Source organism: Hemiscyllium ocellatum, chromosome 47, assembly GCF_020745735.1.
Source record: "Hemiscyllium ocellatum isolate sHemOce1 chromosome 47, sHemOce1.pat.X.cur, whole genome shotgun sequence".
NCBI lineage: Eukaryota > Metazoa > Chordata > Chondrichthyes > Orectolobiformes > Hemiscylliidae > Hemiscyllium > Hemiscyllium ocellatum.
Genome location: NC_083447.1, coordinates 21,455,036 through 21,522,809, shown reverse-complemented (window position 1 = coordinate 21,522,809; position 67,774 = coordinate 21,455,036). Strand labels below are relative to the sequence as shown.

Sequence of the window (67,774 nt, the reverse complement as noted above, 5' to 3'; positions counted from 1 at the left end):
AGGCCACATGAGAGTTTAATAGGTTCATTCAAGCTGACTCTTAGTTTTCAAAACTCAAGTGGTTATAAGTCCAACCATTGCCCATGAAAAATATCTGCACATTCCAGTTAACACTCCTATAAGCTTTGTTCGAACATCTTCCAACAAACTGACATCCTTTCTTAAATAAAGAGACAATACTGTGCATGGCACTGAGGATATGTGCACCAACGCTCTGTACTAACACATAATCTCAGTACTTTTGCATTCAATTCCCATCATAATAAATGATAATATTCTCGTTTTATTTACCGAATCAATTGATGTAATTCCCCACAAACAAATGTTGTGATTGATGTACTAAGATGGGTCTATATTTCAGTTCAATGTAATCTTCTGTTGTTTAGGTAATATGATTCGTTTTTTATTTCTCTTACCAAACTGGGTCATTTCACTTTTTTCCCCACATTATAATCCATATGCCAGATTTTTGGCCACTGCAGTCTCCTTACATCCTGTTTAAAACTTGTGTCAGAGCTCATAAGAAAATTAAGAAATAATTAATTAAATAATGTACCACGCCTCAGGGCATCCTTACCTCATTAGAGTGGGGTATGGTGCTCAACTCATCGACCACTGGTTCGGACGTGCCACAGCGAGAAACCAGAATGACCTCCTCAGGAGACAGATATGAGTTGCAATTGACAGAGTACCCTTCCTTGTCCAGTACTTCCCAGGAGCTAAAAAAACTATGCCATGTTCTTCGCAGCCTGCAACACATTCAGTGAGGATGAGCACCTCGCCAAGACCTTCCTACACCCCCACTTTTCACCTTTAAACAACCACTAAATTACAAACAGATCATTGTTCAAAGCAAACTGCCTGGCTTTCAGGACAACACCATACAACTTTGTCATGGTAGATGCTGCAAGATGCATCAGAATGTCGACATGGAAACCACCTTCATGTAGGGAGACATGTCCAAACTTGTATGTAGCAGGTACTCAGCCAACTTTATCTATCTCATATGCTGCAGGAAAGGATGCCCTGAGACAGGGTAGATTGGTGAGACCAAGCAGAGGCTATAGCAACGGATGAATGGACATTGCACAACAATCAAAAGATAGGAGTGTTCCCTCCCAGTTGGAGAACACTTCAGCAGTCCAGGATATTCGACCTTGGACCTTCGGGTGACTGGCATCCAAAGCAGACTTTGGGACAGGAAACAATGAAAAGTAGCCCAGCAGAGGCTAATAGCCAAATTCAGTATCAATGGGGATGGCCTCAACCGGGATCTTGGGTTCATATCACACTGCACGTGACCCCACTGCACCATACACACATACTGACAGATGCACACACCTACACACACACATCCAACACACACATAACTCATACACACATACACACACTTTTACAGACTCATCCACTCACGCAGACCTTCTCTCATACGCTCACATATACACTCTCAGATTCACCTATGCACCCTTTCACAGACTTGTACCTTTTTACGCTTTCACTCATACACATACACACACTCTCTAACAGACACGCATAACACACACACCCGCATACACACATACACATGTAAGTTTGTGGGGTGAACTTGTACTTGCAGAATTACATTTTACTTAGCTCAAAAATTACATGAATCCATTTAAGATTCTGTATGTTCGTTCTTTAGATAAGAATCAGTCTGACCAATGTGGCACAGACAGTCTCACACAGGGCAGCTCAACAATTGGAGGTAATGTATTAATGTGAATAATGAACTGGTTTACAGTCATGAGCAGAGAATTGGTATAAACAGGTATTTTTCAGTGACAGGCAGTGATGACTCAGATACCACAGACTTCAGTACTGAGGCCCCAGCTGTTAACAATATACATTAATGATTGGGACAGAGGAAATCAATGCAATATCTCCAACTTTTCTCACAAGATTTAGCTGGTGGCAGCGTGTGCAGTGAGGAGGATGCTAAGAGGCGGTGGGGTGATTTGGATGGGCTGACTGAGTGGGCAAATTCTTGGAAAATGCAATATAATGGAATAAATATGAAGTTATCCACTTTGGTGGCAAAAACAGTAAGGTAGATTATTATTTGAATGATAGCGGTTGAGGGGGGAAAAAAGTGACATTCAACGAGACCTGGGTGCATGGTAGAACAGTCGCTCAAATTGGCATGCAGGAAGCAGGCGATAAGGATTTGAATATGGAAGTAGTGATGTCTTGCTGCAGTTGTACATGGCCTTGATGAGGCCATTTGAGTAATGTGTGGAGTATTGGTCTATTGGTCTGAAAAAGGACATTCTTGCTGTTGAGGGAGTCCAATGAACGTTCACCAGACTGATTTCCAGGATGACAGGACTAATATATGAAGAAAAATTGGATCAGCTGGACTTTTACTCACTGGAATTTAGAAAAATGAGGGAGGACTCCTTGAAAAATATAAAATCCTAATGGGAGTGAACAGTCTAGATGTGGGGAGAATTTTCTCAGTTTCGAAGACTTCCAGAGCTAGGGGTCACTGCTTAAGGATAAGGTGTAAGCCATTCATGCCTGAGATGAGGAAGAATTCCTTCAGAGTTGTGAATCTGTGGAATTCTATACTACTGAATACTGTTGGGGCTAGTTCATTAAATATATTCAAGAGGATTCTGGACATGGTGCTTGTGGCTAAAGGAGTCAAGGGGTATCGAGAGAAAGTGGGAGTGAAATTGCATGAACAGCCATGATCATATTGAATTACTATGCAGGCTCAAAGTGTGGAATGGCCACTCCAGCGCCTATTTTCTATGTTTCTATGTTTATTATAGTCTTTCGCTTCTATGTCTCTAAATCCTTCCTGACCCCCAAACCCTCTTTGGAATGTTTTTGGAAACCCTCTAATGCTAGCTTCTTGTTTACACGATGTTCCCCTGTAAATTCTTGTCCACACTAACCTCCAACATGCACAAGGTTAATCTGGTGCAAGGTTCAGATGGATAAGCTTCTTAGTTTTCACTTTGAATTAAAGAAAAATCTGAACAATCTAATTCACTCCATTGTTATAACAATGAGAAAATGAGCCATTCATGAATATTATTTGATTCTATTAGCTAACGAATCTTCTGTACAGCCCAAAATATAGTAGCTCTTATTTTCCTCAACAGCCATTTTTTTTGGGCGGTTGATGTCATGTCAAATACCTTTTGGAGATTTAAGTAAAGAAACAGTTGCTCATATCCTTTAACTATACTGCATATTACTTCATCCCATATGTTGTTTAAAAACTAAACAAAAAAATTCATTTTCAGAAACAATTTTGGCTTTGTCTGATTTCCTTGAACATTTCTAAGTGCCCTAATAATTGTTTCTAACATAGTCCTGATTAGAGAAGTTACGCCAATTAATATGTAGATCCTAATTGATATCTTCTGATCTTATAGAATAAAGGACAACACACTTAATATCTTGCAATAACAGAAGGCTCGCAATCTGGGGAAGGTTGGAAAATTAAAAACAGATCTTCAACTATCTGACTAGCCACTTATTTTAAGATACAAGGGCGAAGTTAATTAGGACTTATTCACAGCTCCAAACATTTTGCTCAGTACCACTTCCCTGAGATCCTCCTTCCCTTCTATGTTCTAATTTTACAGATACTTATGAAACGTTTCTTGCATTCTCTATATTGACCATTGATATGAAGTACCTTTTTATACATTTCTCATTTCTTGTACCATTTTTTCATTCCTCGTTTATCTTTTCATCTGTCTGCCCGTTTCATTCTCTGACCGTACACCAATCTTCGCACATTTTTTCTTAAAGTTTGATGCTACCTTTAGTATTTCTGTCGTATCATAAATGTTGTGCTTCTCTTAGTTTTGTTTTATTTCTCATTGTTATGTATTTATTCAATGCCTTCTAAAATAGCCCTTGCAATACCTGCCTATAAGTGTCTAACTAGCTTAACTAAATTTGAAAGTTCACATTAGCTGTCATTGTTTTCATGTTTCCAGAATTGCATGTGTTCAAGTTTGAGGTACGAATCCTGGACTGAATCTTCTCACACATACATTTAAATTAAAATTCAATCATATTCCAGTAACTGCAATCTGAGGCGCTTTCTCTATGAGGTCACTAATTAATTCATCTTGGAGCACAATACCAGGCTGACCGCGGTCTGTTCTCTGGTGGGCTGCAGGCTGTGTTGTTCAAAGAAACTGCATTAAACTCGGGATATGAATTCTTCATCTAGTCTCCCCTCGTCTATTTGATTTTTTCAGTCTACATTTGAATTAAATTCGTCCGTGATTCCTTCTGTAACTTCTGGATATCCTGGCTATTTGCTATTTCTGGCATCTTTGTTACAATAATTAAATAACAACCACCATTTCACCGCTTACTAGCTTCCTGTAGTTCCTAAACTCCTTGAACATGAACGCCTAATCTGGTCATCCTACAACGAAGTCTTGGCAATAATTATTAGATGATACTCATTTTTATTTGTACTATCCCTTCATCTGTATTGACACCTGTAGTGTCATCTGTTGATTTAGATTTATATTCAGCACCCTCCATCACTGTCTGATCCTTATTTCCATATGAACACCTTTCTCCCTTGTGTTCACTGCATTCATTGATTTGCTGCATTTTCCAAAATGACTTAACCTAACCAACTATTTAACTCAAAGTTCTTTCCAATCATTACTTGTGCATTCATTTGTAGATTGATGCCAACTCAGATTAGATGGACCATCCCAACGGTTCATCCCCACTTTTATCAGTACAGAAGCAAATGCCATATGAGTCAGCACCAATATTTATTGTAGAAGTTGCTCTGCCATGCATTCATTTCCCTGGTCTTATTTAGCCCATTCCAGAGAGCATTTGTTTATGTAATAATCCAGAAGTTGTTATGCAAGGTTTGTGAAGGTTTGTAGCTCAGGTTGAGAATTAGGGTGTAGGTTTGTTCACTGAGCTGTTGGTTTGATATCCAGATGTTTCGTTACCTGGCTAGGTAACATCATCAGTGGCGATCTCCAAGTGAAGCGAAGCTGTTGTCTCCTGCTTTCTATTTATATCTTTCTCCTGGGTGGGGTTCCTGCGGTTTGTGGTGATGTCATTTCCTGTTCGTTTTCTGAGGGGTTGATAGATGGCATCTACATCTATGTGTTTGTTTATGGCGTTGTCATTGGAGTGCCAGGCCTCTCGGAATTCTCTGGCATGCCTTCGCTTTGCCTGTCCCAGGATAGATGTGTTGTCCCAGTCGAAATGGTGGCTTTTTTCATCCGTGTGTAGGGTTAAGAGGGAGAGAGGGTGGTGTATTTTTGTGGCTAGCTGGTGTTCATGTATCCTGGTGGCTAACTTTCTTCCTGTTTGTCCTATGTAGTGTTTGTGGCAGTTCTTGCGTGGAATTTTGCAGATGACGTTGGTTTTGTCCATGGGATGTACTGGGTCTTTTAAGTTTGTTAGTTTTAGTTTGAGAGTGTTGGTGGGTTCGTGTGCTACTAGGATTCCGAGGGGTCTTAGTAGTCTGGCTGTCATTTCTGAAACTTATTTGATGTATGGTAAGGTGGTTAAGGTTTCTGGCTGTGTTTGGTCTGCTTGTCGTGCTTTGTTCTTGAGGAATCTGCACACTGTATTTTTTGAGTATCCATTCTTCTTGAATACATTTTATAGGTGGTTTTCCACTGTTTTGCGTAGTTTGTCTGTGCTGCAGTGCGTGATGGCTCGTTGGAATAATGTTCTGATACAGCTTTGTTTGCTTGTGTTGGGATGGTTGCTGGTATAGTTAAGTATTTGGTCAGTGTTTGTCAGTTTTCTGTACATGCAGGTTTGTAGTTCTCCGTTGTCCTTTCTTTCGACTGTGACATCCAGGAATGCGCGTTTGTTGTCAGTTTCTTCCGCCTTGGTGAACTTTATGCCTATGAGGGTGTTGTTGATGATGTTAAATGTCCCTTCTATCTTGTTTCGTTTTGTGATGACAAATGTGTCAACTACATAGCAGACCCAGGTTTTTGGTTTGATGGTTGGTAGGGTTGTTTGTTCTAGTCTTTGCATTACTGCTTCTGCTATGAATCCAGATAGCGGAGATCCCATGGGTGTGCCGTTGGTTTGTTTGTAGACTATGTTGTTGAAGGTGAAGTGGGTGGTGAGGCACAGGTCCACTAGCTTCTTGATGTTTTCATTGGTAATGTGATTGGTGGTGGTTGGTGTGTGTGGGATGGTCTCTTCTAAAAGTCTGGTCAGTGTTTCCTTTGCCAGGTCGATGTTGATGGAAGTGAACAGTGCTGTTACGTCGAATGAGATCATTGCTTTGTCTTCCTCTATTTTGGAGTTTTTGATAATTATTAGGAATTCCAGGGTGGAGTGGATGAAGTGTTGTGACTTTTCTACTAGGTATTTCAGTCTTGCGTGTAGTTCTTTGGCCAGTGTGTAAGTTTGTGTTCCAGGTAGTGTGGCTATAGGTCTGAGGGGGCATCCTAGTTTATGGATTTTTGGTAGTCCGTAGAATCGTGGGGTATTGGTCCCGTCGGGTTTCATTTTGTGGAATTCTGTCTTGTTTAATTGTCCGGAATTGTGTAATTTTCTTAGGAGATATGTAATTTTGTTTCCTAGTTGTGGGGTTGGGTCTAGCACCACCTGTTGGTAGGTGTTGGTGTCTGCGAGTAGTGCATTGGCTTTCTCGATGTAGTCCCTTCTGTTCAGGATGACAGTGAGCCGAACTTTGTCTGCAGGTAATATAACGATGTTTTTGTCTTTTTTGAGGTTTTCTAGGGCTTTCTTTTCTCGTGTGTTCAGTTTGTTTCCTTCCCTCTTTCGGCTCAGAGTAGGTGCAAAGGCATGCCAGAGAATTCCAAGAGGCCTGGCACTCCAACCACAACGCCATAAACAAACACATAGATCTAGATGCCATCTATCAACCCCTCAGAAAACGAACAGGAAATGACATCACCACAAACCCCAGGAACCCCACCCAGGAGAAAGATATAAATAGAAAGCAGGAGACAACAGCTTAGCTTCACTTGGAGGTCGCCACTGATGATGTTACCTAGCCGGGTAACGAAACATCTGGATATCAAACCAACAGCTCAACGAGCAAACCTACACCCTAGAAGTTGTTATTTTTGAGGTTTTGCTTCTTAATTTGGTACCTAGATGCTCACTACAAATACACAGAAACTCTATAATTGTGCTGCCTTTGCATTTCGTGTTTACATGGAACTAGGCAATTGGTTTCTCTCTTTCAAGGTTTTTTTTATTTTGCATCTTTGAATGAGTATGCCAATTATTGGAAAACAACAAGCCTTCTGAAATCCCACTGTTTCTGCAGAAGACTGTCAATTGCCTATCACAATACTGCCCTGAATTACCACCGCATTCATTGCTTCCCCACAAACAATGCACGGTTAACTGTGTCAACCTGTCATCCAACTTAAAGTTTGCATTCTTCTCCCAGTAAACCTGTTCGACAATAAGAAAGGTTGAAGTTCCTGCACTCTTTTTCTCTGACTCACCTTATTTGCTGCAGACGTAGTCACCATCCTCCATTCGTGACTTCTTAGGAAATCATGATGTGAAAATGCTAGTGTTCGATTGGGTTGGACAAGGTTAAAACAAAAAAAATCACATGACACCAGGCCATAGTCCAACAGTCCAACATTGGTGCTCGGTGGCTCAGTGGTTTGCATTACTGCCTCATAGCACCAGGGACCCTGGTTCAATTCCCACCTAGGGCGACTGTCTGTGCTGAGTTTGAACATTCTCCCTGCATTTGTGTGGGTTTCCTCTAGGTGCTCCCCTTTCCTCCCACAATCAAAAGATGTTCAGGTTAGGTGAATTGGCCATGTTAAATTGCCCACAGTCGGGGGCAAATATGGGTCTGGATGGGTTACTCTTTAGAAGGTTGGTGTGGACTTGTTGGGCCGCAGGGCCTATTTCCATAGTGTACATAATCTAATTGGAAGAAAGAGCGGGACTATAGAAGCATGTGTTTTCAAATACATCTGTTGGACTGTAACCTGGAGTCATGTGATTTTTGACTTTGGAAACCAGAATACCCAGCTGGTGTGACTGTCTCCTATTACAAAATAGCCAAGTAACTTGTCCCCATCCTGATGTGTTGCATCGTGTGCAGCTCTGCCTCCAGTTTAGTTATTCTATGTCCAATGTTCTCAATTCACAAACACTTAGTACAGATATATTTGCTCTATGTTACATTACATTCAATATGGAATTGAATTTCCTGCACGTAAGAAGCAGGAAAAGGTCAACCCAGCCAATTACCACTCCATCAGTTTATTCTTGATTATCAGTAAAGTGATGGAAGGTATCATCAAAGTGTTATCAAGCAGCATCTGCTCAGCAATAACCTGCTCAGTGGCTCCTAGTTTGGGTTATGCCTGTGTTACTCAGTTTCTGACTTCATTGCAGCCTTGGTCTAAACATGGATAAAAGAGCTGAATTCCAGAGGTGAGGTGAGAGGGGCAGTTCTTGATATCAAGGCTGTATTTGACCAAGTGTGGCATCAAGGAGCCCTAGCAAAACTGGAATCAATTGGTACCATGAGGCAAATTCTCTCAAGGTTGGAATAATACCTGACACATAGGAAGATGGTGGTGGTTGTTGGAGGTCAGCCAACTCAGCTCCAGCTCATCTCTAAAGGAGTTAGTTAGGGCACTGTCCAACCATATTGAGCTGTTTCATCAATGCACTTCCAACCATCATAAGGTCAGAAGTAGGGATGCCCGTGAATGAACACACAATATTCAGCACCATTCACGACTCCTCAGATACTCAAGTATGTTCAAATGCAACAAGATCTGGACAATATCCAGGCTTGGGCTGACGGGTCACAAGCAATATTTGCACCATTCAAATACTAGGTTATAACCATCACCAATAAGAGACAATCTGACCACCGCCCCTTGGTGTTCAATGGTGTACAATCACTGAATTTCACACTATCAACATATTGTTGACAAGAAACTCAACGGGACTCACCACATAAACACAGTGGCTACAAAAGCACGTCTGAAGCTCGGAATGCTGTGGCAAGTAACGTAGCTCCTGATGACTCCAAGCCTATCCATCATCTACAAGTCAGGACTGTCATGGAATACTCTCCGTTTGCTTGACTGAGTGCAGCTCCATCATCACTCAAGAAACTTGACACTATCTAGAACAGAGCAGCACGCTTGTTTGGCATTACGTGCAAAAGCATCAGTTATTTTACCACAGATGCTCGGTTGCAGCAGCGTGTTATGTCTACAAGATTCCCTGCAGAAATTCACCAAAACTCCTCACTCAGCACCTTCCAAAACTACGACCACTTCCATCGAGAAGGACAAGGGTAGCAGATACATGGGAACACCACCTCCTTCAAGTTCCGATCCAAGCCACTCACCATCTTTACTTGGAAGTATATCACCGTTACTTCACTGTTGCTGGGTCAAAATCCTGGAATTCCGTCCCTAATGGCAGTGTGGGTCAATTTACAGTAGGCGGACAGCAGTGTTTCAAAGATGCAGCTCACCACTACATTCTCAAGGGCAACTAGGGACAGGCAATAAATGCTAGCCAGTGACGCCCATATCCCACAAATGAATTTTAAAAACATATTAATTCAAGAGCCTCCATATACTTCAACCACGTCAAATCACCTATCTTGTCATTGTTCATGTTTTTTTGTTTAACTATTTAATTATTTCATAACAATTTATTTATTTATAAAAGTATATATGTTACTAATATGCCAGTAGTTCCTGTACCATTTTAAAATTTAGGTAGATTTTTTTTTCCATTTACCAGATGTGCAACAAAAAAATTGCTTCCCATGAGGAAGAATAAGAACCAATCCTACAGGATGTAAAAACTTAGAAACAATCAAGGAACATCTCATACCATCTTTATGTCACGTTCTTGCCCATTCACCTTCTGGCAGTCTGTTGAAAGAAGCACGCAGTCCGAGGTTGCACTGGGTTGCCTGTATTTATATGACCAAACAATTATTTCAGATAACACTTCGCTGCATAAAAAGCCACGGCGTTTACGTCTGAGTTTCTGGGTTTGTTTTTAAATAATGGTCTTGTTTCACTGACTTCACGCTGGAAGAATGAGTACTCCTTATCTACACAATCATAAATTCTACAATTTGAAAGGTGTCATTCAACTTCTCACTAACCCAATGTGCTCTATCATTTCCCACAGTTGTTACTCTACTGTAATCATAAGGTGGAGGGTGTGCTTCGCCGGAAGTGACGCTTGCATAATGATAACACCAGGATGATTTGAATTCAATTAGACACAACAGAGAAAAACACCATCAGATATCACATTAAACTGCTTTCCGTTCACAGATCCGGCTAGTGTGCAGCAAATAAACCATGTTGCATGAAGCTCATTATCTTATTTGGACGGCTACGATGTTTGCAGGTAGGTTACATCGACACATTTTGCAGAAGAAAAAACGATAATGCCAACTTTAGTTCAGTTGATAACAGTTCTGCTTCCCGGCAGAAAATCATTCTGTTCGAATCTCGACTTTTTTTTTCAAATTCAGTATTGGTTCTGGTGTGTCATGACTGAAGGACCGTTCCACAACTTTAGAAACAGTCCTAAGGGCACATATTCCGGGTTCAATATTAATTCGAATAGTTTTTTTCAGGTAATTTAAATAAGCCCATAACCATTGTCTAACATCAAAAGAGAGGTCTTACAAACCTTTACCATGTAGCAACCCCTTCAAATGTTTGTTATTAACGCACTGTTGTGTTTTGGCCCATGTTGTGCGCAAATTGGTCGCGGTGTTCCTTGAATTTGAGCTTAGACTATGATTTAAAAATGTTTCATTGTAAAGTGCTTTGGGTTCGCTTAACTACAGAAACGTTTTTCTTTTAAAAACGTGAAATACAATCCCTGTTTTAATCTGTTTTTGATAAACGTAAACTAATTACTGTTCCATTCGACAGGAACACTCACCTCCTATGTGGAGCAGTCGCCTTCTATTGTATCAATTGCATCAGGACAGTCGACAACGTTGAAATGTACTCTGAAGAATACTGGCTATCCCAACATGTTCTGGTACAAACAACAGCCAGGCCGGGCATTTGAAGCTCTATTCAATTCTGCTGGAGAAGGGTCTGTTACAAATTACACGTTTGACTCGTTTAAGGCAGAGAGAACCAGCAATACGCTGTTTACTTTGACACTGAATGATGCCTCTCCGTCTCACACGGCTGTATACTTCTGTGCTTGTAGTAACACAGCGCTTCATAAAGGTGTTCTGTAGCTGCAAAAACCTGCAAATGCGCTCATGATTGTCTACTTTCGTCAAACTGCGGCAGCAGCAAATGGCGGTTCAGTGTACAGATCATGAAATCACAAAATCTACAGAAGAACATCATTCACAGCTTCATTTCTCTTCCACTAATCCTGCGGATGTCCTACGAATACAAATCGTTGTCCTCTAATGACCGAATTCCAGGCATTGGACCCACATCATCGTCTTTCATCTTGCGAATTAATTTAATTATTTTAGACTCCTATGTTCAATTTCCTCTTCGGTGAACCTTCATTGCGCAGAATTTCAGCACCATCCCGGTCTTGGCATATCATTTAAGTTGTATATCACTGGAATCCGAAAAATGCATCTGTATTGAACATGTTCTAAGTCATTCATTTTAATTTTGCCCCACATGCAGGTGAAAGCACGGAATCGAGCATGAAATCTATCATCCCGCCAGCGACTGTCAACAATACATGGACGCACAGTGTCGATTCTAACCACAAACTGACAGCGACCAGTTATATAAAACTTGACTCCGGTTGACCTGACAGATGCTGTCACCATGTTCGCTGTGTTTTTAATCAGCTCCACTTGACTGAAGGATTGGGACAGAATATGATTAAATTGTTTCCGTCTTGCAATTAATCAAGGATCAAAGACAATATGAAAAAGAAACAGCTTTAGGAAGGAAGCAAAGCAATTCTGACAGCATGAGAAAAGAGTGCTGATTGGTTGACGTATGTCTTCTTTACTCGGAGAGTGTTAAGGGCGTGGAATGCCCTACCTGCCATTGTAGTTAACTCAGCCATATTAGGGAGATTTAAACATTCCTTGGATAAGCACATGGATGATTATGGGATAGTGTAGGGGGAGGGACTGAGAATAGTTTACAGATCGGCGCGACATTGGGGGCCGAAGAACCTGTTCTGCGCTGTATTGTTCTAAGTTCTATGTTTGATGTGGGGAATACAGAAAATACTATTTCTTGGGGTGATAACTGTTTAATTCAAATCGGATAGGTCCATTCTGATTGGTCAGCATGACATGCATGCGCTGCAGGGATTGATTATCTTCATCAGCAGCCTTTTACTCAATGGAAAAGGTGCAATGTGTGGACATTTTTGGTTCACCTACAGGGACTCTAGTTGTACGGGCCTTGTTACATATGGGTATGGATAACACCAGTATGTGGACAATTTGAAAGGATGGTGAACATTGTGAAATCAGTAAAGAACACCTGACTTGTGAATTGAAATGTCAGAAAAGTCTTGAATAAACCAACTAGAGCTGGGCTGACTTTGGACATTACCCTGCAGAACACTGAAATCATGTCCTGGACAGAAGATAATTGTTATTCAACAGCCGCAATAATCTTAATTAGTGATTAATATAGCTCACACTCACATAGGTCATGCTTCCCTGGAATTTGATGTCTTATTTATTTAAATAGAACCTTCACAGAAATCTTGAAATTCTAACAAGACTAGATAGGATAAAAGCAAAAAGGATGCCCTCAATGACCCAGGAGTCCAGAATCATTGGTCAGGGTTGAAGGATATGGGGTAAGCCATTTAGGACTGAGATGAGGAGAAATTCCTTCACCTAAAGAGTGGTGAACCAATGGCATTCTCTGTAACAGAATGCGGTTGAGGGCAAAATATTGAGTGCTTTCAAGAAGTTAGATATAGTTTTTAGTGCTAAAGTGATCAAAGAGTGTACGGAGAAAATGAGAACTTACGAGTTGGATGATCATAATTAATTAAGTAGCAATCTCAATGGATTGAATAGCCTACTCCTGCTCTTTTTTTTCGTTCTTTTTTTTCTATGTGAAGCAAATATCTGAACACAAATTCTTCACGTTTACTCTATCAAAATGCTTAAGGGAATTCACCAATTTCAAATCCATCTTATCTTTTCTGCTGCAAGGGAAATTGTTCCACAGAAATATGAAATTTGTAATCCTTAAACCTTAGTAATGACACGAATGATTTATCCATTGCAAAGACAATCCACTTTCCTGACCCATTTTCTTACTGAACCACCTGCTCTAACAGTGGTTTTGAGCATTTGCTGATAACCGTTAAACCACTTGTCTACCAGGTGTATTTTTTGTGCCTTTTGAATAAGTTTCAAAGCCAAATGGAGAACATAACCTTTTACAATTCATTTGGCAGATGCAAGACAGAACTGTCTTTCCCAAAACAAGAAAATATAGAAAGCAAACAAAGCCTTTCAGACCATGGAATCTGTCATTTTTTTTAATGGAAAATTCAATTACTTCAATGTCATCATGCTCTCATCTTCTTTGTCTAAGTCTATCAGCACATACTTCTACTATTTCTCTCTAATGCATTAATCCAGCTTTTCTCTAAGCTACATCTATACTATTTAACTCAACACATGTGGTAGCAAATGTTGCATTTTCTCTGAAATTTGGGGAAATTCTAGATGTATTGTTTATATTAATACAAATTAGTGACAGCTACTTTGCATTTCCCCAATTTCAATTACTACAATCATCTGCTTAATCCCAGTATCCTCGTGTTCAGATTCTTTTTGAAATGGTTAATCAATGCTCATTTGATAATTAGTATTGAATCTGTTTCCTTCTCACTTTCAGACCATTTGCTTTTAAATTACCTAATTCATCATTTAAACAAATTCCTCAAATTGAAATTAGTGCATTTGCCAATAGTCCTGAATTTCAGTGCTCTGTAGTGCCCTCCAATCCTAGTTAGCCATGCTAGGAAATGGTCAGTAATTTTTTAAACATTTAGTCGGATTTGGGTGTTGCTGGTATTTAGATTGTCTCTTAGGTTGTCACTGCATGTCATGCGAATATTACTTGCATTTGCAAAAGCAAATAGTGTAAATGCTGGAAATATGAAGTAAACACAACGAAAGATATAAATACTCAACATACCAGTCAATACTTGTGGAGAGAAACACGGTTAATATTTCAGTTCAGGTAATCAGTAACTTGTAAACATTTCGAACAATTCATCTTCTTTTCCATGATCTCATAGGCTGATGGAGCAGATTCGATGGTATTCCTGATTCTACGTTTTATTTTCGCATCCAAAACTGACAAATCTCATTCTGGGAGGCAAGAACTGTAGACAATTTTGTTCTTTCCACTCGACTAATTATCATTCAGATGAAGAGGACAGCAATTTCAACTGAATGTTCAGACATTTAAACTGATCACAACTCCTTAAGTTAAAGATAGAGTGAATAAGGATAAGTCAGGACCTTAGAGGAAGTTAGTAAAGTGGGGAGGTCAAATTATGTCAGTATTAGGCAGGAGCAAGACAGTGTTAATTGGAACCAGCTGTTATTGAGCAAGTTCATGTTTGATATGTGGGAGTTGTTTAAATGCCTATTGATCAGAGTTTCAGGACCAGCATATTCCAATGAGAAAGAAGAACAGGGATAGCAAAGTGTAGGACACTTGAATGATTAGCCAGATTGTGAATTTAGTCAAAAAGTAAAAGGAAGCATATGAAAAGTTTAGAAAGATAAAACTGAACCAGGTCAAAGAAAGTACCAAAAAAAAAGCAGAAATTTAGCAGAACAACGAGGAGCCATAAAATGCCCTTGGAGAGTCAGGTTAAAAAAAATTTCGAGACATTTTACGCATTAAAAGCAAGAGAATGATTAGGGAAAGGGTAGAACCACGCAAGGGTAAAGGAGGAAATTTGTGCTTAGAGGTAGAGGATATGAGCGAGATTCTAAATGAGTGCATTGCAACAGCATTCACCAAGGACAAAGACATAGAGGATAACGAGATTAGTTTAGGGCATGCTAATATACAAATGCATGTTAAGGTCAAGAAAGGAGTGGTGTTAGGTGTCTTAAAGAGCATTAAAATGGCTGAGTCTCCAGGACCTGATGGGATGTAGACCAGGTTATTGAGAGAAGCAAGACAGGAGATTTCTGGGTTGCCAAGATATTTGTATCCTCTCTATCCACTGTAGAGCTTCCAGACGACTAGCAAGAAAGAAAATAGAGATAATCCAGGAAATTAGAAACTGGTGAGTCTCACATCAGCATTTGTGAAACTATTAGAGAGAACTCTTAGGGATAGGATCTACTTACATTTGGAAAAGCATAATCTAACGAGAGACAGTTAGCACTACTTTTTGCGGGGCAGGTCATGTCTTACTAACTTGACTGATATTTTTGAGGACGGGCTGGGGCTGGAGGTACAGCAGTGGATGTTGTTTACATGATTTTACATGACTTTCCCAAGATCCCTCATGGAAGGCTCATCTAGAAGATTTAAGTTGCATGGGATCTATGGTAACTTGGCTATTTGGATTCAGAATTAGCTTAGCCATAGAAAACAGAGGATTGTGGTGGAATGGTGTTTGTCTGCCTGGAGATCCTTGAGTATTGGTGTTCCATAGGGATCCATGCTAGGATCTCTGCTGTTTGTGATTTACATAAATGACTTGGATGAAAATGTAGATGGGTGGGTTAGTAAGTTTGCAGATGACATAAAGATGTTGAGAGTTGTGGATAGGGTCAAAAGTTGTCAAAGAACTGATATAGATCAGTTGCAGATGTGAAGGTAGAAATGGCAGATAAATTTTAATCCAGGCAAGTGTGGGATGTTGCACTTTGGGAAACCACATTTTAAGGGACAGGATACAGTTAATGGCAGGATCCCGAACAGCATTGATGTACAGAGGAATTTTGAGGTCCCAGTCTATAGCTCCCCGAAAGTGGCCACACAAGTAGATATGGTGGCAAAGAAGGTGTACAATATGCTTGTTTATATTGGCTGGGATATTGAGTACAAGAGTCAGGAAGTGATGCTGCAGCTTTAGGTTTGGTTAGACCTAACCAAACCTAAACACATTTCTCCTGCCTTCTTCTGAACTGTTTAAGGTGTATGCTCTCAATCCGTCTGTTCAGATGTCATAACTTGTACAGAAATATTTCTACCACTTCCTTTCTCTTTCTGTAAATGTTTCTTCTCTAGTCTGACCATTTCTTTTATATTTTGTTACCCTATATCTATTTTGGTTTCTTTCTTTGGCTCACTCTGTCCAATTATTTGTCATATGAGCAGTTTCTTCTCACATTTTTGGTAGACGGCACTGGAGAAATGCTACACAGACTAAATTATTAAACTGAGGCTTTGCCTTCAATCTCGATTGGACATAGAAAAGAAGAACAATGGTATCTTGTGAATGTCCAGATCAATGTTTACTATAATTGGAGAAGTCCAGCAATTGGTTTTTCATAATTGTCATTCGTGAGTGGCTGGTGTACACTTGCTAGCCATCCTTCCTGTAATACAACACATGTCCATGGATTAAAAAAAACATCCCTTTCTGGCAAAAATGATCATAATTCAAACTCTTTGCTTAATTTTACATTCTACCTCCCCACTCTGAGTTCGTGCATCAAGGTGCTGATTATCCTGATTATCATTAATCTAAGTATGTGTGCCTTCTCTCTTTTATTTCTGGCACTAATTAAGATCAAGTTGAATGATTCTCTGTTGTGCACTAGTATCATTCATTCAGAATAACAATCTAGTACCTGGCAATTGATGTTGATGCTTCATTTTCCTTATCTAAGTCAATGGAAGCACCCCAGAGAGGTTGTACTACGCTGGCCATATAGGAGGGACAACCTTAAGAGGAGAGGTTAGCAGGGTGGGCTTGTACTCGTTGGAATTTATCAGAATGAGGGGTAAATTTACTGAAACACTTACAATTCCTCTCTTGTAGGAATGTTGAGGACCAAAGGCAAGATTTCAGAGGAAGGGGTCACCCTCTTAAGACAGAGATGAAGAGATTTTCGCCGTCACGGAGGGTTCCCATGTATATATTTAATCAAGATGCCATGACATGCTTCAGCAACAGGTGGGACTTGAATCCAAATCTTACAACTTCTCTTGAGTTATAAGGAAATTATCACTGCATCAGAGGAGTCTTCACTGGAGGTAATCAATCTGTGGAAATATTTGCCACTGATCATGTTAGAGGCTGAATCATTTAGTATGTCCAAGGCTGAGCAAGACATATTTTTAATCAGAAAGGGAATCAAGAGTTATGAAGCAAAGGCAAGAAAGTGGAGTTGAGGATTTTCAGAATAGCTATTACCTCATTGAACGGTGAAGCTGACTCGCTAGGTGGAATGGTCATTGAAATAAAGCAAAGAACTGAGGAAGCTGAAGATCTGACCAAATTCAACAGGTCGAACAGCATCTGCAGAGAGAAAGCAAAGTTAACTTTTTGGGTCCAGTGAACCTTCTTTATCCATATTGGATGTCCTTGGTATTGAAATAATCACTTTTTTCTTAAGTAATTGCAAGCTAGTTATACCGGATTACTGATTTGATGATGATCGGAGAATTACCAAGTTTAACTGTAACCTGGAGTTAGATAATGGATGTCTTTTTAAGTAGGCTGAACTTGAAGAAGGCTTCAAATTTCGATTTGTAGTCATGTGAACTCTGAAGGACACAACGTCTAACTTGAAATTTGGCAGTAACCCACTGGTGCAGTGGACTATTGTACGAAGAGCTATTTAAGCAACTAAGTAGGGAGTGCGGATGTCGTTTGCCAAGTCAGTTTTTTTGACCAACTCGAATTACCCCAGAGAAAATGGTGGTGGATTGCCTCGTTGAATGATTTTAAAGTCGACAGTACACGCACAGTACTATTTAGAAAAAAGTTCAAGTTTTTGACTTACGCGATGTGGTCACGTGTGCTCAAGTACAGGAGTACAGTGCAATTTGTACAATGTCGTCACACGCAGGGAGGAAGGTAGAAAACTAATATAGAGAATCAAAGTTAAAAGTAAACCATTACCATTGTTCCTCACTATAAGTAGAAAATAAAGTTGAAGATTAACATTATTGTCCTTCCTAGATTTAAATGGAAACATAAGAAATAAAGGTACATTTTCAACAGTCTTTCTTAAATGCACTTCCCGCAAGGGCTCGGTTTCCGCGCTTTGGCCCACTCTCCAGGAAAGCTCGGGTTTCCTGGTCTCGATGCTGCAGACACCTGGGGATTGATACTTCAGGCTCACTCTAACCAAGCTGGTCCCGGCCCACAGCTGATATCCAGCCGCCACCGCTCGGGACCATGGTCGCTACTACTCTCCCCGTGATGCCAGCGCCGCGATTGCACTCTCTCCAGAAGGTAAGTAAATAAAAAGGGGAGTTAAAAAGAATGCGGCCAGCCTGGAGCAGTACAGATGCTTCAAAGCTAACTCAGACTCTTCTCCACCCACCCCCCGCCCGCTGCCGGGTCCCTCTCTCTCCTCTCCACCCTACCCGCTGCCGAGTCCCGCACTCTCTCTCTTTCCCCTTCCTCCCCGCGGCCGGGCCAGGCTGGTTTTTTTAACTGCTGCTGAGCTCTCGCTATCTCCTCTCCGCGCTGCTGGCCCTCTCACTCCTGCCGCTGCATTAAACTTCTTTAAAAGAGAAAAAAGACCCTAAATAATAAAAGAAACAAAAAGAAAAGAAAGCAGACGCAGGCGGACGAACCCCAGAACATGAGCTGGAATGGTGTGCTGCAGCCCCCCGCCGCCATATTGCTGTCTCTTTGTCAGGTTTGTGATGCCTCCACCGTTAAGGGACACCAATAATGTTCCATCAGGATGGCGTTGTGTCTTGGACCGGAGCTTGGTGATGGCTGTACTCCCATGCATCCACTGTCGTTGTTCATTTAGATGGCAGAGGTTTCGATTTTGGAAGGTGCCTTGGGTGAGTGGATCTTGTAGATGGCTTGTCCTCCTGCCATTCAATATCATTGGTGGTGGGAATGAATGCTCAAGATGATGGATAAGTGTCAATCTAGCAGGCGATGTGGCATGGATGGTGGCGAGCTCCTTGAGTCCAGTTGGAGGAGCTTCAATCATCTAGACGATGAAGATTTTTTTCATCGCACCCTTGATTTGTGCCTAATACTGAAGATAGTTTGAGCTGCCAGGCGATGAGCGCTCGTCGCAGAATTCCCAGATTCTGCCATTTTTTTCATGAATCCCTACAGTGTGAAAACAGGCCCCTCGGCCCAACAAGTCCACACTGACCTTCCGATGAGCAACCCACCCAGACCCATTCCCCTACCCTATTATCCTATATTTATACCTGACACATGCACTTAACACCACCCTGAAATTTAGCGTGGCCAATTCACCTAACCCCGATCTTGCATTATCAATATTTATTGTAGCGGGGTACAGCGCTGTAGATGTATTCCGTGTTGGACAAAATTCAGCAAATTAGTGCCGGATGGTCACAGCCGCAAACCTCGACAGCTCCTCCTTCCACGACCCCCTCCCCCACCCCCAATTCCGCAAAAAACACTAATTTCTTCCTTGAAATTTCATGAAAATTAATTCAACTAGGAAACGGAAATGAAAATATATGGAATAAAACAAAACAAATGCACTTTTTTAGTTGGTTTATGGGCTTTCCGTTCCTAATTGTTATGGGCCAATCACATTACGTTTCATGAAAGACAGAGCAGACTAGCACGCAGGCAAGCACCGCCTCTCCGCGAAAATGGGGTGGAGATCATCTCAGCGGTACCTCATCTGCTTATGACGTAATGCTCTACTTGCACTTAATCAACGTCTCTGAGATCCTACCCATCTAGCAGAACGGCTGTTAAATCTGATGCAAAGATGCGATTTAATTTGATCGTCTTCGGTGGTTTCCTTCTCGCTCTTAGTATGTTAAAATTCTTTTCTGCCTTTCATCAAGGAGAGGAAATGATTAAGGCTCTGTAACTAATGCAGTAAGATGTTGACTTGTGAAATCAGAAAATAATTATTTGATAGAGTGCTGTATTTATTCTGGTCACTATAGGACAGAACCTTTTAAATTATTGCACTAATCCTATTGGATTTGGATGAATTCAGTGACATGTAGGAAATTAGGACAAAATCTGAATTCTTATAGATAATCCATTGCCTCAAGTATTGCTCGAAAATCTTTATTTTTTTCATCTCTAATTCTCATTTCCAGGTGGTTCCCGGGGTGATGAGGTGCGCCAATGGCCCGCTTCGCTTGCCCTCAACCCAGGAGGATCAGTCGAACTGAATTGTCTGCAGGAAGGAACGATACGTGATAACATGCTCTGGTATCGTCAATCGGCCGACGGAAGCTTCGCGTTAATCGGGTACGTGTATTTAGCAGGGGAAGCTCGGTATGAAGATGGTTTCAAGAGCGGCTTTACTATTACGAGGACAATGGAAAACAAAAAATCTATCCTGAAGATCGACAGCGTTGAACTCACCGACAGCGCAAGTTATTTCTGTGCAGCCAGTGACACAGCGCTTCATGGTCTCAGGTAACTGCGACAAAAACCCTTTGCACAAATTGAGCTGGATTCATGTAAAATTACGGCGGATTAACAGAAATACAGTTCAAGCATACGAGATTATTAAAGTGCTGCGCATCCAAACCTACACTTTCAAGATGACAGGACGATAACTGCAAGATAAGTCCAATCCTGTTCAATACCGGGTTCAGGCGAAATTCGGTGACTGATGAGAATGTAGAAAATGGGCAAACACGCTAGATGCGTTTAAGGTAACCCATAATCACCGTATTTGTGAGGCAGTTATAGAAGGCTCAACTGATAAAAATGAAACAATATAAACTCTTACAACTTAATCGGTGGGATATACCATGTACTCTTTTATGTGTGGGGGTGAATAGTTTAAAGGCGGATAATGTCTGGATGCGCACTTCTCGGGATTAAGTAGGAAAAGAATCAACTACCAGCCATTCGGAATGCAAAGGTAGTTAGTGTTTTGAGTGTCAGGGTTTCAACCATGCAATGTCATCATTGTTGAGCCGAGGCTCGTGACGTTCTCTTACTCTGTGATGCAGAAAGACATCATTCTAGGACAGAATGGAAAGACTGAATTCGTAAGAGGGGTGGTAGGAGGTTAAAAGTTATAGTATGAATCCTTTATAAAATCCAGTACTACTTGCCGGCAATTTGGTATTTCATTTAAGTCTAACGTATCTTAAGAGGCTTGGAATCAAAGCAAAGCAAGCATATCAAGGCCTCTACTGCAGAGTAGGTGACAGCAGCAAATTGAGTAACTGACTAAATTGTTTTTTTATAACTGCTTCTAAGGAGTGTGATCTCAAACTAAATTGAGTGTGAGACGTTACACATTCAGTCACGGAGTGCTCTTGTGTAAAGTGGCAAAACCGTGAGTCTGATGAATGGGAGTTTCAGTGAGGAGATTAGGGGAGGAGTGGTCACCTTTTTCCACTTTTTCTCTCTTTGGTCGCAGGTATACCAAGGGATGAAAAACTGGAAGAGAAAGGTGAGTTTCGAAAACATTCCATGTTGACAACATGGTATTATATTTGCCATAGACAGACAGCGGAGAGATTTACTGGAATTATTCCGAAGGATGGCAGGCTTGTCATTTGAGGAGAGGTTGAGTCAATTGGGCCTGCATTCACATGATGATTGAGAGAGAATCTCGTTGAAACATCTAAATGATAAGGACTGAACATACTGGTTGCAGGGACAATGTTTCACCTGGCTATCGGGTCAAGAAAAAGTAGTCACGTCCCAGGATGTGGGTCTAGAATGAGAAGAGGAGAAAAAATGTTTGTGAAACAGCACTTTCCAAACCTGCAACCACTGCCATTTAGAGGGACAAAGGCAGAAAGTACATGGGAACAGGAATGTAAGTTGTCAAGAAGAGGGAAGTTGTCTGTGAAGGGAAATAGGGAGCTCAGCTATTTGGGCAAAACATTGGCAGTTGTAGTGTAATATGAGGAAACGTGAACTTCTCTAGTGTGACAGGAAGAATACAAAAGTGGGAAGCTATTTAGATGGAGAGAGACCACAGACATCCACAGTACAAAAGGACATCGACTCAGGAAATGTGGGAGACATGATGGCCTCCATGTGAGTCTGAAACTATGTGGATTCATGTCCCCACTCCGCAGATGCTCCTGGCAAAAATCCAAACCATTTAAAACAAGCTTGATGATCTTAAAGCTAGACACACCTTCTAAATGGACTTAAGAGACTGCTATATGTTTTGCTTTTCAGAGACATGGCCCACTCCTGCTATACCTGACTGTGTCTGACAACCCAAAGTATCCCTATTCATCAGATGGACCATTCAGCATCTTCATGCAAGGTAAGCAATGTTAGGGTCTTCCTCCTAATCAACAGCATCTGGTGCTCAGACATAGTGATCCCAGTGAGTTATGCCACCACCCAACCCCACCCCATCCTGAACCTGCCCCCCTTCTCCAGACTCAGAATATCTTATCGTGAAGTGCCATCCCTAATACGTCATGCAAGTTCACCTTTATTATCCTGACAGCAGTCTATATTCCACCTGATGAATAGTGCGCTTGATGAACAGTACACCACAAAAGTCTTGAGATAGAATGCCTGAGGTCTTGTTCATCATAGCCAGTGAAGTCACATGGGTCAACCTCAAGAATCTGCTAATAAAATATCCTCAACACCTTTACTTTCTCACCAGACATTCAAACATCTTTGACCATTGTCATACAACCATCAAAGATGCCTACTGCTCCACCTCCACCACCTCCCCACTCCCCTCCCCGGAAAACCAAATCACAGGCTGTGCTTCTCCTTTCAGCTTACAATTGAAGAGTAAGGACCCAGTACATAAGTGTTGGTCTGAGACAATGGAAAGGGCTTCTAAGGACTGCTTAGAATCAGTATACTGGTTCATAATCAGGAACTCAGCCCACCTAAATGAGTATGCCACTACCAATACAGCCTTCATTCATGACTGTGTAGAAGACTGCATGCCTAAAAAGTTAATTCATAAGTTTCCCAATCATAAACCATAGATGAACTGGGAAATCCAGTTCCTACTGAAGTCCGGGTCTGAAACATTCATGTCAGTTGACCCTAACCTATACCGGAAATCTAGGTATAACCTTGACGAAGCCGTCACATAGGCCAAGAGATGATAACAATCTAAGTTAGAGACCCAGACAAACCATACGGACACTCATTATTTGTGGCGGGGATTGCACGATATATTGGCCTACAAAACGAGGTGAAACAGAATCATGAGCAACAATGCATCCCTCCCCAGTAAGCTCAATGCATTCTATTCTTGCTTTGCACAGAAAGTCAGTGAAACAATGCCACCTGACCCAACAGCCCCAGATACATCATCACCGACAGTCCCTCCAATGCTAGGATGACTCTCTCCCACTCTCAGGACGAGTCTGTAGGTGGCTGTACAGACTAATGTGGTTACCGCAGAGTCTGTTACACTTGGGGCAGATGGTGATCATGCAAAAGGGTGGTTTGGGCATTCTGTGGCAGTGTGCTCCATTTGCTGATTTTCCCCTGCTTCCATCTATTGACAGCAAGATTCAAAGTGCTCAATACCAGCCGCTGGATGCTTCTCCTCCACTTTGGATGGTATTTGGCCAGTCATTCCCAGGTGTTTGTAGGAAAGCTGTAATTTGCCAGTGAGGCCTTGAGGGTATTATCAAAATACTTCTGTCCATCTGGGGCTCACCTGTTATTTTGAACCTTCTTGGGTTGTCTCATTTGGTCTTGCGGATGACATGGCCAGCCATCATAGCCAATCAAGGGTGGTCAGTGCCTTGACATTGGGGATGTTGGCCTAGTCAAAAATGCTGGTGTTGGTGCATCTTTCTTCCATGTGAACTCACAACATCTTGTGTAGGCAACATTGATGGATCTGCTATAGTGCCTTGAGGTGTCAACAGTAGACAGTCCACATTTCAGAGTCATATAGAAGGTTGGAAAACACCACAACTCTGTATATCATCATCTTGGTCTGATATTGTTGGTCTCAAACACACTCTCCTCAGGCTGCTGATGGCTGTGCTAGTACACTGAAGGCAATATTGGATCTCTTCATCAATAGCTGCTTTGGCCAACAGGACACTTCTGAGGTGTTGGAAGTGGTCAAGGTTCTCTGAGCCTTCCCATGGGCATTGATGATCATTGCTCCAAAATGCCAGGCCAGATTTATGCGGACCTTTGTCTTGTGGATGTTCAGGGTGAGACCCTTGGTCTCATATACCCGTATAAAATTACTGACAATGGTCTGGATTAGGTCCTCTGAGTGTGCACATGCACAAGCATCATCTGCAAACTGCAAACTGATGACACTGGTTGTGGTAACGTTGGTTTTGGCTTGAAGGTGGCGGAGGTTGAATAATTTCCAATAGATTCAATAAGTTAGCTCCACTTCAGTGGGGAGTTTGTCGGTGGTGAGGTAAAATATTGTAGCGTGGTAGATCGAGAACAGTGCTGAGGTGATGATGCAATCCTGCATGATATTGGCTCAAATGGGGCATATCATTAGCATGAATTCCATGCTGTCCGATAGAGGCAGAGATTGGTGACAAACTTCATGGTGCAAACAAAATGGAGAAGGATGTTCCATAATACTTCCCAATTGACAATGTCAAAGGCCTTTGTAGGGTTGAAGAAAGGCACATACAGGAATAGATTCTTTTCTCTGTATTTCTCCTGCAGTTATTGTGTGGTGTAAATCATGTCCATTGTGCCCCTCCACAGCCAGAAGCCACACCACAACTCCAGTGGAGTTCTTCAGCCACAGGGAAGAGACAGTTGACGAGGACCTTGGTGACGGATTTTCCAGCAGTTGACAGCTGGGAGATCCGCTTTAGTACCACAGTCAGAGTTGTTCCATTTTCTGAAAATACTCACAACTATGGTATCTAGGAGCCCACCCAGAATGTCATGCTCCTTCCAGGTAAGGCAGACAAAGGTGTGTAGCTGCAGCCGGAGCTCTTTGCCTTTGCACTTCAGTGCCTCAGAGAGGATACCATGTGCTTTTGCAAAGTTGGGAGAAAGTGAGGACTGCCGATGCTGGAGATCAGAGTCTAGAGTGTGGTGCTGAAAAAGCACAGCAGGTCAGGCAGCATCCAAGGAGCAGGAGAGTCTAATTTTTCAGGTGATGGCCAAAACATTGACTCTCCTGCTCCTTGGATGCTGCCTGACATACTGTGCTTTTGCAGCATCACAGTCTCGGCTCCTGCAGCGTTATTGTTCTCAACTGACTTCTCAACTTTGTTCAGGGATTGGGTATTGCTGAGCTCATGGTCTGTAGTATGCTGTGGGATGCATTCAATGAAGATCAAAACAACATCAGAGCCTTTGTTGAGCAGGTCTTTAAAGTGTCCCTCAGCATTTTTTGATGGCTTCTTCATCTTTGATAAGAGTCACTCCATCCTTGGCCAGAAATGTGGTGGGGCCTTCAGTATTAGGTCTGTACATGGTCTTGACAGTACAGAAGAAACCATGCATGTCATGGTTGTCAGCCATACGATGGGTTTCTAGTGCTTTCTCCACCCACCACCTGTTCTTTATGTTGCCTGTTAGTTTTTGGTCTTCTGTCTTCAGTTGTCTGTAGGTCTGCCACGTCTTTTCCAAGTGTAGTTATTGTTTTACTGTCAGAAATGTACCTATACCCACAGTCACCACCGCAGATGTTAGATCAACCTTCTTGAGAGTGAACCCATGGAAATCGACAGGCCCGAAAGGAGCCCCCCACCTGTGCACTCAGATCCTTTTGTGCCAACTGGCAATAGTAATTGCTTACATCTTCAACCTCTTCCTACGACTATCTGCAGCTCCTACCTGTTTCAAGAAGACTGCCATCATCTCAGTGTCAAAGTAAAATCATGCAGCGTGCCTAAATGATTACTGCCTAGTAGTTCTGACTTCTATAATTATGAAGTGCTTCAAGAGGTTAGTTTGCGAGAGGCTTGCACCAATTTCAGCCTCCCGGATGGTCTTGAACATCTGCAATTTGCCAACTGCCACAACAGATCCAGGGCCGATGCCATCGCCGGTGTCCTACACTCATCCTGGATCATCTGAATAACAAGGATACCTACGTCACGCTCCTACTTATTGACTACAGCCCCACCTTCAATGCCATAATTCCAACAAGCTCATCCCCAAACTCCAGGACCTATGTGTCTATTCCCCACTTCTGCAATTAGATCCTTGACTTCCTGACCCACACACCACAATGGATAAGGATATGCGACAACACCTTTTGCTGTAGATTGGACCTCTGACAGCGATGAGACAGAGTAAAGGAAAGAGATACAATACTTAACAGAATGGTGTAAAGTCAACAATCTCTCCATCAATGTCAGCAAAATGAAGGAACTGATTGTTGACTTTAGGGAGCAGAGTGGAGGGCATGCCCCTAGCTGCATCAGTGGTGCTCAGGTGGAGATAGCTTAGACCATCAACTCCCTGGGAATGAAGACCACTAACAATGTGCCCTGTTCCACCCACATCGACATGATGACCATGAAAGCTCAACAATACTTTTAATTCTTCAGGAGACTCAGGAAACTCATCATGTCCATAAAGAATCATATTGTTTTTTATAGATGCACTATAGAAAGCATCCTATCTGGGTGTATCATAGCTTGGTATGTAACTGCTCTTTCCAGGTCCACGAGAGTCACGAATGCAGCCCAGTCATCTGACAAACCAGCCTTCCATCCATTGACTCCACCTGTAACTTCCCATTGACAGTGCCTGCTCTTCGCGAGCCTCCAGCCCAGTGGTCACCCGCAATCTGTGTGAATCTCCAGCCCGTTGGCTGTTCACATATCATTTGGGCCTCTAGCCACTCTACCACAAGAGAGAACACCAACAAGGGGGAAAATAGAGAAGAGAAAGAGAAGCTTTGGCAGAATAGGTGGCAGTAATCTGCTTCTGCTGCCAGAAATATGACTAAACTGTTGCCTCAGATACAATGTAATTTGGACAATTATCAACTGGGGATATGAGCATGTTTTTACAAAGCTCACCTCTAATACATTGTATGCCCACTTTTAAAAGATGGTAGGATCAGATTAATTGTCATTTTCAAACAGATAATTAGTTAAATGAATTGTTAAATGGGAGTCCATAGTCTGGTGCATTTAGTGTGGGAACCTTCGCTGGGGCCCATTTTAATTCCAAGACGGCTTGTAAATGCTGCTGAGTTCATTCTCAGAGGACATTATTTTTTAACAGGTTTGATAATGGGGAGGCTTTAGCAGCAAATCCAGCTATATGGTTCCAACAATACCCTACTAGGCCTAGAAAAGAATGCTACAAGCCTATGTCCATGGAAAGGGGCAAGTATGCTGTAAATTCAATGTGCTTCTTTGCTCTCTTGTGATTCTATTGGTCACAACAGTGCATGGTTAAGAACCCTGTAGCTTCACAACCGGGCTTTCTTTGGGTTCACCTTTGGGTTCACCTTTAAATCTAATGAGCTGAGTACGGTTAGCAGTTCATTAAACACTTGAAGGTGCTCTGATTTAGTATGTGTCTACAGGAGGCGGTTGGTTACTCATGGTGATCAGGAATTGAAAATGTTTCAATGCCTTAGCCAGTTGTTGGTGAAAATGGAGGGAGAATTAAGGAAACTTTGGAACAAACAAGTCTATGTCTCTGTGTGGAATGAACTTCTGAGAAAGTGGTGAATGTGGGTAAAATTACTAGGTTAAAAAGACATTTGGATAAGTACATGAATGGGAATAGTTTGGAGGGATACAGGCTAAGAGCCGGTGGGTGGGGCTTGTTTAGTTTGGGATTATGTTTGGCATGGACACAAGGTCTGTTTCTATGCTGTATCAGTGACTCTATGTGTACTGTTGACCCTTAAAAGTGAATGCTAACTTGTACCGGCACTGCTTTCTGAGGAAAATGGATCAACATCCATTGCTGGTGTCCAGCATGGCTGTTTCATCGTAGCTTTGAAGGTCATCACGACTGTTGGTGCTGAGATGGGTACTTTTTTTTTGTCAATCATCAGCCTCCATGAGGCATCCTGCTTCTTAACTAAAAAACTGGAGAAGTTTTGGTTGACTGGCACAGGGCCCCTTGTTTTATGAGACTGCTTATGACCTTGACAACCTCCCCCTCAGCCTGTTTGGGGAACAGTATTGCTTCTATGCTTTCAGGTCAGGACCATCTATAATGCAGGTAGGATCTCTACAGTGTGGAAACAGGCCATTCAGTCCGACAAGTCCACACTGATCCTCAAAAGAGTAACCCATCCAGACCCTATTACTCTACATTTACTCCTGACTAATGCACCTAATCCCTGAACACTGTGGGCAATTTAGTATGATTGATTCACATAATCTGAACATCTTTGGATTGTGGAAGGAAACTGGAGCACCTGGAGGAAACCCACGCAGACACAGAGAGAACCTGTAAACTCCACGCAGACAGTCATCTGAGAATGGAATCGAATCTGGGTCCCTGGTACTGCCAGACAGCAGTGCTAACAACTGAACCACCATGCTACCCAACTACCCTCCCTGTCATTCCACCGCAGTCATGTTTGTGGTAAGTAAAGGATTGAGTGTGCCTTGCCTCTGGGACACCAGTCATTTCCAAGGGCTTAAAGCACAATTCTCCTAGGGTGCGAATTCTGACCACATATCTCCACATGAAGACTTCTATAAGGGCCTCACCTGTAGTGGGCATTTTGCCATATATGGCAGTTTGAGAGTGTCAAACAATGGTTTGCACTTCCACATGAAATCAAAGCCCAGGATGTGTTTCATTGCTCAATGGAAATCAACAAATATGGCTGGTTAAAGGCAGGTAACGTTGTCCAATGTGAATCTTCATGTTTCAGTTTCTGATCCCTCCTGTAAGTGCCCTGTGAATCAGCTTGAGATAGATTTTTGTAGGTAGACCAGCCATTTCAATATTTTGGGACAGTTTCAGGGTTGTGAGAACTCCCGCTGATCCACACAAACTCAACTTGGCAGCATCTAACTTCACTTTCCAGCATTTAACCCACTTAGACTAATTCCTATTCTGATATTATTATGGTTTTCTCCCACTCTGAGCAACCTGCCATTGTTCTGATCTTCCATTTTCTAGGGTATGTTCAAGAGGTAGGCTTCTGGCTTACATTAAATTCCCTCCGATGCCAGAGGTGAGTGACTTGTGCCCTTAAGGCTGACTTGCAGAGTTTACCCTTCCTCCTTGATTTCCTTACCTTCAAAACCCTGCTGTTTTATTTGTTTCACTCCACTGTCCCGGCATTTAATATAATTATTTGTCAGTCACGTCTATCCACATTCACCCATTTGAATGCTGGCCATCAGGTAGGTAGTTTTTTTTTAATTCAGACTCAGACTGCAATACAAAGCTGTTGGGCTTCAATTGAATAGTAATCATTGGATACTTCTTATCAGAGACTATCCAGGGATGCCAACAGTGTCTGTGTTTTGGACACTTCAGCCAGTTTCTTGCTAAGTTCATTTTATTGATGTACAAAGTTTGTAAGATGAACAAAAGGGTTAAGGTCAACTTGTACTTCAATGCAATTTAATTTACAAATATACTAAAGACACCTTATAATTGAATACTAACTAAAACCCTGCTCTTTTGCAATAAAACTCCCAAATTTTAACATTGAGATTGTTAGAGTTATTAATCTAAGGTTTGCAGTTTTATCATAAAAGAACAGGATCTTAGTAATATTCAGCTTTATCACAATCTTTATCTAAACTACAGCAGACCACCAGACTAGGACAGGTATTACCCATTCAGTCAAACTTGACCAGACTCTGTGAACTTGGCAAAATTCACACATCATTGTCTTTTCTGTTTTTCCAAGTGTTTTCCAATGGGATCCCAATATCCATCCTCCAATGTGTCAAGGGCACATCCCCCTTTCCATGCAAGGTCATGGTGGGAACCATCTGCTCACTGCAGTTCAATACACAAACCAGCCTAGCACTCTAAAACAAGTCCGGATTTGTCCTTCCTGCCTTTGATTTGTGCGAACGCTTTGCACTTGACTTGTCCTGAAAGATTTCCTGGGTTTACCTGTTCAAAGGCTGCATATTCTGATTTCGGGCCTAGTCAGTCAGGCCCAGGGCCATCTAGCCACAAAAGGGTCAGTAGGAGCATGGTATTGAAGTTGGCAGACTGAATGGAAACAAGGAGTTGTAGGGAATAAAATAAAAAATAAAACATGCTAGAACCACTCAGCTGGGCAGGAATAATAATGAAAGGCTTTTGCCCAAAACATCGATTTTCCTGCTCCTTGGATGCTGCCTGACCTGCTCTGCTTTTTGAGCACCACTCTGATCTAAACTCTGGTTTCCAGCATCTCACTTTTGCCTGTTCAGGAATAATGTTTGGATAGAGAAACAAAGTTAACATTTTTCAGGACTTTGATCTCTAATCAAAGTTGACGCTGTAATTCTGCTTATCACAGCGTCTGAGACTGATAGAAACCTTCAGAACCAAAAAAGTCCCTAAAATTTATCATATTCAATGATTCAGCGTTGAGGGAAAGTTGGGTATGACATGAGTTCGCCTAAGAATCCACATGAAGTTCCATCTTGTATTAGAATTAGGTGGAGACCTTATTTAACTTCATGAGCAATAATCATAGATCTCATTGAAGGTTCATTTTCATTTATTCTTAATAAAGAAAGTAGTCAGGTTAAAAGAAAAGTTAAACTGCAAACAAATGCTCAGTTGCTGATGCAGCAAACAAGCAGAGTTTCTGTGAAAATGCAACCTGGTTGAATCAACATTAATTCTGAAGCCTTATTTAGAAATGGAATATGATGGCAACTCCATCCACGTCGAGAAAGACAAAGCAATGGGGATTGGATGAAATTGGATGACACCTGGGGAGATAGGGAGTGGTGAGATCAGGGATAACACGTTGTATGACCCTTCAGAATGTGTCACTTTGCAACTTGATTAATGCACTACCTGCTTAACTCACAAGGTATAAATATTTGATAATTGAGTTAGAGTGTTATCTTGGAAACTTTCCTGGGGTACACTCTCCCAACATTGGATCAATAAACAATTGTTGATTTACACCTCGAGGCTCCTGAGATTATTCTGCAAAATAATCTGCCATAACATTTGATGTTGGAAACAGAATACCCATGTCAGATTGCAAAAAGAGATGGTTATGTTTTATTCACGGCCTATATTTAGTGCAATGAGTCTGGTTGAGTATTAACAGAATCTCAAAGACTCTGAAGGAAAACTAGGGACAATAGGCATCTAGGGAAGCTGCTGGAGGCTAGGCCAAATCCATTCTAAAAAATCTACACTGGCCAAGGGAGTGAGAGAAGTAAAATACAAGCAGTACATGCCGCACCGGTGCTCGATCTGATTTGTGCAGTAGTAGCCATATTGAGGTCAAAGATAGAGTATGCCATATCTACATTGAAATAACTGCACTGGGGCTAGGCAAATTCAGGAAAGCCACTGAAGTGCAGGCAAGGAAATCTGTCTTAAATAAGATAATGAGAGCCATGTAGATTCGAGAACAGACTGCACAGGGACAGCAGGAGAATGCCGTGGAAAGAGAGAGGAAAGCGTTATGAACTTTTACTGGGGAACTGAAGGCACACAAGGTTCATAACAGAGGAGCAGGTAAAATTAGTTGAGAAAATTCATTGTATGGTTGGGAACCACATAACATTCCCGCAGAACAAGGTGCTGGTGGGTGGGTCAAAGCAAGAAACAAGAGAATAAAGGAATGATAATCATTACTAGTCTACAGTATATTTACAACTGGTCAAATAAACAAAGGAAAGATCTTAGGTAGGAGATAGCTGATAGTTATAGCCAATAGTGAAAACAGTGAGCACAGAGGAACAGGGCTAGTCCATATGATAAAGCACAATCAGCAATCGCTCCGGCATGTGGAAACATTATGGCCCAACAACAATTATTTATAAAACTGGTAGCTCCAAGTAATGGGTGTACCCAAAACACCAGAAATATTCATAACTTTAAATTTGCAATTGTGCAGATGTGTTAATGTTAATACTAATATCACACGAAACTGCAAGTCAGTAGTTGTGGATAGTGTTTGTGAGGATAAGGTAGGAACAGCTCAAAAGAAAATGGGGAGAAGACATACACCCCCAGGTAATGAATCTCAAATGTCCACTATAATATAATGCAAAAACGCGGTAACCCACACGATAGTTAGAAAGAAGTCAAAACATCTGTTCAAATCTATGGAAATGGTGTAAACTGTATTTTTCAATTTTAATTTGAAAACATGTTCTTATGCTGTACAACCTCAATTTGTTTTCACAACAAAAACTACTTCATTTTGGAAGACATCCAATTTGAACTTAAAATTTGGAATAAAAAATATTTTGTGCATATAAAGCACTGTAACTGGTTTGTTTTCAAAACAGTTAAATAGTTTGGTAAACATTTAATCAAACCCATATTGAAAAATGAGAGAGCAGCATGGTGGCTCAGTGGTTAGCACTGCTGTCTCAAAGCACCAGGGCCCTGGGTTTAAATCCAGCCTTGTGTGGCTGCCAGTGGGGATTTAGCATGTTCTCCCTGTGTTTATGTGGGTTTTCTCTGAGTGTTCTGCTTTCCTCCCACAGTCCAAAGATGTGCAGGTTATGTGCCATGCTAAATTATGCATAGTTTCTAGGCTAGGTGGGAAATGAAGGGTTACAGGGATGAGGGAGAAGTGGATCAAGTGGGATGCTTTCCAAAGTGTTGGTGTGGACTTGATGGGCTGAATGGCCTGCTTCCAAACTGTTGGGAATCTATGTTAAGAGACAATATAAATGCTTCTATTTTGAAAGTAATCTTGGAAACACTAAATAGGGTTTTGAGACAACTGGAAACAAATTGGAAGATTTAAAGACTTAGTTTGAAATGGTCAGAAGATTTCAGCAGTTTTCTGTAGAAAGTAAAATTACATGACATCACTCATTAATTTGGGCCCCATCTCCTTCTCAAACGAGCAGAAAGTTAACCTTTGCTGTTGTAGTGACCATTTAATGTCACCATGCATTTTCCATATTGCTAGATTTTGGTTTTGGAAAGTTGCAGATATCAAATTTGGTTTACACGCTTTTCCTTTTCGAGATCGGCTTTGACCAATTAGATCCTACCTTCTGAGACAAATTGCTTGAGAATGAGAAAACTGACTCTGATCTCTTGGGTCCCTGATCTTAAAGAACCATTTAATACATGAAGCTTGGATAATTATTTATGAAATTGGAATTGGTAAGCATTTTATGAAAGGTGGGTTTTCAAGCACTCAGTTGAGGAATTATAATAACTTCAAGATGCAGAATGATGATCTACTATGTAGACAATGTTTTGAATTGCCTCAGGAGCTTTCAAGAAACACATTGAGCTTTACTGTCTTGCAGCTGGAAGCTGCTGGGTTTTAAATCAGATGAAATAAAAGGCAACCTCCTCAGTCATAGGAACACAGCCAACTATCAAGAACTGTTTGGCGGCACAGTGGCTTAGTGGTTAGCACTGCCACCTTTCAGCACCAAGGACGCAAGTTGAATTCCTGCCCTGAATGACTGTCTGTGGAGTTTGCACATTCTCCCTGTGTCTGTGTGGGTTTTCTCCCACAATCCAAAGATGTGCAGGTCAGCTGAATTGGCCATGCTAAATGGCCCATGGTGTTAGATGCATTAGTCAATGGGAAATTGGTTAGGGCAGGTTACTCTCCAGAGGGTCAGTGTGGACTTGTTGGGCCAAATGGCCTGTTTACACAGGGATCTAATCTAACCTAAGGATGTGCAAAGCAGGTCTATGGCTTACTTAATTATTGTAGGGCTCCTTGGAAAGAACTTGTCTAAATTGCTGCACCCCAACAAGATTTGACAAAAGTAAGGTGAGCTAAAGGGGTTGGATCAGTTGTAATTCATTAAGCATTTAAGTTCAGTCAATAACAAGAATGAACACAATACTTTAGAATTTCTAGCAAAATGACAAGTTCTGAAGGGAACTTGTTACTGTGAATTTGGACTATTTTGAGAAATAAAATGCTAAAGAAATGTGGCAAGTTCCTTTTTCCATTAGTAAACAGAGAGACACAATTGTAAAATTATTATTTATTTTTCTGATCAAATAGTAATGTTTGATTTCTGTTTTAAGAATATTGTGAGAATATTTTAATCAGATAGTGACAAGAAAATGAACATTAACTGTGAATAAATCATCCTGAGAATTGTTAAATTTCAAAAGAAAGTGTAGATGAAATAAATTAATTCACAGCTTTGTCTTGGAGACTTTTGTGCACTTGATCAGGAAGTTTTAAGAAAACTGAATTGGATGATTTAGCCAACATCCAAAATATAGAAATATATAAGGTAGGAGCAGGAGTAGGCTATTCAACCCCTTGAACCTGCTCTGCCATCCAACATGATCATAATTGACCATCTGCTCAATAACCTGATTTGGCCCTCCCCAGTACCTTTTGACTACAAGAGCTACATTTACCCCCTTCTTATAAACACATAATGTTTTGCACTCAACCACTTTCTATGCTGGTCAATTCTATAGGTTCGCCACCCTCCTCATGAAGAAGTTTCTCCTCATCTCAAACCTAAAAGGTTTACCTGGAACCCCTAAACTATGACCTCTGGTTCTGAACTCCCCCAGTATTAGGAACATCCTTCCTGCATCTAATCTTCCAGAATTTTATAGGTTTCTGTGAGCTCTCTCCTCATTCTTCTAAACTCCAGTGAGTACAATTAAATCTCTCCTCATAGTTGAGTTCCCCCCGTCTCAGAATTCAACTTGATAAGCCTTAACTGTACTCCTGCTGTCGCCAGGACCAAAACTGTACACAATATTCGAAGTGTGGCCTCACCAATACCCTGTATAATTGCAGCTAGATGTCCCTGTTCAGGACCAAATGGGGAGGATACACATTCTCCCCAAATTTTGATCTTTTGACCTTAAGAGTAACAAAACATGATTTAAATGATGAAGTAGTGATACATACTCCATGAAGAAACTGGCTTTAAAACTATTAAAAAGTTATAATGTTAACATGACTACTGCAGGAGCTTTTAACTTCATTTGATTCAGTGATGAAGGCATTCGTCTTCAAATTCAATGATGAAGGCATTAAACACCAGTCATCAGGGAAACTTGAAATAACTTAAAATGTTGGGTACAGATTTGCTCATACTATATGTCACTACACCTCATCTTCTGACTGGGCAACCTACGGCCCAGAGGACTCAACATTAAGTTCTTCAATTTCATATAGCCTCCCTCCCCAACCTCCAACTCCATTCTCAGCCCTTCGTCATCCCTTCCACTGCTCCCAGCCACCAACCGGATTCATTCCTCCCATTGACCAACCAAGTCATACCCTCTACCTGACTACACCGATCCCCACTTCACCACCCTTCCCCCACCACCCCCTTTATCTGCAACTGCCCCCAGTCCTGAAGAAGGGTTACACCTGAAACATTGACTCCTGATGCTGTCTGGCTTGCTGTATTAGATTACTTACAGTGTAGAAACAGGCCCTTCGGCCCAACAAGTCCACACCGACCCGCCGAAGCGAACCCCACCCATACCCCTACATATACTCCTTACCTAACACTACGGGCAATTTAGCATGGCCAATTCACCTGACCCGCTCATCTTTGGACTGTGGGAGGAAACCGGAGCACCCGGAGGAAACCCACGCAGACACGGGGAGAACGTGCAAACTCCACACAGTCAGTCGCCTGAGGCGGGAATTGAACCCAGGTCCCTGGCGCTGTGAGGCAGCAGTGCTAACCACTGTGCCACCGTGCCGCTCTAAATCTTCCAGCCTCTTGTCTGTCTACTTTGGATTCTAGCACCTGCAGTTCTTCTGTCTCTAACCAAGTTTGTTCCACTGCCCAGTTTGAAGATATTTTCTCCCTCCCTCAGACATGTGCTCAGTGAGTTCCTTTCTCACTGCCACAACACCATGATCTCCTCAGTCCTCTGGCTCTTTGACTGCACCATGGAACAAATTCAATACCACAGCCACGAGATTTTCCTCAGCTGCTGTCTTTGCAACCATCTCATCCCTCAAGGCCTCCAGGTACATTTTAAATCCTCCAACTCTGGATCCACCTTTGATGCTCCTTACTTGCAATATCTCTAATGCCTCCACCAACAAATCTCTATCTGGTTTCTCAATCTGTCCCCCACCTCAAGAGTTCCTTTCTCAAATGTGTGGAGGACCTCTACTATTCTATATCCAATGAACAATCCACCAGCTCCACAAACAGTTTTCCAGTTTCTTATCCAGTATAAACAATCAAAAGTTTACAAAACCCTGCTCCTCTCACCACCAGTCAGATAACTTACTCACTGTTTGAAACTCATGCCCTGGTTCCAGCCATCTCCAGGCCCCACCCCATGCTGTTGCCACCGCCATTATTCACATGGAAAGCTACTTCCAGGTTGAATGCTGGTTGCAGTTTCAGCTCGGTACCCATGCATTGCAACCACCTACCTCTTGATCTCATCAGAAATCCTGACACTGATTCTCCTGGTTTTCGAAATACGATGTAAAACTGATAGTATCTCAGAATTAGAGGAAGCTTGGGCATTGTAATATTCCTTAATTAAATCCATCAACTCTTGGAAAGTCTGGTGTGCCTCAGGGAATGTTAGGCTCCTAATAACCAAAAAATATTGCATGTCCTCAAACTGTCAAGAGAATTATCCATTGCTTATTTTCTGCCCCAATGTCACTTGCTTGGAAAAATAATACATTCTTTCCACGTACTACGTCCAGTCATCAATGGCAGGAACGAATATGTTAAAGCATCCCAAATAATAGCATGATGCCAGAAATGGTTACTCCAACTCAAAGATGACTGTTGTGAGAGGATTTCTTCAGAAATATATTATTTTCTCTCATCACCACTGAAGAAAACTCCTAAGAGGTCAGTATCCTGTCACCAAGTCATCTTTTATTTATATTTGCATAGTACTTTTCATTGGTCTAGCTTCCTCAGAGCCAGTTCTCAGAGTGAACAGAGACTCTGACACTCCTCTTTATATGTATTCACCAGGGTACCCTGACTGAACTAGGTTAAAAGCCCCAGAGTGAGAAATTATATTTTATAAGGTCAACCTGGCTGACCTTGTTACAATCACAGCACCTGCCTCTCTAAATACAGATTAATTCTGACCCTCAGAATTTCTTCCAATATTTTCCCACTACCAAGGTTAGAGTGACTGCCAATGGTGTACACCTTGTTCCCTTCTGGAATAATGTTATGATATTAGCTATCCTCCAATCCTCTGGCACCTCTCCTTTGGCAGAGAGGAACTGAATTTTTTGGAAAATTCCCCTGCTTTTTGCTCCCTTTCCTCACTGTATAACCTGGGATACAATTCATTGAGCCCAGGAGATATATCAACGTTGATGAATGCTGGGACACTCAGAACCTCCTCTCTGCCTAAGTAAATTCCTTTCATGGCATCATTGACCTTCCCCCTGATTTCAATACACATTTGTCCCTCGAGTGTTGACTGATATTGCGAATACTTCCAACATTATCTGTCCCTGTTGTAAATGCCAGTGCCCTCCATGATTTGAATTTATATTGCTGGGCAGCTGCCAATGGATATTACCATTTCACCATGCATTTAAAACAAAGAACAAAGAACTGCATACCACTGGAAAAAGCCTTTTGGCCTACCAAGACTGCACCAATGTATGATGCCTTTGTAAATTAAAAATCTTTTCCCAATGTCATTTGTATCGCTATATTTCCTAACTATTCATGTATTTGTCAAGATACCTCTTAAAACATTGCTATTATGTCTGTTTCTAACAACAGTGTTCTCCAGACACTTGCCACCCTCAGTGTAAAGAAAAATGGCCTCTCAGATCTCGTTTAACTCTCCCTCTTTTACATTATATCATATGTTCCCCTAATAATTGACATTTTTACCATGGGAAAAAAAAAGGACCATCAATTCTATCCATGTATCTCATAATTTTGTAAATTTCTCTCACATCACTCATCAGCCTCCAACGTTCAAGTGAAAGCAAACTAAATTTATCCAATCTCTTCTCATTATTAAAATCAAAATCATCCAATTACTCCTCTTATCTAATTTGTTCAATGCCTGTTTCATTAGCTCGAAGATAGAGTCATAGAGAATTACAGCACAGAAACAGACTCTTTGGTCCAACTTATCCATGCTGACCAGATATCCTAAATAAATCAAGTGCCATTTTCCAGCACTTGGCCCAGAAGGCTTTTGCCCAAAACATCAATTCTCCTGCTCCTCAGATGCTGCCTGACCTGTTGTGCTTTTCCAGTACCACACTCTTGACTCTGATCTCCAACATCTGCAGTCCTCACTTTCTCCATATCCCTCTAAACCCTTGCTATTCATATATCCACCCAGAGACTTTTCAAATGATGCAATTGTACTAGCCTCCACCACTTTTTCTGGCAGTTCATTCCATACACACACCACCCTCTGCGTGAAATAATTGCCCCTTAGGTCCCTTTAAAATTTTCCCCTCTCACCCTAAAAATTTGCCTTTCCCCTCTCACCCTAAAAATATCTAATTCTGCACTCACCTCCACCGGCCCCCCACCCCCCATTCCCCCCACCCCAACTGAAGAAAACCTTGTCTATTTACTTTATCTATGGCCCTCATGATTTTATAATCTTCTATAAGGTCACCTCTCAGCGTCTGATGCTGTGGGAAAACAGCCCCAACCTATTCAACCTCTCCCTATAGCTGAAATCCTCCAGTCCTCACAACATCTTTGTAAATTCTTTCTGAACCCTTCCAGGTTTCACAACATCCTTCCGAGAGGCGGGGATCAGAATTGCACACAATATTCCAAAAGTGGCCGAACCAATGTCCTATGCTCAATGCACTGTCCAATAAATGAAAACATATTAAACACCTGCTTCACTATCCTTTCTACCTGCAACTCCACTTTCAAGGAACTATGAACCTGCACTCCAAGGTCACTTTATTCAGCAACACTCTCCGGGACCTGCCTGTTAAGTGTATAATTAGTGCTCTGAAATGCAGCGCCTCACATTTATCTAAATTAAACTCTATCTGCCACTCCTCAGCACATTGTCCCATCAAATCAAAATCCCATTGTACTCTAAGATAACCTTCTTCGCTATCCACTACACCTGCAATTTTGCTGTGATCTGCAAGCTTACTAACTGTATCTCCAATGTTCACATTCAAACCATTTATATATGTGATGAAAAGGAACGGATGCAACACAGATCCTTGTAGCACACCACTGGTAATAGGCCTCCAGTCTGAAAAGCAACCCTCCACCACTACCCTATGTCTTCCATCTATAACCTGCATGCGCTTTGGACCTCGCTCTGACAGCATTCTGGGTCCTTTGTTGGAATGTATTTTGTTCTTCGTTGTTATAGGCATGATATCTGAGGAGGAGAATCGCCTCTCCGATCATCCAACTGTCTGTTAAATACAGAAACACATTGAACTTATTATTGCAAAACTCATTTTCACAAGCTTAGAACATGCATTCATTGACCCAAACGTGACAATTGTTCATTGGCAACAAATTGCCTTGTTATAATGACCAGAACCGACGTGATCAAAACATCACAGGAACCTTAAATCAGTCATCTTTTGACATGGAGGGGAATCAAGAAAAATAAGGGACATGTGATCCAAAAATCAGTTGCGTTTGAATAGCTTTCCAAAAGAGAGTGGAGAGGTGGGATTTTAGGAAGGCGATTACACGCACAGGAAACATAGGTGGGGAAAGCCAAAAAGGACTTTTTTTTTCAAAGCAGTTACGCCACTTACCGTCCATCTTTCGCTCATGCAACCAATATTTTTGCTGAAACAATTGATTTGAATTCATGAATCACAAATGAGTTGCGTCTGCATGGCTTTTTTTTGTGAAATTGTGGATTTCAAATCTAATGTTTTAGCAAAAATCTTCGCTCAAGAGAAAAAGCCATAAACCAGTTGAGGATGTTCGGTCAGCTGGAAGATATGTAATTGAATTACTATTTGTGTCTCAGTTAGTTAATCAATCGCCTCTGAATCAAATTCTCCCAGGTTTACGTTCCATTCCGGAAACTTCACCTTAAATATCTGCTAATACATCTAATGCAGCGCGGATGATGATTTGCGTTGTGGAGTGGACTTTGCTGATTTTTTTTGGAGCAAGCACGGACAAAGAGAGAGCGCGCGCTGCAATGTCGAAAAGTTGGCTTCGAGGAAGAGCTAAAGTGTCGAATGGCCAGTACTAGGAAGACGCGTTCTTGCAGAGCGGCAGTATTGAGGGAGAGCTGTATAATTGAGGGTGAGCACAGGGTGGACACCATACTGCGAGACAGTAATAAAGCAGCACTGTACTGTCAAGGATCTGTACAATGGGAACGCTGCAATGTAGCCACTGTTTTCTTTCTGGTAAATAAAATATGGTTGTCTGCTTTCTTAAGAGAGTCACAACACACCCAATGCACAATAATATTAAAAAAGGTAGTGGGGTACCCGAGTGTCCTGAGCCAATAGCAAAGAATTTGACTATGTCCATGTTTAATCTTAATATAAGTCTCCCCCAACATCTTGTCCCATCTCCTCCCTCAGCTACCAACGTTTCTTTCTGGCTCATATCTTTATTCACTTTTTTTCCTTAAATGCATTTATGCTACTCACTCCGAGTGGTAGTCAGTTTGAGCGCTCTCACCTCTCTTTGGTTAAAAGTAATCAGTTCTCCAAATTGAAATTGTCCCTGAATTTGAAACGTTTATTCTGCTTCCCATGCTGAGTTCCTCTAGAAATTTTTGTTCATGTTTTCCAACATCTGCAGTTCTTAGTTTTATTGAAATTATTGCTGGCTATGTTTGGAGGCCTCAAATTCCGGATCCCCACAAATGGAAACATTTTCTACCCATGTGTCCTATCAGAACATTTCAACAATATAAAGAGATCTATTAGCTTATCATACTACCTAGCGAACAGAAAATGTATACGTTTGCAGAATAGAATACCAGTCTGTCCTTACTTTCCCTTAGGCATCACATCTCCTTGTAAATACTTTCAGTACATGCTCAAAGCCTCTGTATCTGTTTCGTAAAATTGATACAATACGTGTCCGCGAATTATAAATACCGATTCAGATTTTCCACTGGTTTAACAGAACTGCTGGCAACAACTCTGTTGTGTCCTGGGAACACTGGGAAGGAATAGCAGATTCATACTTTATACCATATTTGAAAAAAGGAAATGAAAAATGCACTTACTTCAGTGACTTCACAATCACCTTCCTCTGCAAATAATTTCGAGCCCTTGTAACACTTGTTCATTTAAACGTCTTCTTTTCTTGGAACTTCCGCAACCTGAAGCCACGTGCTACATTTGATGGTATTTTAAGTTGAAATAAGGAAATGGTAGATTTTGTGATCTCGGATGCAGGTGGATGATGACGTTGGCATTTTGAAACGAGATCATAAAAATAACAGTGCCACGTGCATCAACAGAGCACGTGGGCAATGAGAAGGTTCTTCATTTTGGAGACACGGGGTGCTTAGTAGACGTAGCAGTGGACATGATGTAATGGATAAACTACATGCATTCCATGAGAGTGAAAATGACTTGCACCTCCTGATTCTTAGCAAGTTGTAGATGAAATGAGAACAGTACTACAGAGGAAAAGACGACGACAGAAACATACGAGAAGGCCTGAAGACTAGAGGAATAAAGTGAATAAAAATAGAAGAAAGAAATAATAGCTGAATGCCCTTCTCCTGTTCTATTTGTAACAGGCAAAAGCCATGTCCAAGAGGGCCAAGGGAATGAATGGATATCCATGGTTTCCTATGCACCAGCCTGAATGGGAAGGAGTGGCAAACTTCTGTTCCTCTGGAAAAGACTCGCGATGGGTTGAATTCTTGCTATTCCAGATCACGGCTCCAATGGGGTGAATGGGTCGCTTGTTGCTGCGTGAAAATTCGGAGGGGTGGAGGAGGGTGAACAAACTCTGGTTTATTTGAAGCTTGGATGAATAACTTGAATGGTTCTCCTTCTGTTCCCATGTCACTGGTTCAGCGGGATCAATAGTGTCCTCCTGTTTCCATCTATAGATTTCCAGGCAACGAATGACCACCAGCTGTTTCTATGCAATATAGCTTCCGATCACGTCCGAAAGATTTTTCCCGGTTTTCAAGATCTCAATCTCATATCAGACCACGAGTTGAAGAGGCGGGGCCTTTTTGTATGAGATTATATTACCGTGGGGACAGGGGGGACACGGTGATATATTGTAATCCAGTCTCTGTACAAAAACCTCCCTTTACAAGTTTCTCGGGACCAGCAAAACAGTCGTGATAGGGGCGAGAAAGCGTCGACATCCCGTGGCGATAATGAACGGAACTGGACCCTTTTCACCTCAGAAGGCACGCAGATTGTCAGATTTGAACCATTTTAGGTCAAATGGTTCATTTAGTGGCAAGTACAGAAATACCCGCCACTCTCCGCCCTCAACACCTCCCCAGTGCCATTTAAAGAAGAAATGTGGTGATTTATCACAATTCTGTTTGAGGGGTTTCTTGGCGAAATTCAATTCTGGCGATTTCCTATAACGCTCATATTACGGAAATATTCTGTGGCATTTAAACTGCTTTGGATGTCAGTTTTGATGGATTAATCCATTTCTGTGACGGAATTGGGTAATTTTACTTACAACTGCAAATGTGTTGCTGGTCAAAGCACAGCAGGTTAGGCAGCATCTCAGGAATAGAGAATTCGACGTTTCGAGCATAAGCCCTTCATCAGGAATATTCCTGATGAAGGGCTTATGCTCGAAACGTCGAATTCTCTATTCCTGAGATGCTGCCTAACCTGCTGTGCTTTGACCAGCAACACATTTGCAGCTGTGATCTCCAGCATCTGCAGACCTCATTTTTTACTCGATAATTTTACTTACAAAGAAAGGATTGCTTTTTCGTCTTCCAGCTCAATAAGGCATGTTAGGGAAATGGCTATTCCAACTGCTTCAATACAACAGGGGTGAATCGGCAGTACTCTGAATACAGTTTAACATCCCCTTGGTTAATGGTTAATTGTAACCATAATGATGAACAGATGATTTTTTTTTTAAAAGATCGGATCCCTAGATCATTCCCAGAATTCAATCATTCCGGACAAGTTGAAAGCCATGTTTAGACCCAACCGGAAAAGATCCATAAAGTCAATATGGAGTCGTGCAGTCTCCGTTGAAATTCATGTAGTTATTTGCGGCATTACACGGATTGGATACGGATTACAACGGAAAAAATTGGCATTTTTAAGGCTTTTTTAACATGCTGTAGTGTCACTGTGTGACAGAAGCGAATTATTTCGGGCAAGGGACGAAGCTAACAGTTTTGGGTGAGTCCCTATTATTTCTGGTGCATCTGTCTTAAGTGGTGATGATTAGTTTTAAAATTTCTGTCCGCTACACGATGTAGCTCTTGAATGTTGAACGACACAAATCCTCTCAGTTGGAGATAGTTGCGGGGAGTGTTCGTGATTTATAATTGATCATCGTGCAGGAAGCATCGCTTATTTTGGCGACGGGACAAAGTTAACCGTTTTGGGTAAGTTTTCTGTTCCTCCTATTGACCAAAACAAACGTTTATACAATTGCGTATGTGTTAAGACTTTTAAATATACGTTGACGACTAGTTGCTTAGACTCAGCTTGTATTCCCACAAACAAAAAAACATTCGTGGTTTATATAAACGATCCGTTTCAGGTGATTGCAAGTTTTTGTAGAATGGATAGAGATAAACTATTTAGTCTGGTCCAGATGGGTCCAGGACAACTCAATTTAGAGCCAGATTTGATGTGAAATGTCAGAACTTTTTTTTCATACAAAAAGTAGTGGAAATCAAAATCTGTGCCCAAAATGCTGTTGGGCCTATGGGATTTTAATATGGTATTATTGAGGATTACTGAACCAAGTCTTAAGATACAAATCGACAATAATATAAATGAAGATGAAATAGCCTAAATGGATGTGCGACCACTACATGGCCAACGTTCCTTGTTGATTGTAAGGGCCATAAATGTTCCAAAAGGTAGACATAACGAGCCAGACTTGAGGGGGATTTTGCTTTCGGCTCCTACCACTGTGTTCTAATTATGAAGCTTACTTCGGAGGAGGGACAAAACTGACCGTTTTAGGTAAGTAAATGTATTTCTAATACTGGAGAAAGTTGGTTCACTTCTTGAATTCATGTTAATTGAGGGAGTGAAATTTTAGGAAGTCGGCAATTAATTTTTTTGTTCCGTTTGTGAAGACATTGTGGCATTATTTCTCTAAAGAAGCCTGAGAGGGAAGATAGGAGAGGATCTTCCAAATAAGCAAGACAATTAACAGTGTCCATGCAAACCTAATACCGGAAAAACCCAGCTGGTTCACTAATGTCCTTTCGGGAAAGAAATCTGCCACCCTTACCTGGTCTGGCCTAAATGTGATTCCAGACCCAGGGAAAATGGTTGACTCTTAAACGCCATCTGGGAAATTGACAATAAATGCCCTCGTCCCATGATTAATAAAAAAAGACATTCTATTTGGCAGATGGAAACTAAACAAGAGGACACATTCACAGACGAAAAATATGTTAAATTGAAATCTATTCATGCAGTTCTAACATATATATTGTGAAAAATTAGTGTCCGTTCTACAAAGATAGATAGTTTTTTTAAAGGACGCTATCAGAATTGAAAGGCTGTAATTATCAGGAGAATTGAAACTCTCTGGCTTTTTATTTCTGTTATAGTAACGATAAGGTTGAAGAGTGACCTGATAAGTGTTCAGATCTTCGAAAGGAGTTGTAATAGCCCAGAAGTTTTCATTAAGTGATGTGTGGTGATGTGGAGGGGGAGGGGTGGGTGTGTGGTGTTGTCCAGAAGAGAAGTTCGAGTTGTGGGAAAAGAGGGGCAGGATGGCCATTAAAATTCCAACTGAAAATTCCAGTGGAATTTCCTTCCCCAGGGCGTGCTGATGACTTGTTACCTTGCGGAATGAGTTGGCGTGAATAGCTTAGATTGAGTCAAAGAAAAAAAAAACATATGAAGGAACGAGGAAATGCTAAAAACAGTGATCAAAGATTATTACCATTTATAGACGATCTATTTTAAAGTTGCCAATTGAATTCCATATTGTTGTAAGTTGCTGTATTTGTATACCTTGCAGCGTCCATTGTCTAACTGAACTTTTCTACTGTGACATAAAACTACCGGAGTTAAAAGAGTTACATTCTGCAGAAAGATTCAGAATCTTGGTTTGCAACATATTAACTAGCGGACATCAAGGGATGATCCAACTAATGTCTTTAAAATTCTTGCAAGATTCGCTTACATAGATAACCATGAACTATTTACTTTATTTACTAAGGACGAATAATGAATGATGTGCTAAACCTTAGAATTGGAATGGGATTCTTCAAGAATGATGTGTTTTTTTTCATGAACGCAGAGTGTCCTTGGAACTCCAGATGCGCAACTCCGAGAAAATTGTTAAAACAGGAGGGATTTGGGCATGAGTGTGAAATATTCAAATCTGTAACCGATTGAATATGTCGGCTTTAAGGTTAGACAGGGACAAAATAGAGATAAGCCTAATTACTTCTTAGAGCAAACTCGATTGAGAGAATGTACCCGCGCTCTCTTCCTATAATACCATTGTCCTCATGCTTCCATTCTCGTTTGGTCGTAAGTTCTTCCCCTTATTGTTTCATGTGCAAGATCCTCAGGAAAACTAATAGTAGGCACCTGAGATGTTTTAAAACAGGCATCAACCCCTGTGCTCTGCTGATATCTACTATTTCGGGGCTGGGACTAAAGTGACTGTTTTGGGTAAGTTCACGTTGGCAGATGCATATCACTGAAAGAAATAGGTTACATCAATATATCTATGAACTTACCTACGTGCGTATCAATCTGTCTGTCTTTCTGTAATTCAGATTGTCTGCTTGCCTGTCTGTGTATCTACCATCATCTGTCTTTGTACCTCTGTTAGACACCACGGTATTTTTGTACTGTTGTTTAGCAAAGTGCGGGCAGTTCTAGCAACCCTCTGCATTTTGGGGACGGGACGATTTTAACGGTTTTGGGTGAGTTCAATTTCTATTTTTGCGACGAAGTAAGAATGGCATGTTTTAAACAGAGTTGAATGACCTCTTACGCAGTAGCCAGGGGAAATCTTTCAGTACTGTCAGGACCGTAATCTTAGACAAAGGACATGCAGGTCCACAAGTAAGGGGACAGGTACATTAAGAAAGTAATTCACATCACTTGGAAACATCCTGGTGAATTGACGGGCTTAGATCAGACTGCTGGTACCTTTTGTTATCCACAAACCACGTCAAAGATTGGGGATATGGTGGAATTCTGCCCGCAGACTGTTATGCAGTGTTTTTGTGATATGATACATTGGCGTGTACAGGTGGAAATCAACCCTTGCATTTTGGAGATGGCACGAAGTTGACTGTTCTCGGTAAGTCAGTTATTGTTCAAAGTCATCCCTCATCAATCGGTTAGCTCAGTTGGCTAGAAGAATGGTTGCATTCCCGCATTGGTTGAGGCTGCCATAAAGAACTTTGCTTTTAACAAACCCGTTCAAAGATGCTATTACACACCTGTGGAGTAGATGGAATTTGAACCTAGGTCACCTAGCATCAGGGATAGGGACACTATCATTGTGCCACAAGACCCCCTTCCCAGACCGCTCCTTCTCAACCTAACTCCTGGCCTGAGTCGTGCTGGCTCCTGTTTTAAAAAAAGGGCCTGCCGTTCTCGGGGAGCTGATTTTCCAGGGTCAATCTTTAAGTATTGAAACTCTCAACCTATTTATTGTAATAAATTCAAAGGAAGGTCAGAAACAATGGAATTTACAAGGGCATACATTTTCTTGAAATTAAAAGAAAATCGCTAACTAATTTCACATTAGAGGAAATGTGCGTGGGCATGAATGAGACATGAATTGTCAACAAGCTATTTTGAAAGAAGGTATACGACCGGATTAAGAACTCGATTCCTCCAGTTTGCCCCACAGCTGAGATTAAATTAACTTGCCATTTATTGAAATCGATTCTACTCCATATTCTCTACAACTCCTAGTTCAAAACTCCCCCGGTCAACATTGAATATAATGATTCAGCCTCCCGAGATCACCAGGAAGAGAATTCCAAAGATACGCCGACTTATGAGAGAAGAAATTTCATCTTCATCTCAATTTCAAATGGGCAGCCACTAATTCAGAATTGTGTCTCAAGAGTTGGAGATTACCCATATGAAGAAACATTACCTCAGCATCGTCCTGTCAAGTCCCATATAAAACATCCTAAGCTTTAATAAAATCCGTTCCCATATCCTCAACTTCCAGATGCAGTACGATTTATTTTAACTGAACCTCTATGCCACTGCCTAGACCTCAATTTATTGACCATCCCTAAATGGTTTTGAACTGAAAGGCAGACTCTAGCCATTTCAGAGGAAGGTTATTGTCCAGTAAATTTCTCTTGGTCTGTAAGTACATCTAGGCCAAACCAGGTAAGGTTATCTGAAAGATACCAATGAGTCAGATGGCTACTGACTCTAATAGACAATGGTTACATAGTTGCCATTAAATTAGTTTATAATTTCAGATTTTACGTAATCAAAGCTGCATGAGGATGGGAAATTAAAGACATAAAGCAGTAGAAAAGATTCCAAGACCAGATTAAAAGTGCAGCAGAGAAAGATAAAGAGTTTTAGGTTAGAATAACACAGTAAATAACTTAATGGACAAACCTGTAAAGACTACAGAGCCAGGAGTTTTCAAACAAGCGTGGCATGCCATGTCAGGAATTTATGACTATACATTTGCTGCTGGTTCTAAACTCTTGTGTTGGTTAAGTGATATAGAGTCAAGCTGGCTCTTCAGAGCAAAGCAATATAAGATAATATTTTCCTGTTAAAATCAAAAGCAGTTTTAAACTAAATGCACATCCGAGTGAATAATATGTGAACACAATCAAAACCATATTCTTGCACAGATTCCAAAAGTGTATGCTTCCAAATGCCATATTCAAAATTTGCTGAACCAAATTCAATTTTCAGTATTTTAACTGACATGAACTAACTATCCTGAATATCACAGACTGATTGAGACACCCTTGTTTCAAATGCTCCTCCATTACTTTCATGTATTGATAGTTGTGAGACAGAAGGATAAATTAATCACAAAAAAAGGTTTGGAATGAAACATTGTTGTAAGTGAAAAGCACATTAATTAGAAAAGGGTTGACAAAAGTTAAGAAGTGAAGTTGTACCTAACTTTCACAAATCATGAAATAGGTTCCAACTGAAATAACATATCTGCTTGCAGATATGGCTCTGAAGAATGTCAAGGGGCTGCACAAAAGATTCATTTAAATGGTTCCAAGGATGAGAAAGTATATTTGAGTGTTCATACCAGAGAAATTGGTATTATGCTCCTTAGCATTTAGATGAAGTTTCGACTAAAGTTTCAAAAAAAGTGAAGACTCTGGATGCATAAAATAACCAGGAACAGTTTTTGTCAGCAGAGGTATATGTAACCTAAAGTAATTTAGTGAAATTGTGAAGCATATTTTTTCAGGCAGCATGTTATTGTGATCTGGAAACTATTGCATAACAGGGACATAGAAGCAATATTCAAAAGGAAAATTGGTCTAACTTTGAATGAACAAGATTGCCTCCAGCAAGAAAACCAGTAATAAATGGTTATATATTTAGAAATATTGGAGAAATGTCTACAGTAGAGTTTAGGAGGTAAATTACAAATTGAAAGTATAAATTTGTGAACTATGAATGAAAAAATTGTGAAAATTCACTGAATAGGCTTGAATGGGATTTGTCTGAAATAGAATCATAGATACATATGATCTGCAATAGGCCATTTACTCCATTCAGTCTGTTCCAGCATTCAATATGATCATAGCTAATTTGTGACCTAAGTCCAAATATCCTTGCCCAAAACCTGAATATGTGTTGACAAAAACAATTAGCCTCAGAATTAAAGCTTGCAAAAGATATTTCAACAACTGTAACTTGCAATTGAATTTTATTTCTGCACCATAGTTTGCCTATGGAAATGTTTCTTAAATGCACTCCTGAGGGTTCTGACCCCAAAGATTCGATTATAACCTTTGAGTATTAACGTGCCCAACCTGCAGAACTATTTCATCTCTATCCAATATATCAGTCCACTTCGTTATCAGCTCCCCACTAATTTTGTAAAATCTAGTTATCAAAATCCTACTTAGCGTCATGTAACATTTGAAATATATATATAATTTAAGGAAGGTAAGCAAGGTAAGTATTTTACACAGGGAGATAGGTGCCTGGGAAAGTCAGCAAGAGGAAGTGGCAGAAGCAGAAACAAGCAAAATTTAAGAGGCATTTAGACAGACATATGAACAGGCAGGGAATAGAAGGATACAAACTGCTTGGAGGCAGATGGAATTAATTTAGAATGGTATCATGGTCAGCACAGATATGGTGGGGTGAAGGGCCCATTCCTTTGTTGTACTGTTCTATGCTCTATAATCCTAATCAATCAACTGCTTTCCCTTGAATACCAATAAGCATTGTGATGACTGAGTAGCAGGGCAAATTGTTAAATTAGCTACATAAGGGAGCACAACAAAAGGTTAAGAAATCATGAACTGAGTAGAAAGAGACATGAAGTGGAAAACATGATGGAAAATGTAATCAGTTTAAAAAATCATTTTATTGATATTTCCTGTAACAATTTACTGTCATTAGTAATTAAATACAGCACGAGCAATGGTTACATTTTTGGCCCAGAGATGTTGATTAAGATTCTCTTAAAAAATATCATTTTAAAAATACTGATACCATGCCAGTTTAAACAATTTGGTAGCGCATTGTAAAGTTTTGTGATATTGTGAATTGAAATATTGTAGTGTTTATATTGCAGTAGCCAGTTACTCTTCTGCATTCAAATTAGAAAATATAAAGCTCTGTGTACTTTAGAAAATATGCATGTAATGTATTATTCCAAATTAGGATTTTATAAAGGGAATGTTGACTATGTGCGATTTACTCTTTAGTGGAGACATCTGGACTGAGAAGGCAGTATTTTAAAATTGGAATTATAGCATTTAGAAGTGAAATCCAGGAGCATTATTTCATAGTAATCAAAATAGAATTCAGGATCCTTTCCCCTACAAAAAGAACATTGAACCTTCACGATTAAAACTAATAGATTTCTAAAGCACGAGGGTATCAAGGGGTGTTGCAAATGATGGTTCTGCTTCAGGAACTGAAACACATCCCAGCCGAATTGCCTGTTTGGATTAGAAGTTTTTAAATGGGTATTTAACATTGTGCTACAACAACAACAGTCCATTATATTTTGGTGAAGGCACTAAACTGACAATTGCAGGTAGGTAAACGTAAAATACATCAGTGGTTTAAAATATTTGCTACTATATTGTAACATTTGTCAATTTCTAGTTACTTCCCTGTGATCTCACTTCAGTTAGAATATTGCAAACCCCAACTGACATTGTAAGATGCATTACATATTCATAAGGATTTTTAATTCACAAATATACTTTATTCATAAAAACTCTCTCGTGCTGTCTCTCTCTGTCTAAAATACATAGTCATAAATGCAGTTCAGTTCTGCATAGTAGCATAGCAAAGAAACAAACAAGCATTGGTGTTTCAATCTATCCAAATAAATGAAAGTCATCTCTTGCTTGAACAAGATTGTTTTTTTACATGCATTTGAGGCACAGGGAAGTTTGAGGCGCAGGGAACTGAATGGTGGAAATTATTTCTGCCAATCTGTTCCAATGAAACCCTTCGTGACTGTGAATGCACCAGCTAACTGTTGGTAACATACATTGGGAGAACAAACTTAGCTTCTCCAGTCTCTCCACATAATTGAAACCAAATCACAATTTTAGCAAAATCTCATCTTCTTCTTCCAATTTTTTGACATATGTTCTATATGTGATGCCGAGAATTGGACACATTACTTCTGCTGAGTCCTTATAATTAGCAAAAGATTGAAAGGGTTATGAAGAACAGGTGGAAGAGTAGAGTTTAGGATGAGATCACTCATTATTGCATCAAATGGCAGAGCAGGCTTCAGGGGCTGAATTGACCACTCTGCCACCTAGTTCTTATGTTCTTATAACTGAGTGGCCAGTAGTTTTATTGCCAGGCTGCAGGTTTTCTCTCATCTGTGAGTTCAGTTTATTCATGTGGTGTCCCAGGACGAAGCTGTCATTTCTAGGAAGGTACGCAATCTCAGTGTTCAAAGTTTACATGACTCCAGGTATTCATTCTTCGCTTTGTAATTATCCCCAGACCTCATAAACTGAAGCTAAAACTGGAAAAAATGAATTGCAAGATTTATATTTCATAAAGACACTGTTACTAAGCAAACAGATTATAAGATTTTACCCATCTGAATCTATCTTGCCTCTTTAGAAAATTGTTAGGAGTCACCAGTATTGGCTTGGATTCACATTAAGGTGAGACCTGAGCAATAATGCCACATTTCCACTCCTAAAGCAAATTAGTGAATGTATTAAGTTTGCTATGGCATCCTGAAAACTTCTCATTCTCACTTAATATTTAGCGCAGAAGGAACTCATTTGATCCATCTTACCTTATAAGTTAACTGCAAGAGTTACCCAGTTACTATCACTTATGATTTCTCATTATAATCAGCAGTGTTTTCCTTTATCCATGATTCCAACTGAAAGTTATTGTCAAACTTGCTTCTGTTGCTACTATAGATGATACATTTCCAGTCATAACGAACCCAGTAGTTTTCAGAAAAATATATAGCATGGCCTGTAATTACTTACTCACCCACCAATGGAAACAATTTTTCAACTTTTATTCCATGTAAATCCTTCATAATTTTGAAGACCTCAATTAAAAATGCTTCTAATGTTCTCTTCTCTGAGAACAACATCTAGGCTCGCCATAATAACTGAAGCCCCTCATCCTTGGTACTAACTCTGGTCACCCTGTTCTCATGTACTCTCCATATACTTTGGCATATTTTATTGATACCAATATTTTTTTCTAACTATTTCTAATATAAACACCAGAAATGCAATTCCATCATGAAAGCCCCCAAAACTGTTTGAATGAAAACATCAAAGTAATGATTTCGTTTAAATCACTATTAAAGCAATTACAAATTCGCAATTTTTTGCAGCAGATGTTAACTGCACTACAAAAATACAAATTACATCACTGGAAGTACAACTACATTTTCAGTGCCAGCAGAATTATTGTAAGTTTACCTCCACTTACTTGCCAATTTCAAAACTTCAATTGCTGGTGCTTAACAATTAGTCAACTGTGTAGTTTCAGGAACACTTTAATATGTTTCTGGATAACGAGGTATATAAGTAAATTGATTTTGGAATTTGGGCTTCTAGATTATCAGGTCTGGGTATTATGAATTTATAAGATTTCTGCACATCTCCAATTCAGGTCTCTTGTCCATTCCCCCAGTCCTTAACCCTTCCAATAAAGCCCTTGCCATCAGCTGCCCTAAATGTCTAAACTGCACAATTATGTTCCTAATTATTTTTATCTCTCCCTTGCTCTTCCTTTAAAAATAATGTTTTAAAACTTTTATCACCTGCCCTAGTGCCTTGGGAGGATATATTTTACTGCATCAATGGCACTATATGAATAGATATATATTTATTTCTATGCATTTTCTAAATTGGGGTGAGGGAGTTGTTTCATTTCCTTGATTGCCGCATATTTGGAATAGTGCCAAGATGTTAGAGAGAGGCAGGAAACATTTATGGAAATGCTGCTAGTACTAGGGGACTTTAGTTATGTGGATACACTGGAAAAGTTGCAATTTTTAAAATTCCAACTTATACGCAGTAATATTTTGCTCAAGGCATTCTGGTCTACTGTGGCTGGCTCACAGCTTGAGGTAAGGGTGAAATGTTATGAATTCACATTGGTCAATTTCAGGTTAACTGGTTCTCAAAATTACCATCTTGTTTCAGCATTTCTATTAAGTTGCTCCATTGCAGCATAGTTTCCTCCAAGGCAAAGTGTTATAGTTTCAGAAGATTTTAACCCATTGACTAGGCAACTGGCTTAAATCTTCAGTAGTGATGGAATGCCTCACTATAGAAGATTGGTGTTAAGGAAGGATTAATGTAAGGCTGATACAGGAGAGTGATATATGTTGGAGAAGCTGTCCTTCAGCTGACACATTAATCTGAAACTCCATCAGTTATCTCTCATAGGTGGAAAGGAGCAGAGGGCCAAAGTGAAGATGAAGGAATTTTTTCCCAATGTCCTGAACCAATGTTTACTGCTTGAGAGAAAAAAAATGTGGTTGTTTATTAAATTGTGAGGTCTCATCTCTAGTTCAATGATTGATGTGTGAACATAGTCATCAGATTCTAATGTTTCTGTTCAATTGTGCACACTTGGCTTGAACACGTTATGGATTTGTGGCATTGCTTTCTCCTTAAATATTGCATCATTTAGCTTAAATATAACTAGAAACAGTTAAGGTGTTCGAAATTTGCCTTTTAGCTTGTGTAGTTCTCCAAAATCCAGTTTTGTATTCCAAATGCAGAGACTGAGTCTTCTCAGCATAGACACTAACTGTCACAAATGCAGATGATTTTTATTTTCGGGTTGTTGTCTTTCACTATAACTATGTTTCACTGACAGTCACTCAGTTTACTACTGAATGAGCGCTAAGATCTTAACAATCTAAGAGGAAAGGAAATGCCTTTCTGGTTGTAAAATGTTAATTACACTGGTAGATTGCACCATCGAAAAGTATACCATTCAACCCAACATTTGAACTCTAGCATTTAAACTCCATGCAAGTCCAACCTTAGTTCTTCTACTGTAACCCAACCGTATAACTTCCTTATTTAAAAATTCATTCATGGGATAAGGACATCACTGATAAGGCAGCATTTATTGCCCAAATGACAGTTAAGAGTCAACCATGTTGCTGTGGATTTGGAGTCACATATCGATCAGACCAGGTAAGGATAGCATCTTGTTTTCCGTAAAGAACATTAGTGAATCAGATGGAGCTTTCTAACCATGACAATGGATTCCCGATCATCGTTAGACTCGTATTTTCAGAGTTGTTATTAATTGAATTCAATTTCCACTGTCTGCTGTGGCAGGGTTAAAACCTAAGTCCCAAGAATATTGTTTGGTCTCAGGATTAACAGCCCATCGATAACACCACCAGGCCAGTGGCTCCCCATACTTTTAAAAATAATCTCTTTAAATAGCTTCTATTGACTCCATCTATACTCATTTTCTCAGAAATCCACACAAATAAGAGTAGTGAATTTCACATTCTCACCACCCCATGAGTAAATAGGTTTCTCTTGAAATCTCCACAGGATTTATTGCTGACTGTCTTACGTTTAGGATCCACTCATTTTAGACACCACTTTTCCTCTTTCAGAATTTTAAACCAACTATTCACTCACCGTATTCATTTCTTTTATATCGAGAACTGCTGTTATGAAAGCCCGTTGTGCCATTTCTAAAGAACTCAGCTTGTTCAGTCCAACTGCTTCCAACAATGGTTTGGAAGAGTCATTGGGTCAATTATTTTCTAAGACAGAAATGGGTAATATTCAAGATTTTGATGTCTGATAAATCAAGACCTATTAATATTTTACCATAAACTATTTTTCATGGAGATGGAGCTGACTTTTGGTTGTGACTCTGAGTGACTTTCCCACCTGATATATGCTATAGAATTAAATTCAAATAAATATAAAGTCAAGTTGCATCAAACTTGAGACCATTCGACCCATCAAGTCTGTACTGACCCTCCAAAGAGCGTCTATCCTGTAACCACATACGTTATGGCTAATCCACCTGACATGCACCTAGCATGGTCAATCCATCAACTATCTTTTGGACTACTTGAGCAAAACAGAGCAACTGGTGGAAATCCATGTGTGCACTGGGACAATATGCAAATTCTACATACGGCATCAAACACAGTTTTATGTTTCTGTACTCTTTACAATACTTTCACATCCTGCCTGAAATATGGTGCTCAGGATTAGAACAATGGTCTTATACAAGTTCAAAATAAATCCTTGCTGAAATACTCAGTTCCTCAATTAATAAAACTGAACACATTAATTAGCTTATCAACTGCTCTCTCTGCTGTGCTGCCTTTAATTTCCTGTACAGATATACACCAAGGTTTGTCTGTTAGGACACAAGTTTAACATTGTATCCTTTATTTGATACTATACCTCCAAGTTCTTCTGACCATGTGTAAAACTTCATTTTCCAAATATTCTCCCATTGCACCAAGTTGTCTATATCCTTTTGAAGTTGCACACAGTTCACAGTACTGTGAAGTTTCATATAATCTGTAATATTTGAAATTTTCATCTGTGCACCAAGGTGTTATGTATATATAGATCATTTAAAGGAAAAGATTCCTGATGATTGGCCTGAAAATATTAAAAATCTAGAATCCCTACGGTATAGAAAGAGGCCATTCAACTCATCAAGTCTGTGCTGACACTCCAAAAAGAGTCTATCCTGTAACCACATATGCCATGGCTAATCCACCTAACATGCTGAGATTATCCAGGGCAGGTTAGCATGGTCAATCCATCAACTATCTTTTGGACTACTTGAGCAAAACAGAGCAACTGGTGGAAATCCATGCGTACACTGGGACAATGTGCAAATTCTACATATGCAGTTGCCCCAGCCTGGCATTGAACCAGGGTCCCTGGTAATTACGTTGAGCTCCAAGTGTATTTGCAAGTCTGTTATGCAGTACTGTATCAAAGGCTGTCTAGAAATCGATATACACCACATTGTCAGCATTGCCCTCATCAGCCCTATTTGTTACCTCTTCAAAAAACTCCAAAATGTCAATTAAGTGTAATTTTCCATTAAGAAATTCATATTAGCTTTCTCTACATAATCACATTTTATGAGTGCAACCAGTAATTTGCTACAATTTATTGTTTCTACATATTTCATTCTTAACACAGACGTTAAGCTGGCCAGCTTGTAGTTGTTTGCCTTTTTCTAATACATTTTTCATGAAAAGCCTTTTTAAAATATGCTATTGGATTTATATCCATCACAAAGTCATGGAAAACTTTCCAGTATTTTTTGTTGAATTCTCCAATCTCCAGGCACCACCCTAAGACTAAGAACAACAGAAAGGAGATCAAAGGCTCCTCAGTTTGCATTTTTTTTTCACTTAACATGTTTCAATGCACCTCATCTGCTCTTGGCACCTGGTAAACTTTGAAGACATATAACATAATTCTCAATTGAATATTCTGTTTGATATCTGTTCAGAGCACATCATTAATTCTTCACAATAATTTGAATAAGTTTTTATAACCTAGAGAAGTAATTTTATTTTGTTGTACCTATCACTTTCAAAAAGTTGCTGGTGCCTGTTCTAGCTTTCCACCAACAGGCTGGCTAAAACTTTGAAAATACACCATTGTTTAGCTACCAGGCTTTCTGTCAATCTTTGGTTGCAATTTATGCCTTCCAGGTCTATTTGTTATCAGACATCATTAAAATTGGTTTTCACAAATTAATTATTATTACTCCAAATTGTTCCTTGTCATTTTCATTGTAACGCTAAACTTTATGATACAATGATCACACAACTCAATCTTTTCCCACTCACCCTTTTAATCTTTTCCCACTCACCCTTGAATGAGGCCCACCTCTCTCCCAATAATCAAATATGACAGTTTTTTTGTTTGCTTCATAGTTTCACTGAAAACATTCTGATGTAGAAAATTCTGACACACCATAGGAACTTGTAACCTTCTCTGCCCTTTACACTATATTCAGACAATTAAGGCTCCCATTGATACAATTCTATGTTTTGCTCTTCCCTGTAATTTCCTTGAAAATCTTTATTTTCCAAAAATCAGTGGGTTACAGACCATAGCATCTTTTTTAAAAACTGTATTTGATTTGACATGTACAGCTTGAGTTGATGACAGAAACAAATCCAGTAGTACTATGTATTATATTAATATATGTGTATATACATTTGTGTGTTTGTGTGTGTCTGTGTATGTTAGATATATTCTATAAAAGTCTAATTACTGATTTTGGGGAAATTTGTTATTTTGTGAGACAAGTGGTTGGATTGTCAGGGTTAACTTGGTATTTCTACCTACTATCATGTAAGAGACAGAAAAACATCCTCATTTATTGGAACAGTTTATGGTTACATTGCTGGTCACAAGATGTAGAAAACAGCTATGAGCAGAATTAGAAATGTTATCTGTAGAGTAAATGATGGTCAGTAAATTAATAATAGGTTTGACCAAAATTCAAAAACACTTTCAAATTGACAGGAAAACATTTAAAGTTTAGGACAGAATTACACTACAGTTAGTTACCAATAAAAAGATCAGATTTGAATTCTCACTGTTTTGGATAAAAGGTACAAAGAATACACAACATGCAAAGAGATTCAATTGTTTATTATTAGTATGTAGCATGATGTCAAGAAAACAGACAGCATTATTTTGTATTTTACATTAAGCTAATTGTACTATGTAAAAATAATGTACTATTTTAAAATTGCAGATGATTTCCAATCTCACACGTGTTCTTTTTCTTTATCGTTGTTTAATTCACACAGAACATGATCCTAAGAATCCTAACATCACTATCTTTGAACCCTCACCAGATGAGATTAAACAGAAAGAGAAGGCAACTGTGATTTGCCTTGTAACTAACTTCTATCCTGACAATATCAAAATTCACTGGTTTCTGGATGGCACTGCGATATCAGCGACTGATGAGAAAATTCAGACTGACGTCAATTCTATGTTCAAAACTAAGACACAGACCTACAGCATCAGCAGTCGGTTCAGATTAGATGCTCAAACCTGGGCCAAGTCTAAAAATATTGAGTGCAAAGTGGAACATTATTACGAAGGATCACAACCGACAACTCATTCAGAAATTTTACCCATTAATGCTGGTATGTGCTTGTGTTAACCCCATATGATTTTAATTTTAGCTTCAAAGAATACATGAATGTTGATTTAAACAGTGTCTGTGCTCTTATGAATAAGAGAGTGAGTAGATACATTTGTAGATAAATAAATAACCAGCTAAATAATTCAAAAAAATAGATAAATAATATAAAGTTAATGGGAAACAATGTTCTAAAATCTTGCAAAAGCAGCATCAGACTGTATGCAGACTGACATACAACTTATGGAATCCCAACAGAGTGGAAAGAGGCCATTTAACTCAATGAGTCTGCATCAACTGTCTGAAGAACATCTTACTCAGATCTAGCAACCCCATCTCCCTGATGTACCATGGCTAATCCAACTAGTCTACAAACCACAGGAATATTTAGAATGGCAAATATATTTAATTTGCACATCTTTGGACAGTGAAAGAACCCTATGCAAGCATAGGAAGAACATGTACACTCCACAAAGTCACCCAGGGTTAGAATTGGACCCATGTCTGTGGTGCTGTGATGCAGCAGCGCTAACCCCTGGGCCACTGTGTGATGGTCTGCATCTGAACGATCACTCCAACAAGTACTCTGAGACTAATTTTTCTATTAAATCTCTTTCAGAAATCTGCGGCATAAGTAAAGGTAAGTCACGACATCCTTCTACCTGCTTCAGAATATCATGTTTTAAGAATAGTATGAACAATCTTTGAGGGGGTGTAAGGGGATTATCTGCATTGGATCTAGAAATGGGGTTGTCACCTACAAGGTTAGGCTGATGAAGCTAGAATAGTTCTCCTCTGTAATAAAGGAGATTGAGGGGATATTGAATGAAGGTGTATGAAATGCTATAAAGATTTTGATAGCATGGACAAAGAAAATCTGCTCTTTTAACCGATGAATACACGGTTTAGGGCGGACGACTTTAGGATTTGTATGAGAAATGCAGGAAAACTGTGAGAAAATATTTTCTTTTGCGATAATGCTAATAAACTTGCCGATGTGGGTGGTGAAACAGAAACAAACAATTATTTCCAAAGGATGACCACTTGGAGCAATAAAATTCCAGGTCTATGAGGGTAGAGTGAAGAAATCAGGAAGATTAGTTTCTTTTACAATTTAATGAGTCAAATGGCGTTCTTTTGTCCATGATATCCATGACTTTAAATAGTCGCAGTGCATAATGGCAATTGTAAATGTGTTATTGTAACAGATATTTCATGCAAATAGTTACATCCCAATAAACTTCTTTTTTCAAATGATGTAAGTTTGAACTGCAGTCACTGCAGCAATATGAGGATTATAATAAGCAATTTTCACATCACATACTCCCACAAACTGTAATGGCCTGATAATTTGTTTTGGTAATTTTGGTTGAGAGGAGTATGTTATTCCAGGGCCCTTGCAGAATGTCATAATGTTACTGGATGCTTTACATCTGCCTCAGAGGAAAATAGATCGCTGAGTCAATGCTTCTGAGCAATAGTGTAGATTTCCCTCTCTCCTGACACTGGAAGGAGGGCTTAAGTGACCACAAGAGAAAAATGCTCTACATTGATACAAAATCTCATGCCTGATACGAGCTCTCAACACATGCATTTCTGAGTTCCAGGTTTAAATATTTCCTCACATTTAGAAGTAAATATTCATGCAATTCCTACAGTGAATAAAGGTATTCAAAATGTAACATGGTACATCATTGAATAATAATTGACATAGAGAGATAGGATAGAGGGCAACTTCCTGCATCAAAGGTGGACGTATTCTATTTTACAGCTTAACTTTACATTGAGACCCTAAAATAAAGATATATTTCTTTTGTTAACAAAAACAATTCTTCCTTCAATAAAACATTTTAACAATGTTCATTACAAATTTCTTTGTAGAAGTGAAAATGCACAGCATGGCAACAGGAAAATTGACATATCTGATCTTGATTTGCAAAAGTGTCTTTTATGGAATATTCATCTCAATACTTGCTTGGAAAACTAAGGTAAACTCAGTAGACTTATTAAAGAATGCATTCTAAAACTTGGTTATTGATATTCATTCATAGAATTATTTACAAGTTTTAGTATAGAACAGCCCATTCTGCCCAAATGGTGCCTTCCACTGTTTTTGTGAGCTTCGTCCATTTCATTCACCTCTAGCAACATGTCCCTCCGTTACTTCGCACATAATTTTGCTTAGGTAGCCTGCACCATTAGAGCATCCACACGATTTATGGTAGGAAGTGAGACAAAAACTCTCGGGCAACTGTTTGAAATTGTGCTATTGTTATAGTTTTTGTCCATTCAAGGTTGCCCATCAACTGAATGGCTTGCCAGGTCGTTTCAGAGGGTAATTAAGAGTCAACAGCTTTGCCATAGATCCACAGTCCCATGTACGTAAATATGGCAGATTTCCTTCTCTGAATTATATTAGCTAACTGAATGCAGCATTAAAAATAGTTTATCAGAGTTGCTTCATTCAGGGCTACATATTTATGATTTTATTACAATAACATCATCAACTTTGTTTTTGTCATTAGACATCTTCCAGCAAACGATTTGACTGATTAAAACAAAGCAATGAAGACAATGAACAGATGCATAGCAGAACATATGGGAGAGAGGAAGAAGCAAGAAAAATAAATATTGTGTTTATCGATGGGATAAAGTTTATCTAATTAACTCCTACCATGCCAGTGTAAATATCTCCACAATGTCACCATGGCAGATGAGTGGAGAACATTGATGCCTTGCCTCACCTTTTCCTGTTGAAATAAATCCTTTCAGAGTCTTGACATCTCCTTGTTTTCCTAGTTTTCCTAAATAGGTTAAGATTTGAAGTTTTCATAGTATTTTTCCTTTTTTTGATTACTTATTAATCCATAATCCTTAAAACTTTATAGAGAACCATAGAACTCTTAAAGCAAAACAGAAGGCTGTTTAGCCAAACGTGAAAATACAGATCTCCTTGAAAAATATTAAAACCAAAACCATTTATTACAATTAATTCCAAGATAAATGATTTGATCTTTTCCACTTCCTGTGTGAAACACATCCCCTGTGCTAGTCTAATAAAGCTATGTATATTGTTAAGCAAAAACAAAAGATTGTAACTCAAATCTTGTTTAAAATAACTCTTGTCTGTTAGCCTTCAAACCTTTATTGCTATATTTAGAATTCATCTAATAGATTGCTGATGGAAACTGTGATCCTTATTATTTTTCATAGGTTTCTCAATGAATCAGGTATTGACAGTTTTCTCATGATTTTACCCTTTACACTTTCCTTTTGTTCAATGTTTAAGAAATAAACAGAAAGTTTATACAATGAAAGCTATTGTTTGTCATTATTATTTCAGTTCTTCCCTCTTCACCATGTTAGCGTTCTAAACATGTTCAAAATGTGTAGTCGAATTGTTGATAAATGTTTGTTGGCCCTAAGTCTATCTGAGCAATCCAAGATACTGAGTAATGATTGGGGCATGCAACTGAAATACAGAACTGCCATGATCAAATTGAATATCACAAAATGTGCCTGGCATTTAACTGTTGTGGGGTACCAGTGGGGTAATCCTTTCCTCCTGTTGCAATGTAACAGGCTTAATGAGATTGAAAGATTTTTTTTTCTCTGTTTTAATATGACCAATCATGTCAGCATGAAGGCCTCCAGGCAATTGCATTTTAAAAATTCATTTTGAGCATGGGACTCGCTGGCTGAACCAGCATTTATTGCCCATTCCAATTTGTCTTTGAGAGGATCGGGTGAGCTTTTTTTTTGGACAGCTGCGATCCTCATCCTCTGGTAGACACACAATGCTTGAGGGAAGGAATTTTAGGATTTTTACCCAGCGAAAGTGAAGGTATGGCAATATATTTCCAGTAAGGATGGCGAATGGATTGCAGATGATGGTGTTACCATGTGTTTTCTTCTGTCGTCCTTCTAGATGGAAGTGTTTGCGGGTTTTGAAGGTGCAGTCTAAACGTATTAGTGAATTTCTGTCACGTATTTTGCAGATAGTGCTCACTGCAGTTACTGAGCATTAATGGTGGTATAAATGAATGGAGTCTCAGTCAACCAGGTTGCTTTATTCTGGATGTTGTAAAGCTTCATGGATATTGTTGGAGTTGCACGTATTCAGACAATATCCTAACTTGTGCCTTATAGTAGGTGTACAGGTTTTGGAGAGTGTAGCATGGTGGTTCAGTGATTTGCACTACTGCTTCACAATGCCAGTGACCAAGTTCAATTCCAGTTTTGGGTGACTGTGTAGATTTTGCAGTGTGCGTTTGTGTGTGTGTGTGTGTGTGTGTGTGTGAGAGAGAGAGAGAGAGAGAGAGAGACATGGGGTGAGGTTGGGTTCTACTGAGTGCTTCAGTTTCCTCCCACAGACCAAACATGTGCATGTTAGTTGAATTGGCCATGCTAAATTGCTCATGGTGCCCAAAGCTGTGCACAGGATGTGGAGTAGCCATAAAAATATGTGGGGTTATGAGCATAAAGTGGAGGCATGGGATGATCTTCAAAGGGTTAATCCAGACTTATTGGGCTTAACTTGTTTCAGCACTGTACGGATTCTATGATTCTAATTTCACTTGGTTAGGTGATCCGAACTTTTCAACTCCCCCTCCCACTCTGCTGAGGTCATGCAGGTCCTGGACCTCCTCCATTGCCACTCCCTCACCACCCAACACCGAGAGGCAGAACACCTCATCTTCTGCCTCGGAACCCTTCAACCGCATGGCATCGATGTGGACTTCACCAGTTTCCTCATTTCCCCTCCCCACCTTACTTCAGTTCCAACCTTCCAGCTCAGCACCATCCTCATGACCTGTCCCATCTGTCAATCTACCTTCCCATCTATCCACTCCACCCTCCTCTCCAACCTATCACCTTCACCCCATCTCCATCCACCTATTGCACTCTCCGCCAGCCATCCCGCGCCGCCCCCCAGCCCCACCTCCTTCCTATTTATCTCTCCACCCCCGAGGCTCACAGCCTCATTCCTGATGAAGTGCTTTTGCCTGAAACGTCAATTTTCCTGTTCCTCGGATGCTGCCTGACCTGTTGTTCTTTTCCAGCACCGCTCTAATCTTGACTCTAATCTCCATTACCTGCAGTACCCACTTTCGCCTACTGATCACCAAGCTGCAGGCTGAATACTTTTCCATGCCTCCTTACTTTCAGAATGAACCTATCATGGAAAAACCTTATCAAATAACTTGCTAAAATCCAGATACACCACATCCATTGCTCTACCTTCATCAATGTGTTTTTTCACATTCTCAAAGAATTCAATAAGGCTTGTGAGGCATGATCTGCCCTCGCAAAGTCAATCTTACTATTTCTAATCAAGCTATACTTTTTTTTCCAAATAATCAGAAATCCTGTCTCTCAGAATGCTCTCCAATTATTTGCCCACTACCAACATGAGACTGACTGGTCTGTCATTCTCAGGGTTATCCATTTTCCCTTTCTTGAACAAATGAATAAAACTTTTCACCCTCCAATCATCTGGTACTACTTCAATGAACAGTGAGGACGCAAAGATCATCACAAAGCAGCAATCTCTTCCTTCGCTTCCCATAGTAAAATTGGGTATATCCCATCTGGCCCACGGGACTTTTCTATCCTCATGTTTTTTTTAAATTTCCAGCACATCCTCCTTCTTAACATGAACCTGTTCAAGTGTATTAACCTGTTTAATGTTGTCCTCACAAATGACAAGGTCCCTCTCAGTGAATTCTGATGCAAAGTTTTCATTAAGAACACCGCCCCCCCCACACCCCCCCCCCCCCCCCCCCCACACACACACACACACAGACACACACCACAACTCCTCTGACTCCATTCACAAGTTTCATCCACTATCTCCGATCAGCCTTACACTCACTCTGGTCATCTTCCTGTTCCTCACATAAGTGTAGAATGCCTTGGGGTTTTCCTTAATTCTCATCGTGTAAGGCTAGCATGTTTCTTTCAAATCAGAAGTGTTTGAAATACCTAATGATTGCAAGGTTACCATTATTGATGATGAACATTTCTTTCATATTTTTAGTTAATTGATTCAATTTAAATTCTTCAGTTGCACTGAATGAATTTGAATTCTGTCCTCTGTTACCATTATGCTACTGTAGTCTGCATATATAATCACAAAATGATTCATTTCGGTCTCTTCTGGGTTTGGACAGTTTCCCAATTGTGCATGCAGAACAAGGAAACCTCATTTGCTTTCATCACAGAAAGAGGCAAAGAATCCATCTGTTCCATGCCAATATTTCTGACCTATTAATCTTCTCTATTCCTCTTCACCTCACCCCTTGAGCATATCACTCTGTCCATGTCTTCATTAACTGTGTCTCCAGATTCCCCTTAAAGACATCTATCTTTGCCTCAAGTATTTCTCCTGTTGTCGTGAATTCTGTATTCTGTGTTCTCTGATTCAGTAATTGCTCCAAAATCTCCCAAGTGTCATTATCATCATGGGAATAAGATTTGTATTAATTAATGATGAGTAAAAAATGAGGTCTGCAGATGCTGGAGATCACAGCTGCAAATGTGTTGCTGGTCAAAGCACAGCAGGCCAGGCAGCATCTCAGGAATAGAGAATTCGACGTTTCGAGCATACGACCCTATATTTATTGCCTCTATTTCTGATCTCCACAAAATGCAAACGTATCTATTCTTATATCTACCTTATCGAACACATTGGTAAGTTTAAATGCACATCAGAATCCTACTCAGCCTTCTCTTTTCTATAGAAAAGTAACCAACACTCGAAACTGACACAGTCTCTTATTAAAATACACATGTATTTTAATACATGTATTCAAAGGATGTTTGCATCACTATCTAGGCCAGGACTTAATTTGGCCACTTAATTTATCTAAATTTATCTAGGCACTTAATTTATCTAGGCCAGCCCACTTTGCGGGCAGCACGGTGGCACAGTGGTTAGCACTGCTGCTTCACAGTGCCAGAGACCCGGATTCAAATCCCGACTCAGGCAACTGACTGCGTGGAGTTTGCACGTTCTCCCCATGTCTGCGTGGGTTTCCTCCGGGTGCTCTGGTTTCCTCCCACAGTCCAAAGATGTGCAGGTCAGGTGAATTGGCCATGCTAGATTGCCCGTAGTGTTAGGTAAGGGGAAAATGTATGGTTGGGTTTTGCTTCGGAGGGTCGGTGTGGACTTGTTGGGCCGAAGGGCCTGTTTCCACACTGTAAGTAATCTAATCTTAATTTTCATCCCTAGTCATCCACAGTGCAGTTGTTCTGAAGTCACACCTAGATTGGACCAGCTAAGGAAGACAGATTTCCCAAAGGTGTTTGACTTTGAGTTGGATTTATTGTTGTCACATGTACCTATATATAGTGGAAGGTGTTATGTTGTGTGATCTTCATGGCTGATTGTACAGTACAAAGTGCATCAGGGTAGCAGAATAGAGTACAGAATACAGTGTTACAACTGCAGAAAAGGTGCAGAGAGAGAAAGATCAACATTAACATTTGATGTGTCCATTCAAAAGTCTGACAACAGCAGCAAAAAAAAATTCTTGAATCTTTTGCCCAATGGAAGAGGTGGAAGAGTATAACAAGGGTTGGAGGGGTCTTTGATTCTGTTGGTTGCTTTCTCAATACAGCAAGAGGTATAGATGGAATGAATGGATAGATGGTTTGTTTGCGTGGCAGAGAGGGCTGTGTTCACAACTCTCTATAAATTCTTGCAGTCTGGTGAGCAACAGTTTCCATACAATGCTATCATGCATCTAGATACTACACACTGATAAATGGGTGGACGAGGACAGATTCTTGGTGATTAACACTCCCAGAAGGGTTTTATGACAATCAGTAAAAGGTCACCATTAGGCAACATCTTAATTCCAAGTATTTATTGAGTTTGTGATATGAGAAACCAGGTTCCTATTACATGAGCCATGTATTCTCGATTACAAGCCCAGGAACATTAGAACTTCATCGCTACCTCACACAAAGATTAAAGCATTCTCGTGTATCAATTCAGTCTTTAGGCCTGCTTTAGCACGTTGCAAGCACAAAAGGTTGAGACAACTTGGAATAATCTCCGTTGGAGATAGTAGCTCTTTGACTCCTATTTCATTGTTTCTCTCGTTGCTTTTATCTGTCACCTCCTCTAACACTGAACTCCCTCTAGCTCACAAGCCTTTTTTCCATCCTCTCTTCTCCTAAGTTTGCTTATTTCTTTCTGTGCAACCTCCCCACTATCACTTCTTTCTTTGTCTTTCTCATGTTCTCTGCCTTTCTTGCTAAACTTAAACCTAAGTTCATCTCATCCAATCTCCATACACTTGTTTATCTATACATCTGGTTCTTTACGACAATGAGCACACAAGCTACATTACCGGGATTGGTGGTATCGTTGCTAATGTTCCAGGTTCTGGGGCTGTAAGACTACCATTACAGATTCTTGAACTTGAATTCATACTTAAAAATATGGAATTAAATGTCTAATGATGACCATGATTATTGGGGGAAATCTCATTTAATTTAGTAATATCCTTCATAGTCGTAGTCATAGAGATGTACAACCCAAATTAGTTGCACCTGCCAGCACCCTCCAAATCCTTCCTATTCATATACCCATCCAAATGCATCTTAAATGTTGCAATTTTACCAGCCTCCACCACTTCCTCTGGCAGATCATACCATACCCATACCACCCTCTGAGTGGAAACGTTGCCCCATAGGTCTCTTTTATATCTTTCCCCTCCTCACTCTAAACCTATGGCCTCTTGTTCTGGACTGCCCGACCCCAGGGAAAATACTTTGCCTATTTACCCAATCCATGCCCCTCATAATTTTGTAAATCTCTATAAGGTCACCCCTCAGCCTCTGACGCTCCAGGGAAAACAGCCCCAGCCTGTTCAGCCTCTCCCTATAGCTCAAATTCTCCAACCCTGGCAACATCCTTGCAAATCTTTTCTGAACCCTTTAATGTTATACAACATCTTTCTGACAGGAAGGAGACCAGAACTGTACGCAATATTCCAACAGTGGCCTAATCAACGTCCTGTACAGCCGTAGCATGACCTCCCAACTCCTGTACTCAATACTCTGACCAATAGAAGAAAGCATACCAAACGCCTTCTTCACTATCTTATCTACCTGTGACTCCACTTTCAAGGAGCTATGAACCTGCACTCCAAGGTCTCTTTGTTCAGCAACACTCCCAGTACCTTACCATTAAGTGTATAAGTCCTGCTAAGATTTGCTTTCCCAAAATGCAGCACCTCGTATTTATCTGAATTAAACTCCATCTTCCACTTCTCAGCCTATTGGCCAATCTGGTCAAAATCCTGTTGTAATCTGAGGTAACCCTCTCCGTTGTCCACTACATCTCCAATTTTGGTGTCATCTGCAAACCTACGAACTGTACCTCTTATGCTTGCATCCAAATCATTTATGTAAATGATAAAACATAGAGGACTCAGCACTGATCCTTGTCGCACTCCACTGGTCACAGGCCTCCAGTCTGAAAAGCTACCCTCCAACACCACCCTCTGTCTTCTACCTTTGAGCCAATTTTGTATCCAAATGGCTAGTTCTCCCTGTATTCCTTGAGATCTAACTTTGCAAATCAGTCTCCCATTGGGAACCTTGTCGAACGCCTTACTGAAGTCCATAAAG

At 40.2% G+C, this 67,774-nt stretch overlaps 1 protein-coding gene across 1 annotated transcript; it reads left to right on the top strand.

The window, feature by feature from the left end:
* Nucleotides 1-10,304: 10,304 nt before the first annotated feature.
* On the top strand, nt 10,305-61,377 carry LOC132836553 (T cell receptor beta chain MC.7.G5-like). The gene is made up of 7 exons (XM_060855897.1): nt 10,305-10,398; nt 10,935-11,243; nt 44,234-44,269; nt 57,789-58,133; nt 58,749-58,769; nt 60,011-60,117; nt 60,655-61,377. The coding sequence occupies exons 1-7, from the start codon at nt 10,350-10,352 to the stop codon at nt 60,679-60,681; spliced, it is 894 nt and encodes a 297-aa protein (XP_060711880.1). The 5' UTR covers nt 10,305-10,349; the 3' UTR covers nt 60,682-61,377.
* The last annotated feature ends 6,397 nt before the right edge of the window (nt 61,378-67,774 follow it).

Bases quoted from the DNA above. Each gene is read 5' to 3' on its own strand.
- LOC132836553 (XM_060855897.1), top strand. From the start codon at position 10,350: ATGTTGCATGAAGCTCATTATCTTATTTGGACGGCTACGATGTTTGCA. The intron at 58,770-60,010 runs GTAAGTCACGAC...ATTTCTTTGTAG, and splicing joins AATCTGCGGCATAAGTAAAG to AAGTGAAAATGCACAGCATG. The intron at 60,118-60,654 runs GTAAACTCAGTA...TTTTGTCATTAG, and splicing joins TACTTGCTTGGAAAACTAAG to ACATCTTCCAGCAAACGATT.